This window comes from Impatiens glandulifera, chromosome 7 (genome assembly GCF_907164915.1).
Source record: "Impatiens glandulifera chromosome 7, dImpGla2.1, whole genome shotgun sequence".
Lineage (NCBI taxonomy): Eukaryota > Viridiplantae > Streptophyta > Magnoliopsida > Ericales > Balsaminaceae > Impatiens > Impatiens glandulifera.
In genome coordinates, this window is record NC_061868.1 from 50,291,375 (window position 1) to 50,353,672 (window position 62,298).

At 33.8% G+C, this 62,298-nt stretch overlaps 12 protein-coding genes across 14 annotated transcripts; 4 read left to right on the forward strand and 8 right to left on the reverse strand.

Annotated features, from left to right (window-relative positions):
* Positions 1 to 2,247: 2,247 nt before the first annotated feature.
* On the reverse strand, positions 2,248 to 3,613 carry LOC124945543 (jasmonate-induced oxygenase 2-like). Its single transcript, XM_047485997.1, has 3 exons — positions 3,088 to 3,613; positions 2,698 to 3,025; positions 2,248 to 2,624 (listed from the first exon to the last, which is right to left on the reverse strand). Exons 1-3 carry the CDS (start codon positions 3,552 to 3,554, stop codon positions 2,361 to 2,363), a joined length of 1,059 nt encoding a protein of 352 aa, XP_047341953.1. The 5' UTR covers positions 3,555 to 3,613; the 3' UTR covers positions 2,248 to 2,360.
* A 3,691-nt stretch (positions 3,614 to 7,304) lies between these two features.
* On the reverse strand, positions 7,305 to 12,404 carry LOC124910174 (pollen-specific leucine-rich repeat extensin-like protein 1). Its single transcript, XM_047450788.1, has 3 exons — positions 10,374 to 12,404; positions 9,693 to 10,290; positions 7,305 to 9,637 (listed from the first exon to the last, which is right to left on the reverse strand). The coding sequence occupies exons 1-3, from the start codon at positions 12,402 to 12,404 to the stop codon at positions 7,305 to 7,307; spliced, it is 4,962 nt and encodes a 1,653-aa protein (XP_047306744.1).
* A 1,186-nt stretch (positions 12,405 to 13,590) lies between these two features.
* LOC124910175 lies at positions 13,591 to 14,477 on the reverse strand. Its single transcript, XM_047450789.1, has 3 exons — positions 14,184 to 14,477; positions 14,011 to 14,118; positions 13,591 to 13,915 (listed from the first exon to the last, which is right to left on the reverse strand). Exons 1-3 carry the CDS (start codon positions 14,475 to 14,477, stop codon positions 13,601 to 13,603), a joined length of 717 nt encoding a protein of 238 aa, XP_047306745.1. The 3' UTR covers positions 13,591 to 13,600.
* Positions 14,478 to 18,285: 3,808 nt separating this feature from the next.
* LOC124946157 (B3 domain-containing protein At3g06220-like) lies at positions 18,286 to 20,996 on the forward strand. Of its 3 annotated transcripts, none has more exons than XM_047486726.1 (4): positions 18,286 to 18,721; positions 19,015 to 19,522; positions 19,936 to 20,064; positions 20,493 to 20,996. In XM_047486726.1, the coding sequence occupies exons 3-4, from the start codon at positions 19,945 to 19,947 to the stop codon at positions 20,895 to 20,897; spliced, it is 525 nt and encodes a 174-aa protein (XP_047342682.1). In that variant the 5' UTR covers positions 18,286 to 18,721; positions 19,015 to 19,522; positions 19,936 to 19,944; the 3' UTR covers positions 20,898 to 20,996. The 3 variants fall into 3 exon arrangements, with proteins under 3 accessions (XP_047342682.1, XP_047342683.1, XP_047342684.1); XM_047486727.1 differs by having other exon boundaries at positions 19,015 to 19,385; XM_047486728.1 differs by having other exon boundaries at positions 19,015 to 19,385; positions 19,943 to 20,064.
* Positions 20,997 to 23,349: 2,353 nt separating this feature from the next.
* Positions 23,350 to 26,733, reverse strand: LOC124945012 (extra-large guanine nucleotide-binding protein 1-like). Its single transcript, XM_047485373.1, has 6 exons — positions 25,552 to 26,733; positions 25,227 to 25,469; positions 24,774 to 25,146; positions 24,432 to 24,673; positions 24,178 to 24,347; positions 23,350 to 24,098 (listed from the first exon to the last, which is right to left on the reverse strand). The coding sequence occupies exons 1-6, from the start codon at positions 26,608 to 26,610 to the stop codon at positions 23,474 to 23,476; spliced, it is 2,712 nt and encodes a 903-aa protein (XP_047341329.1). The 5' UTR covers positions 26,611 to 26,733; the 3' UTR covers positions 23,350 to 23,473.
* A 3,046-nt stretch (positions 26,734 to 29,779) lies between these two features.
* On the reverse strand, positions 29,780 to 31,457 carry LOC124945705 (protein JINGUBANG-like). The gene has a single exon (XM_047486185.1). The coding sequence runs from the start codon at positions 31,413 to 31,415 to the stop codon at positions 30,036 to 30,038; it is 1,380 nt and encodes a 459-aa protein (XP_047342141.1). The 5' UTR covers positions 31,416 to 31,457; the 3' UTR covers positions 29,780 to 30,035.
* A 4,323-nt stretch (positions 31,458 to 35,780) lies between these two features.
* On the forward strand, positions 35,781 to 38,625 carry LOC124945393 (proteasome assembly chaperone 2). Its single transcript, XM_047485819.1, has 7 exons — positions 35,781 to 35,938; positions 36,088 to 36,253; positions 36,754 to 36,812; positions 37,566 to 37,684; positions 37,861 to 38,095; positions 38,176 to 38,296; positions 38,386 to 38,625. The coding sequence occupies exons 1-7, from the start codon at positions 35,879 to 35,881 to the stop codon at positions 38,478 to 38,480; spliced, it is 855 nt and encodes a 284-aa protein (XP_047341775.1). The 5' UTR covers positions 35,781 to 35,878; the 3' UTR covers positions 38,481 to 38,625.
* A 649-nt stretch (positions 38,626 to 39,274) lies between these two features.
* Positions 39,275 to 40,605, forward strand: LOC124945263 (cold-regulated 413 plasma membrane protein 2-like). The gene is made up of 4 exons (XM_047485662.1): positions 39,275 to 39,616; positions 39,731 to 39,838; positions 39,913 to 39,983; positions 40,075 to 40,605. The coding sequence occupies exons 1-4, from the start codon at positions 39,432 to 39,434 to the stop codon at positions 40,326 to 40,328; spliced, it is 618 nt and encodes a 205-aa protein (XP_047341618.1). The 5' UTR covers positions 39,275 to 39,431; the 3' UTR covers positions 40,329 to 40,605.
* Positions 40,606 to 40,740: 135 nt separating this feature from the next.
* Positions 40,741 to 43,142, forward strand: LOC124945262 (RNA pseudouridine synthase 4, mitochondrial). Its single transcript, XM_047485661.1, has 10 exons — positions 40,741 to 41,128; positions 41,225 to 41,284; positions 41,368 to 41,517; positions 41,600 to 41,647; positions 41,852 to 41,932; positions 42,009 to 42,119; positions 42,245 to 42,343; positions 42,414 to 42,525; positions 42,602 to 42,648; positions 42,723 to 43,142. Exons 1-10 carry the CDS (start codon positions 40,805 to 40,807, stop codon positions 43,092 to 43,094), a joined length of 1,404 nt encoding a protein of 467 aa, XP_047341617.1. The 5' UTR covers positions 40,741 to 40,804; the 3' UTR covers positions 43,095 to 43,142.
* Positions 43,143 to 47,992: 4,850 nt separating this feature from the next.
* On the reverse strand, positions 47,993 to 48,760 carry LOC124910176 (transcription factor MYB73-like). Its single transcript, XM_047450791.1, has one exon. It carries the CDS (start codon positions 48,758 to 48,760, stop codon positions 47,993 to 47,995), a length of 768 nt encoding a protein of 255 aa, XP_047306747.1.
* Positions 48,761 to 51,246: 2,486 nt separating this feature from the next.
* Positions 51,247 to 52,214, reverse strand: LOC124910177 (transcription factor MYB73-like). Its single transcript, XM_047450792.1, has 2 exons — positions 51,694 to 52,214; positions 51,247 to 51,262 (listed from the first exon to the last, which is right to left on the reverse strand). Exons 1-2 carry the CDS (start codon positions 52,212 to 52,214, stop codon positions 51,247 to 51,249), a joined length of 537 nt encoding a protein of 178 aa, XP_047306748.1.
* Positions 52,215 to 54,244: 2,030 nt separating this feature from the next.
* LOC124910178 (transcription factor MYB77-like) lies at positions 54,245 to 54,751 on the reverse strand. The gene has a single exon (XM_047450793.1). It carries the CDS (start codon positions 54,749 to 54,751, stop codon positions 54,245 to 54,247), a length of 507 nt encoding a protein of 168 aa, XP_047306749.1.
* Positions 54,752 to 62,298: the final 7,547 nt, after the last annotated feature.

Genomic DNA, 62,298 nt, shown 5'->3' on the forward strand with positions numbered 1-62,298 from the left:
AGCTAGCTGTTTCTCAGCCTGTGAAGCACGCTGATGTGCCTCAGAAACAGTCAAGGGATCAAACATATTCAAAATATCCTGCAACTGGAGGCGAAGGCCACCAATATAGCGAGAAACCAACTGGAGAGGGGACTCAGACAGGTCAACACGAGCCACAAAGGTGTAAAACTCAGTGGAATAGTCATCCACGGAACGAGAACCCTGACGAAGATTCTGGAACCGCTGGTACAGGTTACGTTCGTAATTATATGGTAGAAACGCAGCCCTAATATGCTTCCTGAATTTGTCCCAATTCGTGAGCTTTGCCTTACCATGACGAACACGTGTCTGTTTCAACTGCTGCCACCATGCTTGTGCACGACCATGTAAGCGGATCGTAACAAGGGGTACACGACGATCTGCAGGAACTTCCTTGAAATCCAGAATCTCTTCAACCTGAGAAAGCCAATCAATAAACTCTTCCGGTGATAGACTACCATCGAACTTAGGGATGTCCACCCTGAAAGCCTGCTCCCAGCGATGATTGGGGCGTTCAGGGGATCGATTCCGAAGACCACCGAAGGGGTTTTCATCTGTCATCGTAACATCATCTTCAGGGTGGTGCATGTGCATAGATGCATCCATCCGCTGCGTCAACCATTCAACCTGCCGCTTCAAATCGTCGTTATCACGGCGAAACTCAGCGTTTTCACGTCGCAACTCAGCAAGGTCACCATCATCAGCACCAGGGGTAGGGTTGCGCGGCTGTCTTCGGGGCGGCATACCTCAGGGTCGACTGGAATCTGATACCAACTGATGCAGCGTGCGTGGCTAGGATGAATCTTTATCAAGATTCGTTGATTCTTACGAATACCGAAATTGATAGATATTGAGGAAACCTCGTTTTCTGATTAATAATCTTCTTCTCCCTTACAATGGAATACCTTCAGGGTATTTATAGGACTTACACGTATTAAATTAGGAATTACGTCTAATTACAATTTAATTACACTAATTTAGGATATTCCTTCCATAACAAGAATATCCCTACTTAATTTAGAATATCCCTTGTAATCTCTTCCTTAATTAGAATATATATTATAATCCTTTCCTTGATTAGAATATATCTTCCAATCCCTTCCTTAATTAGATTATCTTCCAATCTCTTCGACTCGCACCGCATCACAAACACTTATAAAACCTACAAACTCACATAAATGTTTTAGAAACTTTAAATTCTTGAGATCTTCTTTAGTTTACTTTTACATCCCATTTATTCAAAGTAGGATTTTTTTTTTTTGAGAATTAAAACCATACTCACTTAAGAATATTAATAATGATTTTTATATTCTACTTAAGCTCACCCATAACACTCAAACAAATCATAAATTTCAGATTAACAAAAGCTAGTAACAAGGCCATTATTTATTTTATTTTCAAATAATAAAGTTTAATTAAAAAAAACTGGGAATTAAATTGTGATTGGATTTTCTAAATTACAAATACTGCATGGGTCTCACAAATTTTTTAAAATTTAACATGATAAAAATGATAGCAAAAAAAAATATCACCAAATTAAATGAAAACAAGATGATAAATACATTTATTATTTATTGCACAAATTCGAGCCGTGCACAATTATCATCGCTATTTTATTTGAATAATTGTTTCGCAAGCTAAATGGTAAAATGTAACCGAGAAGTCAAATCAATGCCATTGAGTGAGAGGACGAATTATTATCAAAAACATACAAACTGGTTGGAATAATTTAGATAACATAAATGGTTGGAATAATTTAGATTCTTGTCATTTTCTTTAATTTACTTTTACATCCCATTTATTTAAAGTAGGGTTTTTTTCTTCTTTTGAGAATTAAAATCATACTCACCTAATAATAATAATTAAATATTGATTTTTATGTTCTACCTAAGTGAAACTCACCCATAACACTGAAACAAATCATAAAATTCAGATTAACAAAAGCTAATAATAAGGTCATTATTTGTTTTTTTTCAAATAATAATGTTTAATTAAAAAAATGAAATAAATTGTGATCATGGCATTTAACATTTAAAATATCTGATATGCACCTGACCTTGATAATTATAATTTTAGACTCGATAATTTTTTTTCCGATTTGACGAGAAATTTGTGTTCGATCTTAATTTTCTATCTTACATAATTTTACCTGAATGCAATTAAATATATAAAATCACTAATATATTTATTATTTATATATTATATTAAAAATCCCACCCCACAAATTGATTGCATACGAACTATTGTCATCCATAGTAGTAATACTGTATATATAAAAATGTCCTTCAATTTACTTTTACATTCGATTTATTCAAAGTAGTAATTTTCTTAATATTACATGATCATGAGCTTGACACTTTGAAATGGTAAATCTGAATGTTTTCGACATCAAGCTTCTTGAAATTGCTAATATTCCTTCTGGCAATGAACTTTCCCCAGTTGAATGCAGTGTACTTGACCGGGTTCTGGTCATCTATCAGCTCCTCCATAGGCTCAACCATGGTGTGGTGGCCAGGGTTAAAGAAGAAAGGAATTGAAAACCTCTCCCTTTCTGAATTCACCATTACCCTGTGCTCCACACTCTCGTACCTATCATTACTCAAAACCTGCAAAGCCAATTTCAATTCCCATTACTGCATTGAACTAAACAAGCAATATATAATAGAATTGAGACCAGACCTGAATAATATCACCCACGTTGACAATATAAGCATTGGGAATTGGCTTAACCCTAACCCATTCCCCGTCTGTCTTGCGTTTCACCTCCAATCCCCCAACATCATCTTGACTTAAGACGGTTAACCCACCCGCATCCTTGTGCCGGCCAACGCCGAGAGCCAGGTGAGGAATTGGGCATTTGGGATAGTAATTCAGGCGCAGGAAGCTGGTTTGGTTCTCGAATGATGGGTTCAATTGCTTTTCAGGTAAGCCCAAGCTCAAGGATATCAGTTCCAACAACCTGAATGACAAATTCTCGATCTCCTTTGCATAATTCTCGCATGCCGACCTTCAATTATTGTGAAATTAATCGATTATGTTTCTAAATCTGGAATAGGAGGAAAAGGGTACCTGAAATCCGGTGGGTACTCTGGCCATTGATTGAAAATAAGTTTCACTTCTTTATCGTCGGGATCATGAGAAGCCGGAAGAATGGTTGGATTGTCGACGACAAAATCGAAAACTTCTTTCCAATCTCTAACGTTCTTGGTATGTTCGCCGTCGTAATATCCCATCGGATTCAACTCGCCTCTCCTCACCTTCCCCTTCTCTTCAACCGATTGAGTAAAGAAATTCCTAGACGCAGCTTCCGCTCTCTCTCTAAAATGCGCTGGAACTCCATGGTTGACGATCTGGAAAAATCCCCAATCTTTGCATGCCTTTCCGATCTCTGCAGCGACTTTGGCCAGTGAGTCTGATTGGGAAGAGGAAAGGCCGGCGGCGGAGATATCAATAACGGGAATACCTTCTGCTTCAACAACGGCGAGCTTTGGTCTGTGGATGATGTCTTGGATGAAGGCCGAATCAACTTCTGCCATTGATGATGAAGCTTGAAATTAAGTAGAGAGAGAAAGTGGTGATTTGGTGAAAACCTGCGATCTTGATTTTTATTGTAAAACTCGTTTATATCAGTGTAAGCATTGAATCTGGACGCCTTTTCATCCTATATGAATTATGAAGTTTCTGACCATTTTTTCATTTAAAACAAAATCAAAATAAAATATATTAAGTCAAAGTTTATTGGATGCTTATAAACTACTATTACATTTAGTCACAGATTTCTTATTCGTGGCCATATTAAATTTCATTTTTTTTTAGTATTTTCATAAATGTTACTGTAGATGTAAATATATATTAAAAAAATATAATATATTATAAAATTGGAATAATACTAAATTAAATCCATGGAATATTATAAAAGTGTATATATTACATGAGAAATGAGAAATGATACGTATATCTATTATGAAATCGCGACTCGCACAACGAAATGACCTCGCCCTTATACAAAAGGGACCTTGTAGTTATACAAAAAGACTTCGCCGACTCAGATCAGTTCTCTTTGTATAACAGCGATGTCCCTTTTGTATAACAACCAAATCCTTTTTGTATAAGGGCGAGGTCTCTTCGTTGTGCGAGTCGCGATTCCAGAGTAGAGATATGTATCATTTATCATATTATATTTAGTACATATCTATTGGGACTTAGCTAAAATATAATAATATTCGCATGATATACATTAATTTCTAATTTAAATAAGTAATGAAATTATCATATCATTTCTTTTAAAATTGGTGCAATTTTGTTTGTACTCAACATGTTATTTTGTTTACGATTAACATTTTACTTGTTATCTTTTTTCTTTTATTAAACTTAATTTCATGTAAATATCTGAATTTCTCGTTTAACAAAATATCAACATTTCAATAATATTATCCATCTTTCAATATTTTACATTATATTAGAGCAATTTTTTTTTATTTTGAAGAAACATATTCACAATTTTCTATTACATCCTCTAAAGGTGGAAATAATAATTGGAGTATAACTCAAATATTCTAATTTTGTTTTACTCAACATGTTATTTTGTTTATAATTAACATTTTACTTGTTATTTTTTTTTCTTTTATTAAACTTAATTTAATGTAAATATCTGAATTTCTCATTTAACGAAATATCAACATCTTAATAATATTATCCCCCTTTCAATATTTTACATAATATTAGAACAAGTTTTTTATTTTTATTTTGAAGAAACATGTTCACAATTTTCTATTAAATCCTCTAATGGTGGAAATAATAATTGGAGTATAACTCAAATATTCTAGAATCTCACATTTTTTTTGAAATTATTTATCGCAAATTCCACGATATTTTTGATCTATTTCTTAGCAGCTTCGTCATCAACATTCAACGACATTCCGACGATTCAAAGTCAACTCGTTGTTATTAACATTTATCGACACTCCGACGATTCAAAGTCACTCACTGAGATCCCATTTCATCCCCCTGACACTCCGCTCTCGGTTCTCATAGTTGCCCAATGCTCTTCCTCTTAGGTGGCTTATAACATTCTCATCAAAGCTCTTCCTAAGTCGATTTCGATAAAATATGTGACAAATTAAGCACTCTCAATATTTATCCCCCAATTTGAGGAAAGTGTTGAATTATTTATCCATCTTCTTTAGAATTTGTGCAATTTTATTTACACTCAACATGTTGTTTGTTGTTAGTCATTCTTTTTATTACACTCAATATTCTTTAAACATCTTAATTTCTCATATAAATCAAAACTTAACATCTCAGTAATAGGAATGTTTGGATTAAGAAACTTTTATAATTATAAACCTGTTAAAATTGGTGCACAGCGATCTACTTGATCAAATGTGTTGAGGTCTAGTTGTAGTTCTATAGGTTGCCTAGGGTAGTTGTGCATACTTGATTGGAATTGATTCATACAAATTGAGGTCATTTTGTAAAAGGCCAAAGTGTGACTGATTCTGGAATTTAACCAATTAATTAATTGCAGTTCAAATGTGTTTAAAATAATGGTGTGCATTTGATGGCAAAAAAAACTTTGCTGAATTGAACTTCAATTTGATGAAAGCATGAAATGTGACCACGAAATTTCAGATTAAAAATTTGCTGAAATTTGAGGTTTTCTCTATAATGAGCTGAAAAGACGAGTTTGCCTTAAAAGTGGTTTCAAGGAAAAATTATTCTAAACATCTTTCATGTTTCAACTTTTTACTATTGAAATCATTGAAATGTTCAAATTCCCTAATTTCCAAACTACTGCATGCATAGCTGAAAAACAAACTGGAATAGTCAAATGACTACGTACTACTGCATGCATTCAAATAAAGAATTGAAGATGATGTTTAATTAATTAACTTCATATATGGAGGTCATTTTAATAGATGATCATAAAGTACTGATTTTACATGACCATGAACCTAGCTAGCTAGCTATTGGTTTGATTGATAATGGCACCCACTAGAGAACTCGTTCAGCAAATCCATAGCGACATCAAAAAGTTCTAATTTATATATAAATCTATTAAAAATACATTTTATCTAGATTAATAATTATTTAAATATTTAGTAAATAAATATATTCATATAAATAATAATAATTTAGAATAAATATTTTCTGAGAATGATTTAAGTTTGAATTTTTTAATATGATTAATAATATATATATATATATATTTACAATATTTTATTAAAATAGTATATAATTGTTTTAAATATTAAAAACTTATTCTAATAAATAAGAAAAAAATATCAAAATTTATTAGAATAAATTCATAATATTTTAAAAATAATTATATATTTTAATAATATATTATAAATACAAATTTAGAACTATTAATCATTTTCATAAAATATTTTATTTTAAATTATTATTATTTACATGATTTGATTCGAATTTATTTAGTAAATATTAAAATAAGTATTCTTAATAAAATGTATTATAAATAGATTTATGTACAAATAAAAAATTTAATTTTATAAAAATAAAATTATTATTTAAAAATAATTTATTTGAAATTATACTTAATTTTAACAGTTATAAATAAAAAAATATATACAGATTTAAATTATTAATCTCATTAATCAAATTATTTTATAATTAAATAATTAAATTAAAATATTCAATACTAATAGTTTTAGTTTGAAAGATGAATTCATCAAGGCAAAAATATGATACATTTTGTTAAATTAGTAATATACATAAATAAAATATTAATTTATAGTAGATAAGTATGATTAACACATCTAACAAAATTCTTACTCAAACATGGTATTCTTATACAAATAAAGCATCATTCATATGTTTACATAATTGTGAATCGAAACATTGATCAAGGCAATATTAATGGTACAAACGTGTGATGGCTGAGTTGAACATGTTACATTAATATTGTTTGAACATTCCAATCATCGTATCAAAATTAACTAATATATTTTATTTATGTGTTTCTTTAAAGCTAAATAAAACTATGACCAACAACAGAAGATATGAATGTCTTCAATATTATTTTATTCAATTTAAAATAAAGCTGTTTTTTTTCCTACAAGATAACAATTACTAAAAACAAAAAAACAATAAAAAGAAAATCTAATCTTGCAGATAAGTAAAGGACGATGAGAAGCTACACTTAATCGCTTCCTTCTAAATCGTTCCTTAATTAGTCTATATCCTCATAATTACATGCATTCTCTAGCTAGTGAGGGTATGAATCTGAATAGAGATATATGTGATCAGTTTAATGTTAAGTTAGTTTAGTATCCCTTGTATGCTGGGGGTGGTGGGGAGTTATACAAGCCACCTAGAGTTAGTTCTGGTGGAAGACCGATGTCTGAGAACTCCTCTGGCGGTGACGCTTCTGGTGGTGTGGCGACTTGAGGGGGTGGTGTGGCTGCTTGAGGGGGTGGCGTGGCGGCTTGTGGTGGTGGCGTGGCGGCTTGTGGGGGTGGCGTGGCTACTTGTGGAGGTGGTGTGGCGGCTTGTGGGGGTGGTGTCGCGGCTTGTGGGGGTGGTGTGGCGGCTTGTGGGGGTGGTGTCGCGGCTTGTGGGGGTGGGGTGGCAGCTTGAGGTGGTGGTGTGGCGGCTTGTGGGGGTGGTGTGGCAACTTGAGGGGGTGGTGTGGCTGCTTGAGGGGGTGGCGTGGCGGCTTGTGGGGGTGGTGTGGCGACTTGTGGGGGTGGTGTGGCAGCTTGAGGTGGTGGTGTGGCTGCTTGAGGTGGTGGTGTGGCAGCTTGAGGTGGTGGTGTGGTTACTTCAGGAGGTGGTGCTTGGGGAGGTGGTGTGGCAGCTTGAGGAGGTGGTGCTTGAGGGGGTGGTGTGGCGGCTTGTGGGGGTGGTGTGGCTGCTTGTGGGGGTGGTGTTGCAGCTTGAGGAGGTGGGGTGGCTACTTGAGGGGGTGGTGTGGCAGCTTGAGGAGGTGGTGTGGCTGCTTGAGGAGGAGGTGTGGCAGCTTGAGGGGGTGGTGTTGCGGCTTGAGGGGGTGGTGTGGCTGCTTGAGGAGGAGGTGTGGCAGCTTGAGGGGGAGGTGTGGCTGCTTGAGGGGGTTGGGTGGCTGCTTGAGGAGGTGGTGTGGCTGCTTGTGGGGGTGGGGTGGCTGCTTGAGGAGGTGGTGTGGCTGCTTGTGGGGGTGGGGTGGCTGCTTGTGGGGGTGGGGTGGCAGCTTGAGGAGGTTGTGCTTGAGGGGGTGGTGTGACTGCTTGAGGAGGTTGTGCTTCAGGAGGTGGTGTGCTTGCTTGAGGAGTTTGTGCTTCAGGGGGTGGTGTGCCTTCTTGAGGAGGTGGTGTGCCTGCTTGAGGAGGTTGTGCTTGAGGGGGTGGTGTGGCTGCTTGAGGGGGTGGTGTGGCTACTTGAGGGGGTGGTGCTTGAGGTGGTGGTGTGGCAGTTTGAGGAGGTTGTGCTTGAGGGGGTGGTGTGGCAGCTTGAGGAGGTTGTGCTTGAGGAGGTGGTGTGGCTGCTTGAGGAGGTTGTGTTTGAGGGGGTGGTGCAGCTTGAGGAGGTGGTGTGGCTGTTTGAGGAGGTTGTGCTTGAGGGGGTGGTGTGGCTGCTTGAGGAGGTTGCGCTTGAGGGGGTGGTGTGGCTGCTTGAGGAGGTGGTGCTTGAGGAGGTGGTGTGGCAGCTTGAGGAGGCTGTGCTTGAGGGGGTGGTGTGGCTGCTTGAGGAGGTGGTGTGGCTACTTGAGGAGGTTGTGCTTGAGGGGGTGGTGTGGCTGCTTGAGGTGGTTGTGCTTGAGGGGGTGGTGTGGCAGCTTGAGGAGGTTGTGCTTGAGGGGGTGGTGTGGCAGCTTGAGGAGGTTGTGCTTGAGGGGGTGGTGTGGCTGCTTGAGGAGGTTGTGCTTGAGGGGGTGGTGTGGCTGCTTGAGGAGGTTGTGCTTGAGGGGGTGGTGTGGCTGCTTGAGGAGGTTGTGCTTGTGGGGGTGGTGTGGCAACTTGAGGAGGTGGTGTGGCTGCTTGAGGAGGTTGTGCTTGAGGTGGTGGTGTGGTTGCTTGAGGAGGTTGTGCTTGAGGGGGTGGTGTGGCAGCTTGAGGAGGTGGTGTGGCTGCTTGAGGAGGTTGTGTTTGAGGGGGTGGTGTGGCAGCTTGAGGAGGTTGTGCTTGAGGGGGTGGTGTGGCTGCTTGAGGAGGTTGTGCTTGTGGGGGTGGTGTGCCTACTTGAGGAGGTTGTGCTTGTGGGGGTGGTGTGGCAGCTTGAGGAGGTGGTGTGGCTGCTTGAGGAGGTGGTACTTGTGGGGGTGGTGTGGCAGCTTGAGGAGGTGGTGTGGCTGCCTGGGGAGGTTGTGCTTGAGGGGGTGGTGTGGCAGCTTGAGGAGGTGGTGTGGCTACTTGAGGAGGTTGTGCTTGAGGGGGTGGTGTGGCTGCTTGAGGTGGTGGTCCTTGAGGAGGTGGTGTGGCAGCTTGAGGAGGTTGTACTTGAGGAGGTGGTGTGGCTGCTTGAGGGGGTGGTGTGGCAGCTTGAGGAGGTTGTGTTTGAGGGGGTGGTGTGGCTGTTTGAGGAGGTGGTGCTTGAGGGGGTGGTGTGGCTGCTTGAGGAGGTTGTGCTTGAGGAGGTGGTGTGGCAGCTTGAGGAGGCTGTGCTTGAGGGGGTGGTGTGGCTGCTTGAGGAGGTTGTGCTTGAGGGGGTGGTGTGGCAGCTTGAGGAGGTGGTGCTTGAGGGGGTGGTGTGGCTGCTTGAGGAGGTGGTGTGGCTGCTTGAGGAGGTTGTGCTTGAGGGGGTGGTGTGGCTGCTTGAGGAGGTTGTGCTTGAGGGGGTGGTGTGGCTGCTTGAGGAGGTGGTGTGGCTGCTTGAGGAGGTTGTGCTTGAGGGGGTGGTGTGGCTGCTTGAGGAGGTTGTGCTTGAGGGGGTGGTGTGGCTGCTTGAGGAGGTGGTGCTTGAGGGGGTGGTGTAGCTGCTTGAGGAGGTGGTGTGGTTGCTTGAGGAGGTTGTGCTTGAGGGGGTGGTGTGGCTGCTTGAGGAGGTTGTGCTTGAGGGGGTGGTGTGGCTGCTTGAGGAGGTGGTGCTTGAGGGGGTGGTGTAGCTGCTTGAGGAGGTGGTGTGGCTGCTTGAGGAGGTTGTGCTTGAGGGGGTGGTGTGGCTGCTTGAGGAGGTTGTGCTTGAGGGGGTGGTGTGGCTGCTTGAGGAGGTTGTGCTTGAGGGGGTGGTGTGGCTGCTTGAGGAGGTGGTGTGGCTACTTGAGGAGGTTGTGCTTGAGGGGGTGGTGTGGCACCTTGAGGAGGTGGTGTTGCTGCTTGAGGAGGTTGTGCTTGAGGGGGTGGTGTGGCTTCTTGAGGTGGTCCTTGAGGAGGTGGTGTGGCTGATTGAGGGGGTGGTGTGGCTTCTTGAGGTGGTGCTTGAGGAGGTGGTGTGGCTGCTTGAGGGGGTGGTGTGGCTTCTTGAGGTGGTCCTTGTGGTGGTCCTTGAGGAGGTGGTGTGCTAGCTTGAGGAGGTGGTGTGGCAGCTTGAGGAGGTGGTGTGGCTGCTTGAGGGGGTGGTGTGGCTTCTTGAGGTGGTCCTTGTGGTGGTCCTTGAGGAGGTGGTGTGGCAGCTTGAGGAGGTGGTGTGGCTGCTTGAGGGGGTGGTGTGGCTTCTTGAGGTGGTCCTTGTGGTGGTCCTTGAGGAGGTGGTGTGGCAGCTTGAGGAGGTGGTGTGGCTGCTTGAGGGGGTGGTGTGGCTTCTTGAGGTGGTCCTTGAGGAGGAGGTGTTCCTGCTTGAGGGGGTGGTGTGGCTTCTTGAGGTGGTCCTTGTGGTGGTCCTTGAGGAGGTGGTGTGCTAGCTTGAGGAGGTGGTGTGGCAGCTTGAGGAGGTGGTGTGGCTGCTTGAGGGGGTGGTGTGGCTTCTTGAGGTGGTCCTTGAGGAGGAGGTGTTGCTGCTTGAGGGGGTGGTGTGGCTTCTTGAGGTGGTCCTTGTGGTGGTCCTTGAGGAGGTGGTGTGGCAGCTTGAGGAGGTGGTGTGGCTTCTTGAGGTGGTCCTTGAGGAGGTGGTGTTGCTGCTTGAGGGGGTGGTGTGGCTTCTTGAGGTGGTCCTTGAGGAGGAGGTGTGGCTGCTTGAGGGGGTGGTGTGGCTGCTTGAGGAGGTGGTGTGGCAGATTGAGGCGGTCCTTGAGTAGGTGGTGTGGCTGTTTGAGATGGTGGTCCTTGAGGGGGTTGTGTTTGTACCGGAGTAGAAGGTGCTTGAGGTGCGGGCGAGCTACGAGGTGGGTGTCTTCGTTCTTTGGGTGCTGGATTATCTTGATTTTCACGACAGTTATTGCAATCAATAGTTTTGGACAAAGCAACGTCGCATTCTTCCTTTTTCTTTTGGTCAGACTTGTCGGGGAGACAATTGGCATCATCGATAATTTCAAAGTCTTTCCTAGACGAAGCATCGCATGTCTTCCCCTCTTGATTGAAAAAGTTGTCATCAACCGTTAAATTCATCAAAGCCGGCAGAGAACAGATTCCATCAGACACAATTCCTGTGAACTTATTATGAGACAAATTCAAAATCTCAACCGTCTTCAAATTGTTCATACCAACCGGCAAGTTTCCAGTGAACCTATTATTACTAATGTCAATAACAGTAACATTCTTTAGCGAACCAATCTCTTCCGGAACACATCCTGCCATAACATTGTTAGCGAAAATAATCTCCTCTAAGTTTGGCATCTGGCCAATACTCTTGGGAATACACCCATCAAACCTGTTAAACGCGAATACAGCAACGGTGACAGTGGATTTTCCCAACGTCTCAGGTATAATCGAAGTGAATCTATTATGGTTAACGAACAGCGCGTCTAGAGGTTTCTCGAATAATGTCGGGGGCAACGTACCTTCAAAACTATTAAACCTGATATCAAGATATTTCAGTTTCCCTAGGCCCAATACTACGTCAGGGAACCACCCAACAAATCGATTATTGCTAATATCAAACTCGTGCAACAATTGAAGGAACGCAACGGTCCTGGGAATGATCCCGCAGAACCTATTTGTATTGATGTGGAATAATGAGATATCGGTCAATAGCCCAATCTCGTCAGGGAGGTGACCGGCAATGTCTCCATGGTTGAGATCAATTCCGGCAACGACGGTAAGTTTCTCATCGTCGAGTGCGATGTCGCAGAAAACGCCGGTGTAACTGCAGACGTCAACACCGATCCAATTTCCCGTCATGTTAAAGGGATCAGAGTACATAGCCTCTTTCCAGGCCTGGAGAGCAGCGTAGGCGCTTTTGAGCCTGTCATTTGGAAATATTAGTTTTGGGTCAACCTGAAATTCAATCTTTCCTGGAGGAGATTCGTTTTCATCGCCTAATAAGTAAAGGTGTGCAGAAGAGGATGGAGATTGGAGGAGGATTTGGAGTAAGTAAGAGACCAACAAGAAACAGGCTCTGGTCTTGAAAGCCATGATCACTGTGAATGAATGAATGAATGAATGAATGATTGCCTCAACGAAGTGAGTATCTAAAGAGGAGCGGGATGTTGGAGAGAGAGTGAAATTGGAGGATATAAATTACATGCAAGTTTGAGAGACAGGGAAAGAAAGACAGGGGAGGGGGAGAGGAATCGGAGGATCCCAAGAATTCATGGGAGCCGTTGACAACAAACTTTATGGGATAACTGACTTTTTTTTTTTTCTTTTTTTTTTCCCTTCAATTTCTATTGGTTAAGAATCTTGTACCCTCAACTTTCTCTTAATTATCTTTTGCCAAGTGTCATTTTTCTTTAGTTTTTATCTAGGCTAGCCCTCATTTTTATTTATTTTTTGAAACTTGCCCCTTTCCCCTAGAAGTCACGGAGTATTTTGGATTTCAAGAGTATTCTTAATTGTGCATGAAATTTTCACATTTGTAGCCATGCTCATGAAGTGAAAGTTAACTTAATCCCTCTATCAATATGTTTTTCAAAACAACATGTAAATCAAACTCTTAACTCATTTTTTTTTTTTTTTTTCAATTGGTCAAACCGTAACATAAGTAACCCATCATAACTTGAGTTTGTTCAATGTTTTGTCATTGTACTTACAACGACCACATGTCAATTAAACTCTTAACTCTTCTAGTTTTGTTCAATTGGTCAAATTGTAACATGAGTACCAATCATAACTTGAGTTTGTTCAATGTTTTGTCTTTCTATTTTCTTTACTCTAAGTTATTGGTTCTGATTACAATTTTTTTGTAACCCCGAAACAATTTTAAAGTTAAAGTTTGTATTAATTAGTTGTGATGCATCACTATATAAACAATTTCATCATTTGAGTTATCTTAATGGTAGATAATGGATTGAAATATATAACATTTAATGATAGATATTATGGTCAAACTAATTGATGGAGAAATGAATTGATGTATTTATTAAATTCATATGGTTAACATGATCAAAGAAGTTGGAACAATATATACCAAAATAATCAAATATTCAACACAAATCCTGGTGTCTGAAACTTCATCCATCAAGAACCATCTTCCAATTGATTCCTCTCTTCCATGTTCCGGATTCTCCTTGCTCTCAATCTCTTGGATTGGAATTAGGATTTCACATTCATTCATGTCAATTAATTAAAAATGGAGTGTTTATACAAACATTATATACAGGAATGGTGTCTTAGAAAAGACCCTTGAATGGATTATTGAGAGTGTCGTGAAGATTATTGTAGAGCGCATAAAGTGAGTATTGTCGAAGATTGGCAACCTCGTACCAGGAGTTGAGCACCCTATCATTCTTGTCTGTACCTGAAAACGCGAGCTGAATGCTCAATTTGCAATCAACATTTCCTCCATTATCAATGCTCCCACACTTGGATATCGGTATGGCACAATCTTGATCGTTTAGGCAAACAACCGATTTCCCAGAACACGAACTGCAACCAAACTTCTTCCAATGTAGGTTTTGCAATGTTCCCTTATTGAATTCCAACACCTTTACAAGTAGTTAATTGAATGAATCATCAAACCAACATCTCTTTGTTTTGTTTTGTTTTGTTTAAGGAATAATGTAAATTAACAATATAATACCAGAGTAAAACTAGTTATTATATGGGTACTGTCTGCAACTAAAACAGGCATTGATCTTGCTGCATATTGTCTTCCAGAGAATGCAACCATGTACCCTCCATCCATGCTCTGAAAATATAACAAGATTGATCAAACCCACAAATTTAAATCATAGAATGATTCGAGTAACCCACCGAATCAAAAGTATCGCCGTCGATTGTAAGAAGGGAAATCTCATCAATTTTGGGTCTGAATACTGCAAGCATTGCACTATTGTCAGATAGAGGCAATCGTCGATCACAAGGAGAAAGTTGAGTCTGGTTGAAGAAAAATGACTCCTTTGAGGAAAATGTAAGGCCAAAGCTGAACCCATCAAATCTCTCAACTTTTGCATCTAAACAGGGACTGAATACATCGTTAGTATCCAACCCATGGGCTTGGATAATCATCATCATCATCATCATCAGAATAGTTGTTAATCTTGTCATATCATAAATCACAATGCAGTATTGTTTAAGCATATGCTTTTGATGAAGATTTACACACCTTAATTATGATTAGTTTGTGGGTTTAAGATTTAGAGAAAAGACATTCTGAATTAACGTTTGAATCGGCAAACAAGGTGGATCTTGTCTCGATCGGCAAATGTTGTTGTTGCATTGGAGGGCAAGAGAAATGTTAATTTACTGAAATGCCCTCCCTTTCATCTCCCTTGAGGAAACAATAGTTCCTGAGAGGGGAACCCATGTTCCCTGGATGCCTAATTTTAGGTATTTTCAATGATTCACAATCCTTCATTTTCGCATTAAAATAAAACTAACCGTGTTTGAAAGAACTTGGACTTATAACCATACAAATTATTGATAGTATTTTACTGAAATTATTGTTCGATTATAAATTAGATCATGCGGATTTGGTGGATTTTTAATTTGTGAGGCCGATGAGAATTTTGCTTTTCTGGATGTAATCTTCCTTCAAGTTAGGATCATTCCTTTTGTAATATCAGGTTTTTAGTTAAGAAAATATAAAACAAACAAAAAAAACTAATTACACATATGATTGGTACGAACAATGTTGTTTTTGTTGTCACATTTTATCTAGTCAATGTCATAAATATTGAGTTGATGCGTAAATTTCATTGGACAAACAATTATTGTTCATTAATTATTCTTATTTTAACAATTAAGTAATTGTTAGTACACAATATATATCATTTAATTAATTGAAATTTCATTCACATAATTTAAAGTTTTATGATCAAATATTGCAAATCAAACTTAGTCATGATATTGTGTACTAACAATATTGCAAATCAAACTTAGTCATGTGATCAAATATCTAGACAAGTAATATTATTGATTAGGGTTATAATTTATGGGATTTTGTTTAGTGTTGTTTATTGATTCATGTGAATCAAATTTTAAAATTATCATTTAACAATTGTATTGTCATTTTAGTTATTTCTTGTTCGGAATTGATTGTGGTTAACTTTCTTATGTCATTTGATTTTGATATTTAAAATTTGTTTCATCAAAAAAAAAAATTTATGAAAAGTTTAATTATTTGAATTAAAATTTAAAAACAATTCTTTGAATATAAAATTCATGAAAAAATAAACTAAAAATAGTTTGATGTCCTACCTTGTGAATTGAGTTATTTTGAGATTATTTGAAACTAATTCTCACAATTTTTTGTGCAGCTGGATAATTGTCTATCAGAAAATTCAAATTATTTTGAAAAGTAAATTGCATTTTAATTTCATTTGATTTCAATTGAATGCCATTATATTTCTAAATAAATAAAAAAAGTTATTAGAGAGGGGAATCCTAAAATGGGTTATTATCCTTTCAGAATAGAAAGGAAAAGTATTTATTATTGGATGGTTGGGAATCAAAATCAATTTAATGCAATTAATTTAATTAATAAAAAAATTATTATACGGTGATTAATAGTTGTCCAAATAATATTAAATATTAATTTTGATAATATTCAAGATTTGATTGGTATTTTATTTAGAAAAAAATCATAATTAAATTCCTAGAGTTATTATTTTGATTTATTTCTATAATTTTTTTATAAAAATATATCTTAATTTACTCACAATTAATTATGACAGTCTTTGACACTCCATAAACAATTTAATTGTTTACCATTATTTACATTTGTGATATAAAGAACTTTTTGATTTGATAGGCCTATAAGTAACAATCCATTACACTTGGAAGTGTTATTTTTAATCAGGTAATTCAAATATTTAAAAGTCATTTACCTTTAGTGTGAATAATCCTACCGATTCAAAAATTGGTTAATAAAATTATTAGAATAATTTTCAATTTCACTAGCTATTCCTATAGGATATTTTATAAGTGAACATATTAAATTGACAATAATAAATCAACCTGAAGTAATATTCATTAGATCATGATAACGTTGATTTATTTGGCAATCTCAATATTTTATTTTTGAGCATTAAGAAGTTTAATTTCTTTTTCTTCCACACAAAATGTACATATATTTTTTATACAAACCAATTTTACACAATAACGAAACATTTAAAACGTGTATATGTGCATTACTATTTATAAAACATAACATAAGATTAATTATAATCTCAAATTAATGCATTTATAAGCATGTGCGCTTCAACCGTTAATTCGACTCATATTGAGAATTAGTCTTTTAAGTCTTTAAAAAACCGTTAAAATAGACTACAAATTAATCTTATATAAATCAACACAACACTAGTGTTTCATTAGGCATGGAGAATCATCAAGTGCAATCAGTGGCAAAAAAAAATGTAAGTGATATAATAATTATGGTTTAAGACTATTTATGACTTTTGTTTTTTAGATGTTTATTGATTCATATAAATCAAACTTCTAAATCTATATCCTTCAATCATTTTATTGTAATTTTTAATTATTTTTTGTCGGAATTTGTTTCATAATTAACGTTATTAGATGTTGTATTTGATTTTTGACTTTTATTTTTTAGTTCAAAACAATAACAACAGATTGTTTATCTTGAATATTTGAAAAAATAGGTTATGATTTAAAAATCATTGTGTGAATAAAAAATTATTATTTAAATTAAAAATAAAATTGTATTTAAATTTTATTAAAAATAAAGTAAAATTATTTTAATATTAAGTGGATGAATTTGATTGATTTAATTATAAATAAAATATATAATGTATAATAGAATATTTAAAAATAATTCAATTAACCCAATATCAAACCAGCTCTAATTAGTAGAGTTTTGTTACAAATCATCTCGCCTCTTTTTTATATTATCCAAATTTCTCTCAAAATTCACAAATTATTTAATTTTATAAATACATATATATATATATATATAATTAAAATAAAACATATTAAATTAAATAATTAAAATAAAATAAAATTTAACTTTAATAAAAAAAATTCATTTATATTAAAAATAAAAATATCATACTCTAAAATAAAATGTATTAAAAAATAAGTCAAACTATACAAACTTATTAAAATAAAATATGTATTTTATTAAAACAATATATTATATAAACATTAAAATAAAATATATTATAAGAAAAAAAAAAGTAAAACTTATTAAAATAAAATACATATTTTAATATGTTTATTTTTAATGTTTTTGAGCAAGTGGAAGTTTCCATTTTCCAGTCCATGTTGATTGTGCATCATTGTTGGAAGATAATCAAGAGTAACAATATTATTTCCAATAGTCTATCTTTATTATATATCCCAATGTTTGTTTTAGAATATATTCTCTATGGTCAAAGAATTATATTAGTGCATATTTTCGTCCATTGACTTTTTTTTTCATAGCCTCTAATTGAGTTTTCTGGAACATAAAAGTGAGATTTCGACACATTTAATAATATGTATTGACTCTAATGCTGTTGCTAGTTGAATTTTGTGTATCATTTTGTTTTAGTAGATTTGGTGTCTCTTTTGTATATTACTGTTTTATTGAGATTCATTTTCAGTTATATATTTGTGTCTAAAGATTGGGTAATGGGACCTCCTTACATTTGAATCATTTTTTAAAATAAATCTTCATAAAAGAAATTCAGTTAATCATGTAATTAAGATTTATCTTCATAAATCTTAATTATAAGTTTTTGTTTGCCTTAAGCCACCAGGACATAAGGTGAAATAAAAAGAAAAATATAAAGTTTTCAGGACATTTTTTTAGTATTTTAAGAATTCCTCTTGGGTTAAATTATATATATTAATATAAGTAATAATTATTTTTAAAGTATGAAAATCTTGTCGTTTTTTGAGTGCAAAATCTTGTTTTAGTTAGGAAATGGAATCGTTCGTTCCATCGACAAACCCTAAGTTAGATTTTGTGGTGTTCTTTCTTAAATCAATTATTCATTATTGAGGAAGGCAAAAGTCTTCCCGGGATTCTTCTTCTTCTTCTTCTCTGATTCTGGTTTGTTAATTAGAAATTCCATTAATCTTCTGTCGCTTTTTTCATTTCTTCGTTTTCGCGAATCTGTCTGCTCTTATTATGATCAATATTTTAGGTGATGGATTAACCTAATTTTTTCTTTCAATTTTGGTTTTCAATCTTGACGATTGGTTGTCCTGGAGGTTTATAAAACCTGGGCCTTTTCTTTGACGGCAGAAATATGAGAATTCAGCAGGAAGATCGCCGCCAACAGCAACCGTCTCCGGCGGTAACTGCCAATTTGTACAGGATTATTCCGTCTCGGGACGACAGGCTGGTAGAACAACATTCTCTCTATCTCTCCATAGGCAAGGCATTCATTGTTCTCTCTAATGTACAAATCACTTAGTCTAAGCGGGGCTTAACATTGAGTATTCATTCATTCATTTCCATCTATTTTATTTCTCTTCCCTTATTTGGATTCCTTGTTTTTCTCTTAACAAGTAGACTTACTTGGAATTGAATTCCCCTGTTTTAGGTTCATGAATGATATGATGATGATGTTTATGATGATAGTATTCATGCATCTTAAGAGTACTGTGTATATAATATATACTTATTTATCTGCAGAAACTCCCATACAAGTTTGCTGAGGAACATGGAAATGATCTGAAAACAGAAGGGGAGCTTGCTGTTCCCAACTGTTCCATTTGAATGTGCGAAGAGTGATTGCATGATATGGTCTGGTGATGGCTGGAATGAATTCATGGAGTATTATACCATTTGTTATGGTGATTTGGTAATGTTCCAGTATATGATAGGAAGCTCAAAGTTTTGTGCTGTCGTATTTCCAATGAACGCTTCAGAGATTGAGTGTCCAAGAAACCTGCACAAACACAAATAGGAAGATGATTTCAGCTCGGTTGAAATTGTTAGATCATCATCATCATCATCCAAACTGGGGATCATGAAATCCAATTGAAAGGATAGGAACTTCAAATGTAAGCTTAAGGTTTAATTGAAATCTTATAACGAAGATAGAAGTACCATTTTTTATGAGTCCAAAATTCCTTGATTTGCACTTGACCAAAGAATCCCAAATTTGAGTCTCGAAGCCTACAATCTTTGCTTGGAAAAGGTTAGTTTCTAGAATAGTGTTTAACGTTGAAATCTTGGATAAGCCTAAATTGCCTAGAAATAATGTGTATTTATTTTGATAGATCATCTTCATTTCTTAAAAACTTCAATATATCCACTTATTTCACACATTGTACTAACATTTAAACCCTGCATATAGGCACTTACTATTGATAAAAACATAATATAAACTTAATTAATCACGAATTAAGGCATTTGGGATGCAATCTTTGTATCAAATATGTGCACTACAACCATTATTTGTCAATCATACAAAAAAAATGTTTTCCACGCGATAGAAGAGGCCGTGGGGGCATATTCGGAATTATCCTTTTTAATTATTTCCCAAAAGGGTAAACTATGCGACAACCGAATCCTCTATAAATTAACGTGACATTGCTTATGTTTCATCAGTCTATAGGCATGGGGAACCCTAGCGTGCAATTGACGGGCCAAACAGAAAGCTTCGAGATTGACAGTGATGAGGACTCAAATCACCTCAAATTCTACAAGTCAGACATCAATTGCAAAGTCGATGAATTGGTAATATATTCTCCCTCTTCGCAGGTTTTGATTTTCATTTATATTTGGATACAGTATCTTTATTGTTTTTCATTTGAATCGTGCTTGAGATCGGATCTGTTTATATCGATTTGATTAATTGAAGAAACTGTGTATCTTTATTGTTTCTCATTTGAATCGCTCTTGAAATCGGATCTGTTTATATCGATTTGTTTAATTGAAGAACTGTATCTTTATTGTTTTTCATTTGAATCGAGCTTGAGAACGGGTCTTTATACATCGATTTGATTAACGGAAGAAACAGTATCGCGCTGTTTTTCATTTGTATCGAGCTTGAGATTGGATCTGTTTGTATTGATTTGATTAATGGAAGAAACTTGTTTTTCATTTGAATGTTGTTTGAAATCCGATCTGTTTATATTGATTTGATTAATAAACTTTGAATGTAGATTATTCCTGAGAACTTGAAGGATGATTTGATGTGGCTAGCGGGTAAGAGACTGTGTATTGAGGACGTATCAGGAGGCCAATGGGAGGCACTAATGGGTATCAATGAGAATGGTGATTTGTGCTTCAAAAAGGGTTGGATCAATTTTGTCAAAGATCACTCCTTGAGCAAGCGTGAGTTTTTGCTCTTCATATATGATGGCACTGAAACTTTTACTGTTAGAATCTATGATATCTCTACTGGGCTTGAGAAGCTAGAGTTCACTCCTCCTATAAGGTCTCCAAAGATTGAGACCACCAAAGGGTGTCCATCGTGCCCATCGAGCATGAAGAGAAAACGAAAGACAAGGATACCAAAGAGAAAGAGTTTTGTCCAAGATCCAAGGGACATAGTGATTATTGATTAGGGTTATAAGTTTATGAAAAATTGTCTTTCCTGATGAGAATGAACAAACTTTATATTGACATCTTTTAACAATTGTATTGTAATTTTTAGTTATTTCTTATTGGATTTGTTCGGATTTAACTTTTTGTGCCATTTGATTTTTCGCTTTGGTTTAGTTTTTGTGCATAGCTGTTCATTGTCATTTGAAAATTCAAATTATTTCAAATGTTAAGCACATGATTTTTTTTTTATTATTTGTTAAGTAGACCACATGAATTTCATTTGGTTATATTTAAATTCCATTAATATTTCTAGATAAAAATGTTATGAAGGGGAATATATCTACACTCATTTACACCTATTTGTTATTATTTATTAGTGGAGAAATTTAGTTATTTGGGAACCAAAAGAAAAAATTTACTGTATTTTTTATTATTATATGGTGGTTAATAAATGTCCAAAATAATTTTTAGTAATATTTAGAGATTTCATGTTATTTATTTAGAAATAAATCATAAATAAACTCCTAAACATTTTATTCTGATTTATTTCAATAAGTTGTAAAAAAAATCTTTGCTGAATTTGCTCAGAATTAATTATGGTATTCTCTTAAATTATTTGTGGAGCAAAGATTTGTGATATAAATAAACTTTTATATTTTTTATTCTTATAACCTTACTTTTATTAGTTAAGGGATTGGTGGTCCACTACTTCTTCTTTATTTTACAATTTTTTTATTTAATAAAAAATATGTTCAATTTTTATTAAAATTAAAAGTCATTACCATATTTGGGTGTTTATATTGATAATTTTTACAATTAAAATTAAATGAAAGATAAAGAAATTAATAAGACTACAAGGTTACCCAATAACATGTTATCGAGTTTATAGGTTTTTGAGAATAACGACCGACTTCGTTGTCTTTTCAGAACGAATATCAGAAAGTGTCGTAATGATAGCATTAATAGTGATATGCATCAAACGATAATTGAAAGTTCAACAATTTCTCTCCAACCAGATAGTTCACCAGAAAATAATTAGGATGATAATCTAAATATATATAATTTAATATGCATCAATTCAAATTTTTCACCTAATAAAATCCTAGTAATACTTCACAAAAACTTTAGATATTAGTTACTCATCAACAGTACAAAAGTAAATAAGTTGCCGATTCAAATTTCTCATAACACATACAAATTGTAATAATACAACATTTTTCATTCACATATCATCCGTAAAAATTATATCGTTTACTAGTGCTTCATCCAAATAACGAGATTTGGATGGAATCTTTAACTCGTAAAACTTCACCTAACAAAAATTACATTAAATCATTTAGCGAATAAAATATAGCAATATTTCACATGAAAACTATCGATATCTTGACAACGCATAACTTCTTTTCAGACGTAGATACTAGTTTGCGTTCTCCAAAAAATAAACTAAATTGGTAGGGCATTAAGGTATCTCTGATACGTCGCAAATAGACTTTTGATCGATTCTCCTCACAATGAATGAATCTGATTTTCACATAACTCTCTTCTCCCATGCAGTCATTGGTTTTCAGTTCCAAAATTGCAAATCTAAATTGATGCTTTTGCAGCTGTTATAGTTATGACAAAGAAACATATCTTATAAGTTTGGTCTTCAAAACAAAACACTCTACAACTGTTCTCATTAGATAGTGTGCAAAGATGAATTGTGGGTTGTTGGAATCCAGACTGATTATATATATATATATATATATATATATATTATAATGGTAAGTGGTAACCATATATATATATATATATTAATTCTCATTCCAGAATGAGACGGGAGTTCCCATCTACTGTCTGTATATTCTTTTTAACATTTAAGACTACATGATCAATTCCAGAATATTATTTTGTTGAATTCTATTTTTAATTCCACTTTTGTAACATCAAAATGTTTTAATTGAAAATATACTAAAAGAAAGGAAAGAGTGACAAGCTAAGTAACAACAGCCACACCATTATTCATGCAGCTAGAAAAATATCATCTCGAATATTCCTATGCTATGATTCTTAAACCCTGTCACCACCACTTGTTAAAAACAACAAATACACTGATAATATTCACCTAAATCAAATCTATATAACCAACCCTTCATATTTCTGCATTCATCTCTGCACTGATCGATTCAATTTGAAATCCCACCCCCACTATATAGAATGTATTCCATTTCCATGGTGTGTGTTTGGATGGAAGAGCTGACAAAGGTGGTGAAAGAGAAGATTCAAACAAGCAAGCCTCTTCAATTTGATCTGCAGAGATTTGGGAGAAGAACAAGAACAAGAGGAATGGATCCACTACAAGCTGATCAAGAAGAAGCCACAACAACTAGAAGACCACCAAAGAATCAAGACAGACTCGTTCTCTCGAAGTTCAAACCAAAAGATAATCATCATGATGATGAAGTTGATGATCATGACACCATTTGTTTACTTATCATGGACCGTTTTACTACACCTTAATTAATTTCTCAACAATAAATACAATTTATTATTTCCCTTTTCTATATTGATACAATACAAATACAATCTGTTCTTTCATAAGAATATAATAATTTACTTAAGAAGAAGACATGGTTGAAGACTCTTCTTCCTCGTTGAGTGATGTAGTAGTTTTGGGTCGTCTGTCGTTGTCCCATTTCAAAATCTCCCTGGCATATCTAAAAGCTTCGTCCACACTCTCTTGTTCCAACCCCGTCACCTGCGACACGTACAGCTTCCGTCCACCCGTTAGAGAACTAAACAATCTCTTGAATTTAACTGCAACGTGATGGAATCCTAGCTGGGACAAACAATAATTGTTGTTTGTTCTATTATTATTATTATTATTATTATTACTGCTGCTGCTCCTCCTAGTTTCCCTCGTACCGGGATTCCTGCTTCTTACAGGATTGAAGTCTTCAAACCACTCGCATCTTCTTAACGGGACGTGCTCAATCTTCTCTTCCAACAGATCCATCTTATTCAGTAACAGAAGAAAGTTCTTACTTTTGAAATTTGGATGCGTCACAATGCTTTCGAATAGATTCCTGCTAGCCACCATTTTATTGATTCCATCCTCTCCAATTTCGTCATACTGAGTTATGTCAACCGTGTACATCACCATCTCCACATCTTCAAACATATCAAGCAGCTTGCAGTTTCCTCCTCCAAGGCTACTTGAATGGACCCTTATTAATTGATACCTGAAAATCAAAACCATTTTATAAAACCAAACCAAACCAACCAACCAATATTAGCTATTAATTTAACAAACCATCCAACCTTAACAATCTGTCATCAGGTTCAGCAGCGTCCATAAAGCAGCTCTGGTGGAATGTGGATTGGGGAAGCGAGAACTCCATGTTTGAAAGGCGGTTAGAGGATGTGATACCCTCTGCATACAGAATGTCCATATCAGATGGTTCATAATCTGTATTTGAAATCTCAACAGCCTGCAATAAACCAACATTATTTATTATTATTGGAGAAAGAATTAGCAAACAATAGAATGCTACTACTATTATTATTATTATTACCCTTGTTAAAAAGTAATTAGCAACAGTTGGCAATGAGTCTATCTCGTTTATGCGATTGAATGTAGCTTGGAAACCCTTATCCCTCCACACTTCCTGAACAAGGGGTCCATATTCTAGGCTAGCTTCTGGGAAAATTATTTCAAGATTTCCACACATCATGATCTCCAAAAGCCAATCCGAGAATCTTTTTACTCTTTTACCAATTGAATAAACATTTCCTTCTTCAATTCGCCTTGAGATATCTGTTTGTTGTTTTTAAACAGATAGTTAGAGGGCCTGTCTCATCACAACATATATAGGCATGGAACTCCAACCTACTATAATAATAATAATAATATATACCTGAAGGACCGGGCTGGTTGATAAATTTGTTCCTCATTTCAGCTAGATATTCCTCCTCAAACCGCTGTCGCCCCTCCAGAAGTATACCCAAATACCAGTATAATTTGCTCTGAATAATAAATTTAAGGCTCTCCCGTTCATCTTCTGAGAACGGAATGTTATATACAATTTTCGCCTGTTTAAATATTGTACTTGTCCCAGATTTGTCATACCCAACCAGAAGAATTTTATTAACAGTTTTCTGCTGAAAATCATTTGGACTTGGAAGTATATCCACCTGTCCTCCTCCTTCTCCTCCTTCTCCTTCATTATCATTTGCTAGCTGAGGAGGAGTAGGCAAAAATAGCAAGGAACAAAATATCTTGATTCCAGGCTGAAAAGAAAACAAACAAAAGAAGATTGTAAATCTTAATATTCCAAGACAGAAGAATAGGTACTAGGTAGAAAAGAAACCTTATCCCATATCTTGCAGAGTACATTCTTCTGTCCCTCTAAGGAGCAAGACCCGTCTGAGCCTAACCAGAAATGAGGTTCTCCTTCGCAATGAACTCCTGCCCGCTGCAGCATCCAAAGCTCTTTTTTTGTAATCCGTCTTCGATTCACCAATACATTTGTGTTTCCATTGCTTGCATTCTCCTTAATCTGATCACCAACTGCCAATTCACAACTGATAATCTGGCAAGGCTTATGCTCTTCCTGTACAATACAATACAATTCAACAAAAATAAACATTTTAATTCAACTGGAATTGGAATTAGAAGCAATTCAGTACTCTTACCTTTCCCCAAAAACCAGCTACCCTGTCATACCAATACCTTCCCGGTTTAAGTTTTTTTGGTGGACAAGTACAATTTTGAAGTAGAGTGAACTCTGAATGGGAAAGGGGCTTTCCGTTTACATATACAAGTTGAGATTGCAAATGGTTCACCGGAGATGAGATTTCAGATTGCATAATCCTTTCAACTTCCGAAACAATTAGCAATCGTTTGAGTAAACGTGAGGGCTTCCCTAAGGCTCCCCTCTTTGACTCATCAATGGAGAAGCCAATGCAAGTTATGCATTTCCTTCCTTCCTGCATCGTCCCCATTGTTCTCAACACACAGTTACCACAGTACTTGGCACCACAAACAAAGCAAACCTCCTTCTCCATAAACCTATTTCCTTTAAAACACTTATGACAAATCCCTTTCTTCAGATCAGTTCTACATATTGGCCTTTCCTTAACATTAGTTTCAATTCTTTCATCTTCATCTTCTTCTTCCTCATCTTCACTAAACGCACTATTTTCCACAACTGAAATATGATCCCCCTCTTCATTTTCTGTACAGAAAGAAACCTCTGATCCACAAGCAGCAGAACCCAAATATGATTTGATTAAATCTTCCTCACCCTCATTTTCAATATCAATACTACTTTCTAGCTTGGGTATCAGTTCAGCCTGTTCAGGGCCATCTACTGCGTCCAGATTCTCTCTGTCGTAAACTAATCTAGAAGAATTTCCGCAACTGTCTGAGCTAGCTAAAGCCTCCGACACACCAATTCCAAATCCAGAAGATTGGATAACTGAATTTGGGGATAGAGAACCCGATTTTTGATTCAATTTTTTTGCTTTCGTGGTAACAGGTTGAATAACCGGTACTGACAGAGTACCCACCTTAGAAGCAATAGAGGCGGTCGGGATTCGATCGACATAGAGTGGAACAGCCTTGGGGATAGTATAATCAGGAGGAGGGCCACTGTATTCGACGGCGAAAGAATATTCGACGTTAAACTGTTCATCATCGTAGTCTTCCTTTGGAGGCGGCTGGGGATGCAATTTCCTGAGGAAACTGGGCATATTGGACAGTTGTAGCTCGCTTGATGGTAGTATTTTGTTTAAATGATGAATCACCAGGCTTTCATCTTATCGTCTGGTTGAAGATAGATTGAGTGAAGTCCGAACAGAGAGAAGCCAAGTGCAGAGTGTAGAGTTGGAAATGGTTACTATAAAAGAAAGAAAGAAAGAAAGAAAGAAAGAAGATGAATAAGTTAGTAGAGTATGAATGCGAAGACTACAGAGAATAGACTTGCACCACAAGACAAATCAAATCGGTCATCGTCTTCGTTCAACATTCAAATTTCAACACGCTATCATTTTTCAATTTCCGGGAAAGACTAAAAGTGAAAAAATGGTGTTTTTTTTATAAGTGAAAAGGGTCCGAGGTTTTACTTCATTAACCGCTTGTTACGTTCGTTAGGTTCAAGACTTGTTCCAATTTTTATTTTTTTAATATTATTTTAAAGAAACCCATTATTTCATATTAAAATCACATTAACAAACTAAAATAAGAAAAAATAATTCATGAAATTATAGTCAAAATCAAATTACAACTTTCACACCAAAACTCAATTCATACGAAAATATATGTATAAACTATTAACACCATACAACTATACATATGCAACTTAGCGGTAATATACCTCAATAAAAATTATCTAATTATTTATTGTAACATTATTAGTTTAACTTTTGTAAAAAAAAAAAAAACATGTAAGAATATAAAAGAAAATTGTATTGAACTTTTGTAAAAAAAAATGTAAGAATATAAAAGAAAATTGTATTGAACTCATTTGCATAAACGCATGTCTCTTACATAGAAACTAAATTAAACTTATAAAAACACTAATATAATATAATATCAATATTATCAAAATTTATCGTATTGTTGTATTGTGATAATATATATATTTTCAATATATTATATTGATTATATTTATTAAAAAAATAAAATCAAAAATTAAATATGAAATACCTATAATTATAAAAGTTTATGAGATTTGCATTGAGTATTTATTCTTGTTAGGTTAATCTGAAAATGGTTGCATCTAAATGATCATGAGTAATGAAGATGAAACTTTCACTAATTTTGGCCACTAAAATTTTATTAAGTTAGGTATATGATAAACAATTATATATCTTCATTAAACTAAACCATTATTAGTTCAACATGGATCAAATGAGAAAGGATTGGATTGATGTTATCACTTTGAACCACATCTGAAACCGAGACAATTGGGTAGTCTATTTAGATATGAATATATACCAAATTTACATTTTAAGAACTTGTAATGGAATAATATTGGTGCTTTGAAAAAAATTCCAAATTATAGGAATTGATCCAGTCAAAGATAAATCTATAATAAAAGTATGATTTAAAATGTTTAGTGTTTTCAATTTATTTGTTTTTCTCATTTTTTTTTTTAATTTCATTCAGTATTTTTCATATAATGTTTTTTAATGATACTTACTTTTTTATTAATTATAAAAAAATGATAAATATACATATTTACATTCATATTATATTTAAATTAATGACATTAATTAATTTATTTATTTATAAATATAACATAAATAATAAATTAACGAAATTTAAATGGTTATAAAACTAGAAATCACTCAAATGATATAGTTTTAAAGAAATTTATATATATATATATATATATATATATATATATATATATATATATTCCATCAAATATACTACTAGAAACAGAATTCAATTTGTTGACAATGGAATACGGGACAATGGACTCTTTCAATTTTGAATAGAATAGCTTAGAAAAATAAATAAAAAAATATAGATTTAATAATTACTACTTAATTTCTCTACATGACGACTTCCAATAATAAACAAATAAACTACAAATTTAATAAGCTTCTCTCTTAATTAAATTCAACTATAATAGAAATGTAATTTATGCTGGACTTTAATGTACAATTCTTAATTCAATTCAATGAACCCCATTCATTACTTTCTAGTTTCATTAGATCACTTTTCTCCTCCTTTCTTCAGTTTATTTTATACGTTTATATTAACTTATTAATTTAATTCTTAACAAATATCAACTGATTTTATTTTCCAAATAAAATACTCACATCCAATATATCTATATTATATTATGATAAACTCAATTTGGATTAGTCATTCGTTTTAAAGTAAATTACATCTGTCAAATGAATATAATAATGGATACATTTACTTTATAAGGGATATTGACTAATTGATCCAAATTAGATACCTATTGAATCAATATAATTGACGTTATTCCGATTTAATTTATACATTCATTAATTCAAAACTTATTTTGTTGGTGTAACTACGGTTAAATCAAAATAAATTACACTTAAATTAATATCTTTTTAATGAAAACTGTTCAAATAATATAATAAATTCTTAAATAAAAAAGAAATTCATTTAAATTCCTTAAATGAGTAAATTTTTTTATTTATTTTTATAACCATAAATTAAAAGTTATTCAAAATTATAATTAAAGTATATTTCATAATATCATACATCATTCAAAATGATCATTATATATATGCAATAAAAATTAAATATATATATATATGAAAGTGACAAAATAATAATAAAAATTTCATTTAAAAAAACCTTAACTCAAAAAAGGTTGAGAATGACAAATTTGCATACGTTTGTAACCAAAAAAACGTCTCTTTTTGTTTTTATATTCTCATATTTTTATATACATAACTTTTATTTTATATTTATATCAATAAAATATACTTTGTTCAAAATAAGAAATAAAATAAGTTTTAATCACAAATTTTATATTAAAAATAAGTAAAATTAATTTTATTTGCCACTTCAACCATATTTTAATTTTATTTTGATGATTTTAAATACTTTGATCATTTTCTAACCACATATATGTATAAGATATTAATTAATTTCATTACGAAAATTACCTATTAAATTATGAAACCTATAAAAAAAACATTTTAATATAAATTTTATGATACAAATTTGACTAGTTGTTATATTTTAATAAAATATTACTTTTGAATGCACAAAATATAAAAATGATCTTTGTAATTAAACTAATCTTAATTTATGATTGAGTTAAGAACATATGTTGTTAAATCAAATAGATTTATTTGTATCAGATTAATTGATAACTTTGTATAAATATATATACATAATAAAAAAGAGGAAAAATAAGAAATATTACAATATATTATTATTATTATAATAATAATAATGCACAATTAGACCGTCCATTTATCGTGTGTGTGCGCATCCGCAGAAGAAACACAATTTAGGCCGTTCAAACAGCGCGGTCAAATCTAGTCTACCTACGCGCTTGACATGAAAGCCAAGTCACCTACGACTGACAAGATGACCACGTGGTCCTATCTCAACCGTCTTTTCAGGACCCACTAACTGCAACCGTTTCATATTCTCAAACACGTACGTATGTAGTAATTTACACGCTCTGTCGGAAACTATTATCGTCAAAACACACTTTCCGATCAGATACTCGCCACACTTTCACTGATTTATCCAAACTCCCACTGTACACCGTCCGATCACCATTCTCTCGATCATCTTCCTCAATTGCCAAACACTTTACAGGCCCATCATGTCCAGTAAGCACAGTCAAACAACTATGGTCCCTTCCTCCTCCATTGTCTCTCCGCCAAACGCAGATACTCTTATCCGCCGACCCACTAAAAATAAGGTTTCCAGATACAGCCAAACACAAAACCGCCATCTTATGTCCCCGTAGAATGCCACCCATCGAGAAATACTGCTTATCCGCTTCCCAGAATTTCACTAACCCATCCGACGACCCACAGTAAACAATCCTCGTTAAGGGATTCACTGCAATGGCAGTAACAGCACTCTCTTGTTTAACTAGTATTCTAATTAAAACATGTTTTGAAACGTTTCCAATTAATTCCCTCCTCCAGATCTTCACCGTACCGTCTGCCGATCCTGTGAAAACAAATCCTCTGTATCCGGCGGCGAGAGAGTTTATGGCGTCGTCGTGGGCGTTAATTGATTCCAAGCATTTTGAATCGGAGATTCTCCATACTTTCATTGTTTTATCCCACGAACCTGAGTAAAGAAGGCCCTGACTTTCATCCAAACTCAAACATGAAATGGCATCAAAATGCTTAATCCAGGGGATTCTTCGTCGTCTTCTAACTTGGACGTAGTTTTTTGGGTTGAATGAGGTCATGATATAGTCTTTCGTTCTGGGTAAACCTCCAACGCGTTTATAAGGGTTGGATCCGGATTTATTAGGTGAATATTTCCAAACTCTGATTTTACCATCTTGATGTCCGGTGAAAATTTTATTTCCGGATATAACAACTGCCTTTACAAATCCGCTGCTTGATTTGAATCCTGAGAATTCCTCCATGTTCTTCCAGACACGTATGTTTTTGCTTTCTGAACCAGTATAGAGCAATCCGCCGGAGGCTGCAAGGGAGTAGACATGACCTTCCTCCCGGACGAGTGATCCGATGAGTCCGTACCATGGGTATTCGTCGGAGGAGGGGACAAATCCCGGCGCTAGGATCCATGGTGATTTCTTGAATGGTGAGGATGGAATCCAAGGTGACATGGGATGGGGTGAATTTGAAGATACTGTTGAATCTGTTTCGTCGACTGATTCGTCTCCATGGAATGAGCTTTCGATTGATGCATTACTTATGCGGCGATTGTAGATATGGTCATGATCGTGTTTTTCATTGTGGTTTGTTGTGGTAGTGGTGGAAATTGATGGGTCTGAACCCAAAAGGGATCTGAACTTGAGCCTCTTGAAGCTTTGGGCACCTGATGATTTTATCTTAGCCATGATTTAATTTTGTAGAGAGAAATTAAAGAAGATTGTTATTGTTTTGAAGAAAACGTTAATGTCTCCGGGGATGTTATTGTTATATATATATATATACACATTTTTGAGAGAAGGGAATAGTTAGGTACGTGAAGGTGCAGGAGAAAGGGGACACGTGTTGAGAGATGATGCGTAAGCCTTACGATTATGAACAGGGAAATCTTCTTCGATCGTATCATACTTGGTCCATTTCCCAAGACGAATCTCTTTGAACCCGTTTGATTGGTTTTTAAGGAATAAAAATTGGGTTTTGTTTAAATAACCCAATTTAATATGATTTGGAATAAATTATTTGAATACCCTTATTTTGTTTAATAATAAAATTATAAAAATATTTAAATAATGAGTAATTTAATATTTTATTTAATGAATATAATGATTTGATTGATAAAAAATAAAATGAAATATAAAAATTGGGTTTTTGATCAATAAAATTCATAAATAATAATCTATAGGGAACAACAAGCCCTTTGTATACGTAAGGATAGGTATGGTTGAATGAATAATACATCAGGCTAAGGTGGCGGAACAAGAATGGAGACATTTTTTGAAGATAAAGTTGCAACAAATTAGGTAAGGGTTTGGTCTATTTGCAACACCATCAATTTTTATTATTTCTTTCATGAGACAAATTTCCATGTTTTTAACATTTGACAAACTATAAAAAATTATATCTTTTACTTTACTTTATATTATTCAATCCTTAATTCTTATGTACGTACGTATATAAATATAGGTTAAGATAATATTTATTCCATTTGAAAACCTGACTCAACTGGTCCCATATGCTATGTTGTTTGGGGGTAATTGGGTATATTTCTTGTGATTAAAACATAAAAAAAAACTATATTTTGATAAAATATTATAGTATCAAGTACAAGATAATCCTATAGGCCTATATATATATATAAATAATTATCTTGAGTAGAATAATGATTGGTTATATATAGGGGACAGTTGTAAGGTTAAATAGGTATTACAATACTATTAATGCATGTTATATGTTTATATTTGTTCAACATATTATTAATACGAAACTATTATACATTTATTTAATTAGTTATAGCATGACAAGTGTTGCTTACACATCCCATCCATATTGAATTTTATTTTGGCCCAGACATTAATTTGTGAATGGATTAGATAGAATTGATGCTTTCAGAAATTTCAAGAATATTGATCAAAAATAAATAAATAAATATTTATTAATCTTGAATATATTTATTTTCTTGCATGCTATTCCAAGTTGAACTCTATTGATTATTGTGATCAATAGTCACTTTTTAATTAGTCTTTCTTAAAAAAAAGTTATTATTATAATTCATCCAAACAAATCTATTATTTTGATTATGTTTTATTGTTTTGTAATAGTATTAACTATTAAGATTGGAATGAAAAACACACTTCTTTTAAAGTGAAAGCGATGATTAATAATGCAGTATTGTGGTGGTGATCATGTGGATTTTGAGATCTATTAGTCCAAACTAAGGCCAGGTGCTGTGTAATTAATATAGCCTTTACCCTATCGATCATCTTCATTAATTTCTCCTCCTACTACTTATTTTATATATATATATATATATATATATATATATATATATATATATATATATATATATATATATATATATATATATATATATATATAAATATATATTATTTGTTGCCTAAACTTGACTATATACTCAAACTTGTATTGGATAAATGCACGCACCTCTCATTCTCATCAATTTCAAAAAGTCATGTTTTTTCATGACCGTGGTAATATATTATTTCAGAAAATTCAAAATAATATTATACAATTAAAATGTTTAAAAAGTTTTACTATTTTATATGTTAATTATACAGAAGTTTCATTCTCAAGTTCAATGAAATTACAATAAGAGGTAAATTAATATATTTGTATTAATCTTCTTAAATGAAGAAAGAAAAAATGATCTGAACATTAAAATATAATATATATAAATTAATAAATAAATGAGAAAATAATATTTTACTTTTATATTTGATTGAATAGTGCTTGTCTAACTCCATAATAATAAAGTAAGGAAAAAAAAGTGGCTGAATACGCCTACGTGTCAGTAACTCTATTGAGAAGTTTCTAAAGTCAACTTCTAATATTTTTTTTACATCTGACACGTATGTAGCGCCAAATCATTGCATTATTATATGTTACTTACATAAATCTTGATTGACGTATGGCTTAATTAATAATATTTATATTTGATACTATCATTTAAATAAAGGGCTTAATACAAGTTTTGATATTTTAAAAGATTATCAATGAATTGTAAGGTAGATGGATTTAGTCAACCGTTGCCATGTCTTCTTCCAAAGAGACAATTAATTTACTTTTTCTTTTCTTTTTATCACATTAAGAAGTTATTTTAAAATTCATAAATTACCATTATTTTTCTATACCATTAGGTTACAAAAATATGAAGAACATACTAATAATGGTTTTTGCATAATTTTGTTTTTAATGTGTGACAATTTTATGGATTTGTCTTTACTCTAATTAACAACTTAGGGATGAATTATACTCAAAGACAACATTATCAATCCCCATAAATTAGTATTTATCTACCTCTTTTTATTAAACTTTCATCTATTCTTATATTTTAAACTATTCTACCCCATATTAAAATAATCATCATGGTTGAATTATGAACATAGTTTAACTTGTAAGGTACTTTTAAAGATTTTTCAAAGTCATAACTTGATGAGTTAAAATATGGAAGCAAGTTAAAATCGAAAAAAATTTCAAATTCTTTACTCCCATTACATATGTGGAATAGATGCTCTACACTATCGAAAATTATACGATAAAATTAATATAATAATATTTAAAATATGTATTTATTAAAGTGTACATAACAGTGAACAATGCACAATAAATACATTTATATTATCAATATTTATTTTACAAAAAATATTATGTCACAATTTATTATTATTACCTTTATTTTTTTTAATTAATTTTTTATCTAGTTAGTTATTCCATAAACTTTTTTGGTTGGTTAACTCGTTGACTCAGTCGAGTTTGAGAGTCAATTAAAGAGTAACGAATTTAGAGTCAAATAAACTCGTTATAGGGTGGAATCGAGCACACTCTCGAGTTGACTCGACTAACTCATTAAAGTCGTTAATATTTATCTTTTTTTCCAATTTATACATCTTCATCTTTTTTACTGAAAATATAGTAAAAATCAAATATTATAAATATTAACATCCTCACTGGAAAATATATCCATGTTTATGCTATTTTCTTGAAATATTATTCTTAATTTTTTAATTGTTCATTCTAACTTAGAAACAAGAAGATTTATTTATTTTCAAATACTGAAAGTGGATACAAGAAAAATAGTAATTTCTCACATTTGTAAAACTCTTAATCTTATTGATTTAAAAATTTTCAATTTATAAATTCACTATCACTTTACATTCACTCTCTATTGTTATTGTAAATTAAAAGGGTTTCCTTCAAAGAAATCTTTTAATTTACAAATTAATCATCACTTACATTCATACTCTCTATTGTTAGTGTAAATTAAAAGGGTCTCTAGAAAATTCTCAGTTAAAAAAAAATAAAATATATTTCAACTTAAAATTATGGGACAAAAATAAATATAATAAAATTAAAAATACGTGTTTATTAAAGTATACATACATTTTCTTTTACTAGAAAATATTAAATCACCATTTATTATTATTACCATTACTTTTTGTTTTCTTCATTTTCTCTAGTTAGTTATTCCACTATTTTTTTCATTTGTAATGTTTAAATTTTATAATTTTAAAAAATGAAAATTATTTTAAATAGATCTATTAATTAATATAAAAGAGTAAAAAAATATTAAAAAAAGACAATACTGATAAATATGAAAGGATGATATTGATACAATTATAAATGACTATTAAGATAATATTCAAGTTGAATGTTGTGGTAATTATTTTGATACATGATGATGTTTTTGACTTGTAACATGATACAAAATTTGTTTTAGAATATTTTGATTAGTTATTAATTTTGTGTAACACCTATTCAAACTCATTTTTTATTTGGATATACTATGGTTTAATATTAACAAGTTAAAAAATTAATAATCTTATATGATTAAATTTATTTATGTTAGTGAACCTTTATCTTAAACCCATGAACCAGTTTAAGTTTATGTAGTTTAGAGTTGGACTGGACACCTTATTTTCAGATATGGGTTTAATACTTTTGGGCTGGGCCTGGAAGAGTATGTGAGTGAGAGAGTGAGTGTGTGTGTGTGAGAGAAGATGGCTTCTTTTGCAAGAGAAGTGTAAAAATACAGTGGTTTCTTCTTTCACGGTTTGTCTGAAACTACGAAATATTTCAGGAAAGTGGAAATAGTGATACGAACGGATTCCGACTGGTCCATTTACAAGTGAGCATAATGGAATTCGTTCTTGAGGAAGGCAAAACTCTCCCAGGGGATTCTTCTTCTCTGATTCTGGTTTGTTCCTTGAAATTTCATTATTCCTCTGTCGGTTTCTTTAATTTCTTCGTTTGTTTTCGAATCTTTGTCCGATTGTTAACAATATTTTAGGTGATGTAGTTACCTGATTATTTATATTCTTGTTGGTTTGAATCTTTCGATCCCAGCCTGCTTTATCGATCGGAAATGTCGGTCAGCTAGCGGTTGATTTGCTTATATCTTCTACTAGAGCTGCGAGAATAGGGTATTTGGACGACCCTAATGTTCTTCCCTGCGTGGGTAATGATCCTTACTCGCCTGATTCGCCAGGGCTGCTTACTCTCCCTCTGGAAGGTAGGTCGATTCAATTTTATTTTATTTTGCTTTTTCTTGCACTCATTGATCTTAAATGTTGTTATTTTCTGGTTACTTATCAATCCATTCTTTGTAGTTTCATATTTTCCTACCATGCTAGCTGAAGATCTTTGTATAGCTATGTGTTTTGACTCAATGTCTTATGTTTATCTATCCATGAAAAATGAGCTGACCTTAAGTTACAGCCGTTCAGGCTTTGAAACACAATACAAATCAATAGGTCTAAAAATGGAGATTCTCGATGGATAATTTAAACAATTTCACAGTGCGAATTGCTCGCATGCATGCAATATTTGGTGAGTGTATCTTCATGTAACTAACTGTATTTGTAAATGTTGAGTCCAAGTTCTCATCATTGGGTTGATCTCAAGGCTGCACTTGCTAGAGTTAGTTTATCTCTGAAGGAAAGATGACTTCAGTCTGCAGCAAATGTCTTCTTAAAAATATGGCCTAATTTGGCGTTTGCTTCTCTTCTGCAGCTTATACTACATCATCAAATGCATTGACCCTTGTACAACAGAGATCTCCTATAAAAAAGGTAGAAATTTAAAAGACTTATTATTGATATTATTTTCTGCGGACTCTGTATGAGCTTGCTCAATAGACCATTTGTTTGAATTTGACCATTGCAATTATTAGTTATCCAAGAATAAAGCCCCAGAAATGTACTATTTGATTACTTCAGACAAGGAGTGTGCCTCAGAGCCTGTTTTGGTATAAGTTTTTGTCAACTAGATCAAAATACATAAAATCTACATTTGGCGATAACCTCTAACTGATGTAAGATTTTTTACAATCACACTTCAGACACCAAACGGAAAAAAAAATCACTTTCAATTTTTTTGGGGGTGTTTTTTTCCATGTGATAGTGATTTCAAAATCTTAGTGTCCAAATAGGCTAGCAGAAAAGTGCTCTTACATTTGTTTAATTTGGAAATACTTGAGGGTAAATAATAGGTGATAATTTCTGTGCGAGTTCTAGTGGTCATATTAGATTGTGCCCAATTAATGATGTATAGGCACAGTTTCTCTAATGGAGACAAACGATAATAATGCAAAAAAGAAAAAAAAGTGAGTTGGTCTAGCATACCAAAGTGATTACACTTTGGTTTGTTAATGGTTTACACTTGCACATCATTACCTCTATAGTAAGAAAGGTTTTTTCCAGTATAATATGGCTTGAAACTGTAACTAACAAACTTATTTGCCTGTAGAGGCATTTGTGTTTAATTTGGTAATCTGCCCAAGTGTTCTGTTAAAACTAAAATCAAATGGGCTTATGTTTGATCAGGGCATGATGGTAGAATTTTCGAAGAATCTGGCTGATTTTGCTGTTGCTACTGGAAAGAAACACGTGGTAGTGCTCTCTAGTTTAGATTTTGTGAGGTGGCAAAAAGTTGACATGTCAAGGTAATAATTAGATAAACAATAATTATCCTAGTTAGTTGAATTGCAGACCAAAAAATGAACATTTTTGTAAAAGTAAAAACTGCTTATAAAATCTTATTATGTAAGACTAAATGTGTGTTTGGGAGGATTATTAAGGTAAAAATAGAATTGAGGTGTGATTTTTTTGGGATGATCAGTGGGTTGCAGATATATTACCTTTCAAGTGCAAGTGAGGATGGAAGAGATGAGGAATGTGAAAGACGTGGGTGGAAAAGGCTGATTGAATATAGTCCAGATGGGAAAGGGTGGAAATACTTGAGGAGCATAGCAGCGGAGAAGGGTGGCGTGGATTCACTTGATGAGGATGAGATGGAAGAGGAAGATTATTACTACCCAAGTTTGCCTTTTGCTGCCTTATTTTCTTGCTTAAAGGTATGTAATGTATTTAATATTAAAAGAAGAAGAAGAAAGAAATGAAAGAGGCATTTTTGAATGGGAAATGTTTGGTTTAGGCAAAAGGCGTGAAGGTGAGTTGCTTAATGTGTTATTGCTCGGAAGGGGACAATATACAGGAGGCTTTTCAATTAGCTGAGGCAGCTTGTAGCCTTATGGGTGTCAATCCAGATTCTTCTGGTATGTATAAATGGTTTAGTTGTTGTTTGGTCTTCTGAAATGAATTTGAATGTTGAGTTTGGATTGAATGAATTGATTGTTGTGTATAGGATCGTCTGATGATGCAGTTGAAGGCGAAAAATGGGTGATTCCGCATTCATGGAAGACTGTGTATGGACCACCCCCTGATATGTCTATGTTCTAAGATGTTTTTGTAGTAGCACTTACACTAATTTCTCTTTAATCTCCCCCCTCCCCCCCAAAAGGTCAGTAGTCATAAAGAAAGAAAGAAAGATGTTTCTTTAATATCTTTTGCTGATTGATTTGATTATTGTAATGCATTTGCATTTACATGGGTTCTTCTCATTGAGCAATATATTTTCCTTAGAAAAATGGAGATGGATGCTTGCATTTTATATTATTATTATTATTATTATGATGATGATGATAACAAGAAAGAGGTTGTTTTTCATAAAATAATTTGGAAGGTGATGATATCCAGTAAGATGGAGTATGAGGATGGGACAGTGGACGTGGCAACTCTATCACCTTTCATTAGATGTATAGATAGACTAATAATAATAATAATAATAATAAATTTTATATTGAGTTGAGAGAATAAGAGATTGATGAAAATTGAGGTCACCCACTATTACTACAGTACAGCTCATTCAATCTCCATTATTATTATTATTATTTTGGATTTGGATTTGGATTTCATGACATGATCAATCCTTTCTTTTTACTTGGGCCACGTGCCTCCATTGACAGAAGTTGTGATATTGAATCCAATCAGTGTAATAAGTTTGATTCAAACAGAGAGATTTCCCCAATGAAATGATCACCAGAATAAAATTAAACCATTTTCAAATAAACATGAAGTCGGCATACATGAAGTCGGCACACAACACTCACTGTCCAGCTGGCTGGCTTCCCTGCTTTGAGTTGTTTGACTCTAAGCCTTTATTATTTAAAATAAATAATCAAAACCCGACAAAGAAAGGCCTTAGAGTTTTCCATCCTCTTCCATTCTCTAAAAGGCTACAAATCATCATCTCTATTTCAGCAGCAACTTTACAGTTCAAAATTTGTCTGTCACTAGCAGCTAGCAGCAGGGTCTGGATCCTTCCTTCATTCCTTGTAGCAAAATTTGATAATGGGAAAGTTCAAGAACAGCTATCTGGCTATGAAGACGGATTCGACATCCAGTGATTTAATCTCCTCTGATCTCCAAGATCTGGGACACGCCGCTAAGAAGTTCGCCAATCATGCCGTCCAGCTCGCTCTAGGGTCTAGTCTTGGCACTATCTTACTTCAATGGATCGCTTCCTTCGCTGCCGTGTACATCTCTCTCTCTCTCTCTCTCATTATCTACTCTTAAGTTTTAGAAAATGACACACCCTGGCCTATATTGCATAACATTTGTTGTTTACATTCTTGATTTTATTTGTGCAGATATCTGTTGATATTGGATCGAACCAACTGGAAGACTAACATCCTTACATCACTTCTAATCCCTTACATTTTCTTCAGTTGTCCATCCCTAATCTTCGATTTTCTCCGGTAACTACCACACACAACTTACACACTCTCGGTAAATCTTATCTTATATGAAAAACTTAATGATGATGATGCAGGGGAGACGTTGGAAAGTGGGTTGCATTCATTGCTGTGGTGTTGCGTCTTTTCTTTCCCCACCGTTTTCCAAGTTTGTATTTCTGCCATGACTACTAACTAGAAAAAAGATCCAATTTTTCTCTCTCTCTCTTTCTCTGATTGTGGTTTTGAATTGAATGCAGATTGGCTAGAATTGCCCGGGGCTTTGATTCTGCTGATCGTGGTGGCTCCAAGCTTGTTTGCATATTACGCTCGGGATAACCTCATCGGTGTGGGAGTTTGTCTAGTCATCGGTTGTTACCTTCTTCAGGAACACATTAGAGCATCTGGGGGATTCAGAAATTCATTTACTAGGGCTAATGGGATATCCAACTCCATGGGGATCATCGTCATCTTGGTTTATCCAGTCTGGGCTCTCATTGTTGACCTCATATGATTTAATATTATCTTCATTTTCATTTCATATCACTGGCGGCGTCCTCAGTCTCTGTGTTGTTTGTGTCATGTAAGGAGCAGGAAGATGATTGATTTTATTATTAGCAGCCTTTGTTCATTGAATAATAACCACCACCCCCACCCTGTTTTTATTATATGATCGATCGATCGATCAATCGTGCAATTTGTATGTATGTGTATCCTTTGTGGATTGAATGAAGAACAAGAATCATCATTTATCATTCTAAATTGGTCTTTTATTTTGCTCTCTCTGGATAGATCTAGTGATTGATTATTGTCTTCTTCTTCTTCTACTCCCAACCCATGTATAATTTGATGATTCAAATCTTTGAATAAATATATTATTTTTAATTTTAACCTTCCCAATGACAAAAGTTGCTGTCTTTTTTTTCCACTGGGCCTGCGAAAGGTTCGGTTAAGACTTATAGCACCGCCGAGGTTTAAGCAAATAATTATATGGCGGCCGCCCGAATTCTACGCTTCGATTTAGTTCGATCCACCGCCGACGACTTAGTACCAGCTATTTTGCGGCACCTACGTGGGGGGTACAGCACCATCTCCTCCAACCCAGAGGACGAGAAAGAGACAGGCCGCTGGCTTACTTTACCCCCCTTCACCCCCACTATCAATGGCGATTCTCTTGGTAAGAAACTTGCCGCCGGCGGTTCTTCCTCTAGCAAAGATGAAGTCACAACCTCCATGACAGCCCTCAAATGGGTATTCAAGTGCTGCCCAGATATTCCTAAATCTCTCGTTCAAAAGATTTTTCGTTTGAGACAGGTCTGAATTCACCTCCCTATCCCAAATACCAAATCCCAATCCCCTCTTGTGCCGTGCCTTTTGAATTAAATTTTTGTATTTCCATCATGTATATAGGTTCGTAGAGAATCTTCTATGTTGAGTTGTGATTCGGATGTTAAGAATCGCCTTCGACGAGTAAGAATTAATGCTTTTTGCTATCGGGAATATTGGAAAAAAATGCTGTCTTTCGTTTCAATGTTTGACTGAATTATTCCTAGGTGGCAGCAAAGGATCCGATGAACACAGGAGATCGTGTTTATCTTCCTGCAATCAAACAAAGGCTGTCTTGTGAGAATTCCAATTCCAAGACCACCCATCATATCAATGATAAAGAAGCAAGCTTTCTACACAGCCTTGTTTTACACAAGGTGTTCTTTACTCCTAAGAATCATGTTTGGCTGTTTAATGCGGTTGTGTTCTTTGTTACTAAACACTGTTTTAATATTTCAGGATCCAGCCATTCTTGTTATCAACAAACCTTCTGGAATGCCTGTTCAAGTAAGAAACTTGATGTATTCATTTTCTTCCCAAATTTTCCAGATTCCATGTCTTCTCCATATACAAACTAGGGCACTTAACATTAAATGTTATGTGATTAAACTCATTTCTTGCTAAAGTAGACGTGTTTCTGTAAAGAAAAAATATGTTCATTTTCTTTTTCCTTAAGACTGCTGAAATCCAATATCTATTCTCAAATCAAAGGGTGGGGTTGGAATCAAGCAAAGCTTGGATGAACTAGCTACAACTTATCTGAAATTTGATTATCCTGAAGCTCCTAAACTGGTGAGCCTTTCAACAGATTGGTATTGTTTTTTCTTTTTTTGAAAAGAAACAGTGTCATTCAACTGGTATGATTTAGGTTCACAGGCTTGATAGAGATTGCAGTGGAATTTTGGTTTTAGCAAGGACCCAAATGAGTGCCTCTGTTTTACATTCAATCTTTCGCGAGGAAACACTAGAAGCATCCAAGGTGACAAATAAGTTTTTGTTCTTTTTGTACGTTCGGGATGGATGTTAAAGTAATAATAGTATTTAATGTTGTTAGTTTATCTTAATTTGTCTATTGGTGTTTGTTTCTATTATCAATCTGTATAGGATCCAGAAAAGAACAAAATTTTGCAGAAGAGGTACTTGGCACTTGTTATTGGAGTCCCAAGACGTTCCGAGGGTTTAATTTCTGCGCCACTGGGACAGGTTTGACGTCGACAATCATCTTCCCCCAAAAGCCTTGTAGACTTAAAAACCATTGCTGTCTTGATTTCAGGTGAATCTGAGTGATGGAAAATCTGTGAAGATAACTGTTATTGACAGCTCCAAATCATTGTCTTCGCAGCATGCCTTAACCAAGTATCGAGTGATTGAATCTTCCCCCCATGGTGAGTTGCTAAACTTTTTGAATGCAATTTAAAGACATAAAAGGCGGTTGATGGGTGAATGTGACATGAACTGCAGGTTACTCGTGGATCGAGCTATCCCCTCTGACAGGAAGAAAACACCAGGTATTGAATCGAATGAAATGGACATTCTTGATTGGTCAATCAACCCTCTTTTAGACATTCTGTAAAATTTTCAGCTTCGGGTGCATTGTGCGGAGGTTTTAGGAACACCAATAGTGGGAGACTACAAGTATGGGCGAAAAGCTCATAGTAAAATGAAACCTTTAGGTTGGTTGGGCGATGATGACTCTAATGATGAGAAATACAACAAGTCTGGAGGAAGAGAAAACTCTGTTAGCTTCGATGATTTGGGAAGGGGGAGTATATCAGATGAAGAGCCAAGTTTACACCTTCATTGTAAAGAGATCATCCTGCCCAGCGTTTTTGAGGCTCTGCAACAAGTGCAGGCCAATACAGAATGCGATGTTTCGAAGATCAAATCGCTTAAGTTAATTGCCCCTCTTCCACCTCACATGCAAAGAAGTTGGACCATTCTAAAGTCTTCATGATCTTCAACAATTTATCACTAGCATTTATTTATCTGACCAATTTTTATGTGAGAGCTAGAGTTGCCAATGCGAAACTACTTACCTGTTTTATTTTATAAAGTTCATGTTATGCTTTCTACAATTATTATGCATCAAATCAATCACATTGCATTGGTGAAATTTTGAAAAAATAAGCATCATTTCATATTTTTTTGTTTCTTTGTTCAACAAGGTAGGAAGTTAGTCTTATTTTTCACAATTATGACCTCCACTTTAATTTAAGGTATTCTATGATAATCAAGTTTGTGATATTTGGTCTCAAAGTAGATATTTATCTATATATTTTTGTTGTGTCGTTCATTTTCGTAGTTGTTGCAAACTAATTTCATATATCGATTGTGAATGGGAAGTTTCTAACTATAATGGAAAATTGTCTCAATCTTTGTTGTGCATAAGACACATTGTACATCCGTAATGGTGCGATTTTGTGAGACCACACATCATTGCGTTAGTTGACAATATGCCCGTGAAATCGGTGTACATCCCAAGCTTTGCGGGAACAAAATTTTTCGCCCTCTTCAAATTTTCAGTTTGAGTATCGCGTCTCATGTCACAAAGGATGAAAGATTGCACATGTGCGAGGATATATGTGTCTTACTTTTTCACTCTTCGTAGGACATTGGACTATTGTCTCTTATACTCGAACGTTTATAAAGAGTATGTATTGGAACACAACTTTTTACAGTAAAAAAGATATTTAACATTAAAGTTAATTCACTGTAAGTAGTATTATTAAGTAGTTTAATAATAGACTTAACAAAACAAATGATTAATGAGAACCTCAGATATCATATTCATATGAAGAAGCTTTTAAAGATTTTCATATATGTAGGAATAATTTCCCTTTCTCATCGCTCAATTTAAAGGTAATCAATAAAATGATAAAAAATTAAAATAAATTAAAACTAAAATGAACTCTGTTGTTCAGCAAATCAAATGTATTTTAGAATATTTTAAATCTATAATATAACTCAAATGATGAGCTCAAACGGTAAAGAAACAAATAACTAATTAACTATAGTCTATCGGAAGTGATTTAATAAAATCTTTATAATTGGTGGAAGGTTATAAAAAAAATCTTTATAATTGGTCGAAGGTTAAAAAAATATCATTCTTATTAGTTAGCTGTATATTTAATTATTAACAATATTTGCTAAGTGATTGATTTATGTTACTTCTACACTTTCTAAATTTATTTTTTCAGCCATAATCTTTAAATTAACCAAATTACTGACTCACCAATCAACTTATAATTTTTTATTTTGGGGGGAATGGATGATGAACAAATGACATGCTTGAACTTAAGAAATAACTAATTAACAAGGAATGGAATGGAACAGGAGAGTTCCACTAAACCTTCAAAGAACTGCGCATTTTCTTGATAAATACATAGTGCATATCATTTCTAACGCCAATGAAACATAAGTTGATTACATTAATGTGATACATTTACCCTTATTTATTTGTTTGCAATTAGTTATTTGTAGTATAATAAATGATATAAAACACTACAACTTAAGTCGATAACGACAAAATGTTCCAGGACATATATAATATAGAACCGACAAAACCGCAATAAAAAAAGTGTAGCATATGGTGAACAATTCAATTACGTTACATTCTTTTACATCCTTATTTTGCACTTCCTAATTTTCTCACTTTTATTATTGTATTTTAAGACCGATAAAATCATTTACGCCCAATTATCAGGATTAACGAATCAATGTTTTGTGTCGTTTTCTTTGCCGTATACGACATTCTTTATCATGTGACCTACTTATCTTATAAATATTGTAAAATCTGGACATTGAATACTTTTTTTTTGTTTTGAACATTTTTATATTTGAATTTCAAGAGCAATACTAAATTATCATGTCAAAGCTTAAATAATAATTACAAGAAATGACTATTAACACAGATAAATCAGTATCCATTTTGTTATTTAAAAAAGCTATATATAATACATATATCTAATGACTTCATCAAATCACATATATCTTATATTTATTTAACCTCAAAGGCCTATAATTAGTTATATTTGGCTCAATTAAAGCACTCAAACCTTTAATATACAACTCCTCTACCTGTCTAAAAAAATGTATTCTTTCATTATAAAAAAGAGAATTATGTGTGGTTATGAAAAAATATTAAGGATTTTAGATGTGGGGATTACATATAAAAATAATCCTTGATAATCGGGTTCTCAAACATGTCATAAATCTGTAAGAACAAATGATAAGAAATGACCAGGAATTAAACAATACATATAACAAAAAAAACAGGTTCAGAACTAATTAAGAACATAAAAACATTATGATTAAACAGGTTTTGTTAAACTGAATTCGATGACAACAAATACCATTACAACGACTAACAATTGTTAAAATTTTGTTTTTCAAATACATTAGTCTGAAGAAGGGTTTGGTGATTATTTCCATCTCTCTTGATCATCTTCCTGTAATCAGTCTTTTTTTTTATATTGAAAGTAAGAGTGTACTTCTCCATTTCCTTCCTAAGCATGATTGGAATGCACTTCTTTCATTTCCTTCCTAATTAAGCAAGATTGGAATGCACTTCTCCATTTTTTTAATTCCTAAGAATTGTCTCAATCTCTATTATGCATATGACACATTGTGCATCGAATATAGTAATGAACTTACTGATTTTGTCTTTTGTAATTAGTCTTTTATAGGACACAAGTCAAATGATATAGCGGTGTCTTGGTGCAACTTTAATTAGGAAACTACACAACATTGTGTTAGTTAATAATCTATTCGTGAGCTCGGAATACATATGAAACTTTGCGCGCACAGAAGCAAAATTTCTCGCCCTCTTCAATTTTCAGTAGTTTAAGTATCCCCGTCTTTGTCACAAAAGGACAAAAGATTGCAATGTGCGAGGATGGGTCTTCCTTTTCACTCTTCGTAAGACCTCAGACCATTGTCAATCATGAATATGTTTTATTCTCGAATATTTGTAGTCTTTTCTGATTCTTAAGTTCTGAAACTTTGCTTTAAGACATGAATTTACATTCGAATCAACACTCTACCAAAATAGAGTAACTCGTTCATTTCAATCTTTATTCAATCATTTTTCTATCCTACTCTAAGTAACTATTCATGGTTTTTTTTCACCATAACTGTTAAATTGGATAGTTAAGAGTAGTATTGGAATAATTTTTTTACAATAAAAAATATTTAAAATTAAAGCTAATTCAATGTGAGTAGTTTAATAATAGAATTAACAAAAACAAATGATTAATCATGAGAACCTCGAGAAATCATATGAAGAAGTTTTTAAAGATTTTCATATCTAGGAATAATTGCCCTTCTTTGAGCTCCTTTCAAGTAAGGCAATCTATAAAATGATAGAATAAAAAAATAAAAAGCATATGTTTTTCAACAATGGACTCGATCTGTTGCTCAACAAATTATCAATGTATTTTAGATTTTAAATCTATAATAACCCAAATGATGAGCTCAAACAAACAATAAAGAATATACAAATAACCAATTAACTATATATAGTCTATGAGAAGTCATCTAATAAAATCTTTATAATTGGTGGAAGGTTAAAAAATATCATTCTTATTAGTTAGCTGTATATTTAACTATTAACCATTTATTAAGTGATTGATTTATGTCACTTTTATCCTTTCTAATTTTTTATTTTTGAGGAATGGATGATAAACCAATGATATGTTTGATCTTAAGAAATAATTAGAAAAGAATGGAATATGAGAGTTTCACAAAGTCTTTGAAATTGCGCAATTTCTTGACGAACAACAAATAATATGGTGATTACATTAATTAATGTAATAAATTTACCCACATTTAGTATTTATGCACAATTAGATTTTTGTAGTATAATAAAAGATATAAAACACTACAACTTATGCCGATAGCGACAAAATGTTCGAGAACATGGTATAGAAGCGATAAAACCAATAAAATTAATTAAGTGTAACATATGGTGAACAATTCAATTGCATTACATTCTTTTACCTCCTTATTTTGCACTTCTTGATTTTTTCACTTTTATTATATAGTGTATTTGAGACCGACGTAAACATTTACATCCAAATTTTCATGATTAATTAACAAATAAGGTTTTGTGTCGTTTTCTCTCGTTATATACGACATTCTTTATCTTGTGACCTACCTTTCTTTTATAAAGATTGTACAAACTGGACATTGAACACTTTTCTTTCTAATGTTTTTATATTTGAATTTCAAAAGCAATGGTAAATTATTATGTCAAAACTTAAATAACAATTACAAGAAATGACTCTTAATATAGATAAATCAGTATCAATTTTTATTTATTTATTTATTTAAAAAAGCTATTAATACATATATCTAATGACTTCATCAAATCCCATATCTTATATTTACTTAACCTTAAATTAAGACCTATAATTAGTTATATTTGGCTCAAATTAAGCACTCAAACCTTTAATATACAACTCCTCTTGACTACCTGTCTAAAAATGCATTCTTTCATAAAGAAAAAGATTTATGTGTGGTTATGAAAAGGATTTTAATTATATGTGGGCATTACACATAAAAATAATCCTTCATAATCGGGTTCTCAAGCATGTCAGAAATCTTTAAGAACAAATGATAAAAAATAATCAGGAATTAAACACTACATATAACATAAAAACATATTCAGAATTAAGAACATACAAACTTTATGATCAAACAGGTATTATTAAACTGAATTCGATTACAACAAATACCATTACAACTACTAAACAATTATTTTAACAAAACCATTAATCTGAACAAGGGTTTGGTTCCATCTCTCTCTCTCTCTCTCTCTCTCTAGGTCTCTCTTGATCATCTTCATTCATGTAATCAGTCTTTTTTAATGAAAGTAAGAGTGAGCTTCTCCATTTCCTTCCTAAGCATGATTGGAATGCACTTCTCCATTTCCTCCCTAAGAATGGTTGGAATGATGTTTTCCATTTCCTTCCTGACAATGCCCGGAAGTAACTCCCTGACAGTTTTATTAACCAACCGAACAATGTTAGGATCAATATCGGTGGACTCCGACACATCCTCCTCAACTGGTTCATTCTGATTTTCCTCTGAATCGGAATCCACTAACCCTTCTGATCTAAGGGCAGTCTCCGACAGTAAAACAAGAGCATCAGCTCCAGGAGGCACGAAGGAATCACTTTCCGTCCTACCAGCTGCAGTTTCATCTACCTCTTCCACTTCCTCTACCGCTCCCTGTCCGTCGCCGCCTCCGCCGCCGCCGCCATTGATCATCGCACCAGCAGGCTGTTTCTTTAAATAGCAATGCCAGCGGTTCTTTACAAGGTTGTCAGTTCTGCCGACAAGCAATCGGGCGATATCCGACCACTTGTTTCCCAGAATTTCATGGGCCCGATTGATGATCTGGTCCTCCTGTGGGGTGAAGGGCCCATGGTTTAGCTCCGGGGACAAATGGTTGCACCACCGAAGCCGGCAAGAACTAGCCGTTCGCCCCGGAATTGATCTGCAAATAAAAGACCAATTCTTGGCACCGTGGGTTTGCACCACCTCAGCCAACAAACTGTCCTCATCGATGCTCCATTGCCCCTTGATCACTTGAAACATCGTATCCTCCGCCGCCGCCATAATAAGAGAGAGAGAGAGAGAGTGAGAAGAGCGTTAAGAGTGAGAAGGGCGTAACTCTATTATACGTCTTTTTATAACCTAGCTAGGGTAACTCTTGTGGTCAGGAAAACCTATCCGTTAATGACATGTATTACCTCTATGATTCTAAAAATCTTAAATTTATGGCATTAGTTGAAATTTGTTTTACAATCTTCTTTTATTTGGGATTCTTTGCCCAATATATATCTTTTTTACCTACCTCTTAATTTTTAAATTCACATTTTTCGCACTTTCAAATAACTTGTAACAAAGTCTTAATCACCCTCATTTAGTGCACCAAGCATATCGAACGCTCATACCTTCACAATTCATAATACGGTGATTATCATTAACTAAATTAGCTAGGTTAACTCATAAATTCTCGGGATTTTAATCTTAAAATTGAACTCTAAATTGCATAAATAAATTTCAAATGTGGTTAATCATACATTTGTCTAATTAAAAAATAATAATATTAATATTAATTATCTTGTAAATAAATAACCTTCATTTAAAGAAAATAAAAACTAAAAATTGGTATTAATTAGTTTGGGATTTGAATTGATGAGTCTGAAAACACTTATAACCATGGATTTGAATTATAAATAACTGGTAATGTGATTGTAATCACTAGATTATGTAGTAATTTTTTTTAAACATTTATAACTACTGGATTGGAGAAATCATATTGATTTATACACACCATAATTCACATTAATTTAATATAGCTCTATATTTGTACTTCGTATGACTCAAGAAAAATTATTTGGCAAAAAAATTGATCAAGATATATTTTTTTTTAGCATAATCTAAAAATTTATAAAAAGTTATTTATTTTCATCTACTTTTTATTTAAAAATGTTTCAACCAACTCAATTATATCTTTTATATTATTATTTTAAAAAACAAATATCACTTTTTCTTATTGTTTTTGACAATTTCTACCATTTTACTACTTTTGAGTCATAAAAAGTTACAAAATATTTAAAATAATATATAACTTTTCAAGTACTCATTAAATACTTATATTTTTTATTATTATAATTTTTTAAATGTGGGACTTTTCAGTAAACACTTAACCATAATTTATAAGGTATGTAAATCAAATTTTTTAGAAAAATAAAATTGTTCATTATATTTATAATATTTGATTGAATAGTAAACATTACCCAAATATTTGTCAATAATAAAAAACATAAAACACTGCAATTTAAGTTGATAATGAGAAAATGTGTCGATTAATTCGACAGAGAAACGACAAAACAAATAAAGTATATATAATGAGTACTGCTTGAGTACTAGATTTGATATAATAACGACAAAATGAAATAAAATATAATGGGAGAAAATAAAACTCACACGTTTAAAATATAAATAACGTGCTTACCATATCTTAATTATTAAGAAAATCTTTCCCATCTTAATGATCATTTAAGAGAAAAACAAATATGAAATATTTGATTTCGATAAAACCTCCAAAGAAAATATAGGAACTATTCCTAGGATAACATGTCTAATTAATAATAGTGCTAAAGAACTTGTATTGTTTACATGTATACACATATTATCTGACCCATCAAAGAAAAACAAACTCACACAGACTACTTACAAAGGTAAACTCAAGAATAAAATGTGTAAAAAAGACATATAGACTTCAAGTCTACCCATGTCAACATCCTCTTAAAATGTGTAAAACATACATCTTAATACGATCATGACAAAAGGTTAGAAAGCCTCTTAACTAAATTAAAACTCTCCATCAAGAAAAAGAAGCACAAATATGACACACCATAAAAATTGTCACACAACCATTAGGACCAATCCCAAAAACCTTGACCCGATCAACCAAATAAATGGAGAATTAAGTAACTCAAACCACTAGAGCTCAATGATCCAAAGAACTCATCAGATAAAAGTAGTTGAATCCAAACAATATAGATATAATTCACTGTTGAGCTCTCAAAAGAAAAACTCTTCAATGAAATCCAAAGGAATTAACCCTTATTTGAAGATTAAAATAAGGCTTATATAATTAACAACTTGTCACAAATCTTCCAAGGAATAATGATCAACAAATAACCAGTTCGACATTAATCAGAAATAACTAACAATCCTTGAAGAAACAAGAAAAGAAAAGATGGAATGCAAGAGTTTCAGACAACCTTGTTACAACTCTAATAATTCAAATTAAAGAACATAAAAGCATTATAAAAACTCTCTCTCTCTCTGTCTTCCTCACTCAAGCTCTCTCCTCCTCCAATCCAATCCTTAATCAGTCTTTCTTATTATTGAATGTTATAGTGTACTTTTCCAATTCCTTCCTAAGAAGGATTGGTAAATAGTTTTCCATCTCCTTCCTAAGCAAGCTTGGTAAAGATTTTTCAATTCCCTTCTTGATATTTTTATTAATCAACCGAACCAACTTAGGATCAATGGTGGACTCCGACACATCCTCATGAAGTTGTTGATCACTCTCTGTTTCGTCTGAATCAATATCCAATACCACAGTTGAACTTTGGACAGGCGCCGGCAGTAGTCCAGCAATGCTTACGGTCCTCTCTGTATCTTCTCCTTCTTCTTCTTCTCTTTCTCCTTCTCCTTCTCCTTCTCCTTCTCCTTCTCCTTCTCCTTCTCCTTCTCCTTCTCCTTCTCCTTCTCCTTCTCCTTCTCCTTCTCCTTCTCCTTCTCCTTCTCCTTCTCCTTCTCCTTCTCCTTCTCCTTCTCCTTCTCCTTCTCCTTCTCCTTCTCCTTCTTGTGCATCTCCTCCTCCTTCTCCTTCTCCTTCTTGTGCATCTCCTCCTCCTTCTCCTTCTCCTTCTTGTGCATCTCCTCCTCCTTCTCCTTCTCCTTCTTGTGCATCTCCTCCTCCTTCTCCTTCTCCTTCTTGTGCATCTCCTCCTCCTTCTCCTTCTTGCCCATCTCCTTGTTGTCCTGCTCCTCCTCCTTCCTGCCCATCTCCTTGTTGTTGTCCTTGTCCTTCTTCTCCTTGTCCTTGTCTTCCTCCTTGTCTTTGTCCTTCTCCTGCTGCTCCTCCTTCTCCTGCTTCCCCTTGTCCGGCGGCGCCGACACCTTCAATAGCCAACACTGCAACATCACGTCGCCTCTTCAGAGTGGAGTGCCATCGGTTTTTGACGGAGTTATCAGTCCTTCCATTATCAAGCAATCTAGCCATTTCCGTCCATTTGTTACCCATATCTGCATGCATCTCCAAAATGAGCTGATCCTCCTCCGGGGTAAAGGGCAGATGGTTCACCTCCGGCGACAGCTGTTTCAACCAGCGATTACGGCAAGATGATGGGTTTCTCCCCGGAATAGATCGGCTAATAACCGACCAACTCCGAACAGTACCATGTCTTTGCACAAGACTCGTTAGCAAGTTGTCCTCCTGAACTGTCCATGCTCCCTTCACCATCTCCTCAGGATCTAGAATAACCATCTCCTCAGGATCTAGAATAATAATATTATTCCACATTATTTTTTATCCTCCTCCGCCGCCGCCGCCGCCGAACGTATTGATCGATGATAAGCTTTTAATTTCTAGAGATTGATCCAGTGAAATGAAATGAACTCTATATGTCTCATTTTATAAGGGGGGTTAGGGTATTCAACTCTAGCTAGCTAGTGGTTGTTATGAAAACGTAACGGATACAAGTTCGGACCTAGACCTGTATCTATCCGTTATTCATGACAACTGTTACCTCACCCATACAAAATCTGTACAAATTTACAATCTCCAGCTTGCCTTGGATTATAGTTGACCTTAATTTTATTACATTAATTTTTTTTTTCATCCAGGATTTTTTTCCCATTATCCACATGTATCTTTTTGGTTAAAAAGGTATTCCATATATATCTTTAATTACCAACCCCAAATAAAAAAAACTAACATTTTCAACCGTTTTAATACAGTAAAAGTTTTTATCCACGGCGCCGGTTATAATTAGTTCCGGCGACGGTACTTATATATATATATATTCAAACCTATTGGGAAAATAATCATTTTCATAAAAAAAAATTAGGACAAACAGGCATCCTTAAGTACAAAATATATACTATTATTCCTTAAGTACAAAATAACCATGGATTTGAATTAATGACCAGTAGTGTAAAAACAATTCTATATATACTAGATTATGTACGTAGTAATTTAATTATTATTGCTTTGAAAAAGATACAGCAATTTCATGACTAATTTGTTTTTATAAAGATAGTAATAAACAATTATATACTAGATTATGTAGTAATTTAATTATTATTGTTTTGAAAAGATGGTAATTTAGTTATTATTTTTTAGAATATGGTAGTTTTATTATTTATTTTGAAGATATAGTATTTTTAAAAAAAAATAGATATATAGTAATTTAGTTATTATAGAGAGAGCAAAATATAATAATACAACTAATTACTATATAGAGGATGCATTAATTTTAAAATAAGACATTTTTTTATTTATTAATATTTGGACTTGATAAATATTCACCAATACAAATTAAGAAAGGATATAATTTGTTAAAAATTTCAATATAATAAAACTTCAAGAGAAGCAAAAACAATTCATAACAAAAAAAAAATTAATATAAAGAGCTTTCTTTGTGTATATATATGCAAGATGAATTATAAATGTTATAAATAAATAAGAAATTAGAATGTGACATGAACTAATTCTAATTTCATTTAAATGATTAATTAAGTTTCAATTCCAATATTTTATTTAAGAATTGTAATTTAAACATTTTTTGAAAAATTATTAATATAAGAATATAAATATAAAAGATTATTATAATATTTATTTGTTTCAATTCTAATATTTTATTTAAGACTTGTAATAGCCTTAAAGAAAAAAGAAAAGTGGGTGGATGTAGAATATATATATATTTTATTTTTTATTTTTGCAGTCAACTAAAATATGTCATTGCGTCATTGTTTTTTTAATTATTTCTTTCAAATTCTCTCTACTTATTATCATATATTTTTTATATCATTAATATAATAAATTAAATATATATAAAAAAGATTGTTATAATATTTTTTATCAAATATATTTAGTTTTCCTCTCCAATTTCATCAATTAATTTATATGTGGGAGCTGATTTGTTAAACTAAATCAGGCATACATTTTCTTTTGTATAAATCGGTTCTTTTTATTTGTATCTATTTAAACTGTTTTAATTCTTTCCTTCTTATATATAATTTGTTATTGTCAAATATATAATTATAAAATGTTCAACAATTTATATTTATTTTTTCCAAATTCATTCAAGCAGCTAACTAGGTCTAATCTCTCTCTCTTCTCTTCTCTTCTCTTCTCTTCTCTTCTCTTCTCTTCTCTTCTCTTCTCTTCTCTTCTCTTCTCTCTCACACACACACAAACACAAACACACTCACTCATAAAATGTAAACATTATTCTCTCTCACCATGAATTCCTTCAACCATTTCTCGTGCCACCTTAAGCAAGCTAGCTAGGATCAAATGTGGTCGCCAACGGCTGCGGCTGCGGCTGTTGGTTCTCTGTCCACAGTCCTGATCAGTGCAAGCGTCAAAGAAGTTGAAGGATCGGTGTCCGACCCTCCTGGCAGATTTGCAGAAAGAGTTGGTCGTTCCTCCGGGCGGTCATTTTCCTGTTCTTGGGGTTGATCAACAATGGGGGGCAATCTCTTCTTCAAGCTGAAATGCCAGTAGTTTTTGACACAATTATCTGTCCTTCCATTTAACAACATTTTGGCGATAGTAGCCCACTTGTTTCCCAATCTTGCATGGGTTCGGATGATGATTTGGTCCTCCTCGGGACTGAATGGATTGCGGTTCACCTTCGGGGACAGATGATTGAGCCAGCGCAGCCTAAGAGATTTCCCCGATCGCCCCTCAATTGACTTGCTCAGGGTTGGCCAGTTCTTAGCGCCGTGACGCAGAACCAGCTTCACCAGAATCCTGTCTTCTTCCATGGTCCATGCACCCTTCATAGTGGTCGCCATTACTCAAGAACGATCGATCGATTTAGTAAGAGAGACTTGGTATTAGTGTCATATATACACTCTGCTTCCTTGCTTTTATAAGCTGCTGCATGCGGTCTGGTGTATTAATTAATGACACCCAAAATAAACTGGTAGATGGGAAGTTCGAGCTGTACCTTTCATATTATGACACTCAATGTTACCTTTCTTACGCAAAATAGGGTTCCTTTCAAATATTACATTAATTATACCAACTTCAAATATTTTAAAATATATATTTTGAAGATCTGACTTGTTTGATATTTGATGTAAAAGTAGTGGTTCATTACTAAAATATATTGAGAAACACTAAAATCTATTTTAAAAAGTTTCTATAGAATATATTGTTTCATAGCATGATCTAAGAATTTATTAAAGGTTATTTTTTTATTATCTACTTTTTACTTACCAATATTGCAGTGAATTCAATTATAAATTTTCGTATTAAATAATAATAAAAAATATATTTTAGCAATTTTCAAAGTTCTAATGTAATTACATTGCCAGTTGTAACAAAAACCTACAATACTGATGACTTTTCTGTTATAATAAAAAATTATAAAATATTTAGAAAAAATATATTTTTTTCTAGAATATAATTTTTTAAATATCTAGGTAAAACTCAAATTCATAATCTTAAAGTGTTCTTAAAGATATAATTGAATTAATTGCAATACTTATGTTTAATATTATAAGGTATGTAAATCAAATTTTTGAGAAAAAAAAGTCATTTGTTATATTTATTAATATTTGATCGAAGAGTTATACATGATTGTTAATTAATTAGTTATTTGTCCGTTAATAAAGGATATAAACAAGGCAAATGCAATTTAAGTTGACGACAAAATGTTTTGGTGAATCTAACATTGAAACGACAAGATGTTTCAGTAAATCTACCATATAAACGACAAAATGTATCCGAAAAACTTGTAGATTCGTGTGAAAATCTAATTGTCCTTCTTGGAGATTTTCGAGTCATTTAATTATTCTAATGTAATCAATTTATACATAACTTTTTTCATGTCATGCTTTTATCGTTGTGCTTAAACAATTTTTTATTAAATGGACCATTTTAAAAAAAATAAAATAAATGACAAAATGTTTCAATGAATCTAACATATAAACGACAAAATAAACAAATAATCTTTTTAGTGTTTTTGAAGATATAATTGAATTAATTGCAATACTTATGTATAATTGATAATTGGTTTAATATAAGGTATGTAAATCAAATTTTTTAGAAAAAAAGGCATTTGTTATATTTATTAATATTTGATTGAAGAGTTATACATGATTGTTAATTAATTATAAGTTATTTGTCTGATAATAAAAGATATAAACAATGCAATTTAAGTTGATGACGACAAAATGTTTCGGTGAATCTAACATAGAAACGATAAAATGTTTCAATAAATCTATCAAAGAAACGAAAAAATGGTATGGGAGAAAATAGAGTCACGCGTAAGTATAATTAATTGTGCTGAGTATGTGTAAACTGCATGTCGTATTAGGAAATTTGTTAGCACCTTATTATGTATCGTGGGATTTTTTTTAGTTACTCGGTGGATGACGACGAAAAAATGATAATTTATCAAAATATTCTACATCAATTCTATCATGATCAATTTTCAAAGATAAATAGTGATATTGTCAACCACTATATGGACATAATTGCACAAGCAAATGTTGAGTTATGGAGCCTACACTTATAATAAACTCTACATTGTTAATTAGAGTTTATTGAGTTTTCTTTTTTTTGCTTTTGGGCTTGGGCCTGACCAAAGTTATTTATGTTTATTACCTGAATGTTTACCCTATAAATATGTGATTATTAAGGGTTTACATTATGTAGACAGAATTCTAGAGAGATAAAGTGTGAGGCAAAAACTCTGTATTCCTTCTTCTTCATAGTAAATCTGATGGTGGCTGAAGTGGATGTAGCTCAATTTGAGTGAACCACTATAAATCTGTGTGTTCTTGTGTTCTTCTTTCTTGTGTTGTTTTACCGATTGTTTTCAAATAGGTCGGATTTGGGAGATACAAATCCTAACAACTGGTATCAGAGCAGCTATGCTAGATCTGAGCATTGGAAACAATGGCAAGTGAGAATAGTATAGGACATGAGATTGGAAGATTTGATGGGACAAATTATGCCTTTTGGAGAATGCAGATTGAAGATTATCTCTATGGAAAGAAGCTTCATGTTCTTTTGAGTGAGAAACCAGAGAAGATGGATGAAGCTGAATGGAAACTCCTTGATAGACAGGTTTTGGGAGTTGTCCGATTGACGCTAGCCAAGACAGTTGCTCATAATGTAGCAAAGGAGAAGACCACCATGGGTCTGATGAAAACTCTTTCTGATATGTATGAGAAACCATTTGCTAACAACAAGGTACACTTAATGAAAAGACTCTTTTACTTAAGAATGGTTGATGGTACTTCTGTCACTACTCATTTGAATGAATTCAATACAATTGTGAATCAATTGCTATCTGTTGAGATTAATTTTGGGGATGAAGTTAGTGCCCTGATTTTGTTAGCATCTCTACCAAATAGTTGGGAACCTATGAGGGCAGCAATTAGTAATTCAGTTGGAAATGCTAAACTGAAATTTGTTGAAGTTAGAGATCGTATTCTTGCTGAAGAGGTTCGTAAAATTGATTCTGGTGAAATATTCAAAGGTTCTGCTCTGAATGTGGAAAACAGGGGAAGATGTAATGATAGAAATTTCAACCAAGGTAAGAGCAGATCTATGTCAAGGAGCAGGAGGAGTTAGTCCAAGTCTGGGCGGACATTTGAGTGCTGGAATTGTGGTAAACAGGGTCATTTAAAGAGGAACTGCAAAGCACCGAAGAAAAATGGTGATGATAAAAATGATGCAGCCAACGTTGTTACAGAATCTGTCACTGATGCATTACTTCTGTCTGTTGATAGCCCGATAGATTCATGGGTTTTGGACTCATGATCGTCTTTTCACACCACTACTCACAAAGAATTAATGGAGAAATATGTGGCTGGAAACTGTGGGAAAGTTTATCTCGCAGATGGTGAGCCACTGGATATTGTTGGCATTGGTGACATCAAATTGAAGATGGCAAATGGTTCTATTTGGAAGATTACTAAGGTGAGACACATTCCAGGTTTAATGCGCAATCTGATTTCTGTTACACAACTTGATGAAGAAGGTCACAATTTCAGTTGTGGAAATGGTGCGTGGAAGGTGACTAAAGGAGCAATTGTTGTTGCTCGAGGTCACAAAACTGGAACGTTATACACGACTTCAACTTGCAGAGAAACAGTTGCTGTTGTAGTTGATGACTCGAAGAACAGTGAGTTGTGGCATTGCAGGTCGGGCCATATGAGTGAAAAATGGATGAAAATTCTTTTGAAGAATGGACAGATTCCAGAACTGAAGTCTGTTGAACATCAGTTATGCGAAAACTGCATTCTTGGAAAACAAAAACGGGTGAGTTTCTTAAAAACTGGGAAGGAGCTCAAGAAAGAAAGACTAGAGTTGGTACACACTGATGTGTGAGGACCTGCACCTGTTTCTTCTACTGGCGGATCATACTACTATGTGACTTTTATAGATGATTCAACAAGAAAAGTATGGGTTTACTTTATGAAGCACAAGTCTGAAGTATTTGCTATTTTCAAGAAGTGGAAGGCTTTGGTAGAAAATGAAACAAATCAGAAAGTTAAGTGCTTGAGATCCGACAACGGAGGTGAATATATCAATTCAGATTTCAAAGAGTATTGTGCTGAGAATGGGATCAGTATGGTGAAGACTGTTCCCCGAACGCCTCAAGAGAATGGAGTAGCTGAAAGAATGAATCGAACATTGAACGAGCGTTCTAGAAGCATGAGATTGCATGCAGGGCTGCCTAAAACCTTCTGGGCAGAAGCTATAAATACTGATGCCTATTTGATAAACAGGGGACTCTTTGTTCCTCTTAAATTCAGAATTCCTGAAGAAGCTTGGAGCAATAAAAAGGTAAACCTGTCTTATTTGAAAGTGTTGGATGTTTATCATATGTTCATATTAATGAATGTGATAGGAGAAAGCTTGATCCAAAGTCTAATAAATGTTTTTTCATTGGTTATGGTGATATCGAGTTTGGTTATCGTTTCTGGGATAATCAAAATCGGAAGATCATTCGTAGCAGAAATGTTATCTTCAATGAACAGGTTCTCTACAAAGATTGTGTTGGAAAGACATCAGATGGTGATTCCAAGTTGGAAGAGACTAGTACAGTCGATTTGAGACAATTTTCAGCTGTATATATACCGGTTGTCGAAGAAGAACAATGTGTTGTTGAAGATGAAATCGTTGAGAACGTGGCCTTAGAGGTAAATCAACAAACGCCGGTTATACAGTTGAGAAGATCATCAAGGAATCGAAAACCAGTTGAGAGGTGGTCTCCATCTCTGAACTATATCTTGTTGACAGATAGAGGTGAACCTGAATGTTATGAGGAAGCAATACAATCTGATGAATCGATTAAGTGGGAGTCTGCTATGAAAGATGAGATGGACTCTTTGATGTTGAATCAGACTTGGGAGCTCACTGAGCTACCAAATAGAAAGAAAGTACTTCACAACAAATGGATCTTCAGGATTAAAGAAGAACATGATAAAACCATGAGGTACAAGGCAAGATTGGTTGTGAAAGGATTTCAACAGAAAGAAGGTATTGACTACAATGAGATCTTCTCTCCAGTAGTTAAATTGATGACAATCAGAACTATTTTGAGTTTGGTTGTGAAAGAAGACCTTCATCTTCAACAAATGGATGTCAAAACTGCTTTTCTTCATGGTGATTTAGATGAAGAGATTTACATGCGACAACCAGAAGGATTTGAAATCAAAGGAAAAGATGAGCTTGTGTGTAAGCTTCAGAAGAGTCTGTATGGTTTGAAACAGGCTCCAAGGCAATGGTACAAGAAGTTCGATAGCTTCATGAAAAGTAACAATTTTCTAAGGTGTGAAGCTGATCATTGCTGCTATATTAAGAGGTTTGATAAATCGTACATTATTCTGCTCCTCTATGTTGATGACATGTTGATTGTTGGAGCAAGTTTGTATGAGATTAACAAACTCAAGAAAGAGTTGCTAAACAAATCCTTGGGATGAGAATTTTCAGGGATGAAGAAGTTCTCAAGCTTTCACAAGAAGAATATGTGAAAAAAGTTCTTAGCAGGTTCAACTTGTATGATGCAAAACCAGTTACTACCCCCTTAGCTAGTCACTTCAGACTATCTAAAGATCAGTCACCTTCAACAGAGGAGGAGAAAAATTACATGATCACTGTTCCGTATGCCTCTGCCATTGGTTGTATTATGTATGCGATGGTTTGCACAAGACCAGACATAGCACATGCAGTGGGAGTTGTTAGCAGATTCATGAGCAACCCGGGTAGACAACATTGGGAAGCAATAAAGTGGATACTACGATACTTAAGAGGAAGTACGGGTCTCGCTTTGTGTTTTCGAAAGTCTAATATGGGTTTGGAAGGATATGTTGATTTTGACAATGGTGGTGATGTTGATAGTAGGAAGAGTACAACAGGGTATATTTATACTCTAGGAGGTACTGCAATCAGTTGGTTTCAAAATTGCAGAAGATTGTTGCTTTTTCTAGTTGTGAGGCAGAGTATGTTGCTGTGACAGAAGCTGCTAAGGAAATGATGTGGTTACAACTCTTTTTGCGAGAATTGGGTCAAGACTACGAGGGAAGTGTGTTGCGATGCGATAGTCAGAGTGTCATTCATTTGACAAAGAATCTTGTTTATCATGGCAGGACGAAGCATATACATGTTCGTTATCATTTCATCCGATCAGCTTTAGAATATGGAGTATTAGCTCTTGAGAAGATTCCCGGGAGTGAGAATCCAGCCGATATGTTGACGAAAGCTGTGACAAATGAGAAACTGAAGTTGTGTGCAACTTCAGTTGGTCTTCTTCGTTAAGACACCGAATGGAAAGCCACTACCGATCGAGAGATGATGAAGTTAGTCTCCAAGTGGGAGATTGTTGAGTTATGGAGCCTACACTTATAATAAACTCTACATTATTAATTAGAGTTTATTGGGTTTTCTTTTTTTTGGTTTTGGGCTTGGGACTGACCAAAGTTATTTAGGTTTATTACCTGAATGTTTACCCTATAAAATATGTGATTATTAAGGGTTTACATTATGTAGACAGAATTCTAGAGAGATAAAGTGTGAGGCAAAAACTCTATATTCCTTCTTCTTCATAGTAAATCTGGTGGTGGTTGAAGTGGATGTAGCTCAATTTGAGTAAACCACTATAAATCTGTGTGTTCTTGTGTTCTTCTTTCTTGTGTTTTTTTACCGATTGTTTTCAAGTAGGTCGGATTTGGGAGAAACAAATCCTAACAGCAAAAGTGTTTGATGGGTGCATTTATACTCAGAATCGACCCTAAAGTATGACGAGTTAGAAGGGTTTGAATATAATCTAAATAAATTTATAAATGCATTCGGGAAGAATCACTACTCTATCTGTCTATTATTTTTTAAATGGTACAAGCATATTAAAAATGATAATAATTGGCGATGCACACAACGACAAAATATGACATGAAAAATATAAAATATTAAAAATAAAAAAAAATAATAATAATAATACAAACACATTACCCAACAGATTATCGAGCTCATAAATCCTTAAGAATAATTAATAACTTTTTAACCTATTTCACCGACTTTTTAGAACGAATATTAGAAAGCGTTAGCATTAATAATAATACGTATCGGACGACTATAATTATTGAAGGTTTGACGATTTATCTCAAACTAGATAGATTAACAAAAAAATAATTGGGATGGTAACCCAAATATGTATTTCTGTCATATCAGTCGCTTAAATCCAAACTTCACAACAACTACCCAAAAACTCGAGTATCACCTAGTGAATCTCAATTATACTCCATAAAGACTTTATATATTAGTCACCCCTGACAATACAAATGTAAATGAGTCATTGATTTCACATTTTTATAACACATACGACAACGACTTACCATAATATAGTTTTTTTTCATAATGTCACAAAAATCTCACGAGATGCCCGTATAGAATTAAGAGACTCTTAATCATACAACTATCAATTACATGGATCATTTACAATTCACTAATCCATCTTTCGAATTTTAATCTCACTAAAATAATATATAAAAGAAAATATTTTCACATTATCATTGATTCTATAAACATTCAAAATAATAATTTTTTAATCATTGATAAAATCTAATCGGAATAACACTTTTTGACTTCGAGACACGCTTTCTCTCTTGCATATAACCCTGTAATAAATCATTTAGTTTCTTCAGCTGACAATGTTGGTAGTTGTTCGATGAAGAAGGACTTGAATGAAAAATATACAAAATTAGTGGGATCTCGCGCACAATGGGCTACACTTTAGTCTATAATTCAAGAACCTCCTTTAGAGAGAGTTTTATGATAAATTATTCTAATAGGTGTGGCTTGGACATGTCTTCCATAGGTGATC

Bases quoted from the DNA above. Each gene is read 5' to 3' on its own strand.
- LOC124945543 (XM_047485997.1), bottom strand. From the start codon at position 3,554: ATGGCAGAAGTTGATTCGGCCTTCATCCAAGACATCATCCACAGACCA. The intron at 3,026-3,087 runs GTACCCTTTTCC...CAATAATTGAAG, and splicing joins GAGTACCCACCGGATTTCAG to GTCGGCATGCGAGAATTATG. The intron at 2,625-2,697 runs GTCTGGTCTCAA...TTGGCTTTGCAG, and splicing joins ACGTGGGTGATATTATTCAG to GTTTTGAGTAATGATAGGTA.
- LOC124910174 (XM_047450788.1), bottom strand. From the start codon at position 12,404: ATGGCTTTCAAGACCAGAGCCTGTTTCTTGTTGGTCTCTTACTTACTC. The intron at 10,291-10,373 runs GCACCACCTCAA...CACACCACCCCC, and splicing joins CAGCCACACCACCTCCTCAA to TCAAGCACAACCTCCTCAAG. The intron at 9,638-9,692 runs GCACCACCTCCT...CTCCTCAAGCAG, and splicing joins CAGCCACACCACCCCCTCAA to CCACACCACCCCCTCAAGCA.
- LOC124910175 (XM_047450789.1), bottom strand. From the start codon at position 14,477: ATGACAAGATTAACAACTATTCTGATGATGATGATGATGATGATTATC. The intron at 14,119-14,183 runs GTGGGTTACTCG...TTATATTTTCAG, and splicing joins ACGGCGATACTTTTGATTCG to AGCATGGATGGAGGGTACAT. The intron at 13,916-14,010 runs GTATTATATTGT...CTACTTGTAAAG, and splicing joins TAATAACTAGTTTTACTCTG to GTGTTGGAATTCAATAAGGG.
- LOC124946157 (XM_047486726.1), top strand. From the start codon at position 19,945: ATGGGGAACCCTAGCGTGCAATTGACGGGCCAAACAGAAAGCTTCGAG. The intron at 20,065-20,492 runs GTAATATATTCT...CTTTGAATGTAG, and splicing joins ATTGCAAAGTCGATGAATTG to ATTATTCCTGAGAACTTGAA.
- LOC124945012 (XM_047485373.1), bottom strand. From the start codon at position 26,610: ATGCCCAGTTTCCTCAGGAAATTGCATCCCCAGCCGCCTCCAAAGGAA. The intron at 25,147-25,226 runs GTTTCTTTTCTA...TTTTCTTTTCAG, and splicing joins TCTGCAAGATATGGGATAAG to CCTGGAATCAAGATATTTTG. The intron at 24,674-24,773 runs GTATATATTATT...AACAACAAACAG, and splicing joins CAACCAGCCCGGTCCTTCAG to ATATCTCAAGGCGAATTGAA.
- LOC124945705 (XM_047486185.1), bottom strand. From the start codon at position 31,415: ATGGCTAAGATAAAATCATCAGGTGCCCAAAGCTTCAAGAGGCTCAAG.
- LOC124945393 (XM_047485819.1), top strand. From the start codon at position 35,879: ATGGAATTCGTTCTTGAGGAAGGCAAAACTCTCCCAGGGGATTCTTCT. The intron at 38,096-38,175 runs GTATGTAATGTA...TGTTTGGTTTAG, and splicing joins CCTTATTTTCTTGCTTAAAG to GCAAAAGGCGTGAAGGTGAG. The intron at 38,297-38,385 runs GTATGTATAAAT...TGTTGTGTATAG, and splicing joins TGTCAATCCAGATTCTTCTG to GATCGTCTGATGATGCAGTT.
- LOC124945263 (XM_047485662.1), top strand. From the start codon at position 39,432: ATGGGAAAGTTCAAGAACAGCTATCTGGCTATGAAGACGGATTCGACA. The intron at 39,617-39,730 runs GTACATCTCTCT...TTATTTGTGCAG, and splicing joins ATCGCTTCCTTCGCTGCCGT to ATATCTGTTGATATTGGATC. The intron at 39,984-40,074 runs GTTTGTATTTCT...AATTGAATGCAG, and splicing joins CTTTCCCCACCGTTTTCCAA to ATTGGCTAGAATTGCCCGGG.
- LOC124945262 (XM_047485661.1), top strand. From the start codon at position 40,805: ATGGCGGCCGCCCGAATTCTACGCTTCGATTTAGTTCGATCCACCGCC. The intron at 41,933-42,008 runs GTGAGCCTTTCA...GGTATGATTTAG, and splicing joins ATCCTGAAGCTCCTAAACTG to GTTCACAGGCTTGATAGAGA. The intron at 42,649-42,722 runs GTATTGAATCGA...TAAAATTTTCAG, and splicing joins TGACAGGAAGAAAACACCAG to CTTCGGGTGCATTGTGCGGA.
- LOC124910176 (XM_047450791.1), bottom strand. From the start codon at position 48,760: ATGGCGGCGGCGGAGGATACGATGTTTCAAGTGATCAAGGGGCAATGG.
- LOC124910177 (XM_047450792.1), bottom strand. From the start codon at position 52,214: ATGGTTATTCTAGATCCTGAGGAGATGGTGAAGGGAGCATGGACAGTT.
- LOC124910178 (XM_047450793.1), bottom strand. From the start codon at position 54,751: ATGGCGACCACTATGAAGGGTGCATGGACCATGGAAGAAGACAGGATT.